Below are 72,089 nucleotides of genomic sequence, written 5' to 3' on the forward strand. Positions count from 1 at the left end.
GATAATATCAATTCAAGGCGTGACCTGGAGTTATTGGGCTATAGAAAAGAATTACATTTGAGGCGTGAAGGTGATCATGTAACAATGTCGCATGCACTGTACACATTACATGGAGATGAAAGGAAGAAGTTATGTGAGTGGCTACGCGATATCAAATTTCCAGATGGGTTCTCTTCAAATATCTCGAACTGTGTTTCTACACATGATTGCAAAATCACTGGGTTGAAAAGCCACGACTGTCATGTTTTCCTTCAAAGACTACTCCCAATTGCTGCAGAGGGGTTTTTAAGAAGTGACATTGCCTTGGCTTTGACTGAACTTAGCACTTTCTTCAAAGAGTTATGCGCTCGCACACTGGATGTGAATTGCCTATCCCAGCTCCAAACTGGAGATAGTCACCATTCTATGCAAACTGGAGATGATATTCCCTCCCTCCTTTTTCGATGTCATAGTCCATCTAGCTGTCCATTTGCCCCGTGAGGCTATACTTGGGGGTCCAGTACAATATAGGTGGATGTACCCATTTGAGAGATATCTAGCCAAATTCAAGCGGTATGTTAAGAATAAGGCCCGACCAGAAGGTTCAATAGCCGAGGCCTACATTCACACTGAATGCCTGACATTTTGCTCCATATACCTCCAAGATGTTGAGACGAAGTTCAATCGAGCGGACCGCAACATTGATGCTGATGAAGAGGAAACTATAGATGGATTCCGAATTTTTAACCAGAAAGTTCATCCTTTGGGTATAGCTTCCAATGTGCAATTAGAAGATAAACTCTTTAAGGCAGCCATGTGGTATGTGCTCAACAATTGTCCGGAGATTGGACCCTATATACAGTAAGCATCAATCTCTTTACTGCAAAATCTACTTCCATTCAAACTTAACAAGTTTTTATATATGCATGCCCATAATGACAAATGACATGCGTTGCAATTATGTGCTCCAAATGTAGGGAACACTACGAGAAATGTAGGGTGCAACACCCAAACAGCATCGTGAGCACGCATCAAACCGAGTTTGCAACTGGTTCAAGCACTGTATAAGTTCTCCTCCATACTTATCTATGTTGACATTATAAATTTATTTGACATGTTTTGGAATTATGAAAAAAATAAAAACTTGTAAATCTTCAACAATATTGGTATAGATCCAAGAACATCGTACCAAGAACCCACTTGAAGTGTCTGCTGATCTGTATGCGTTGGCTTGCGGGCCTGACCGTTGGGTTGCATCATATGATGCCTGCATAATAAATGGAAAGCGGTTTCATACGAAGGATCGTGAACTTCGCCAGCGCACACAAAATTCTGGGGATTTGGTAACTGGGGACGAGTCCACAAATAACGCAGACTTTTACGGTTGTCTTAAAAATATCATAGAGTTACGCTACATGGAGTGGCGTCGGGTGTACCTATTTGAATGTGATTGGTTTGACGTTGGTGATCGAAAACGAGGGGTACGGGTGGATGACCATATGATTAGTGTCAACATGAGCAGGACTTGGTATAAGGATGAACCGTTCGTGTTGGCAAGTCAGGCTGATCAATGTTTCTAAATAAGAGATTTAAGGGTGAAAGGGAAATGGGGTGTTGTGTAGAACTATACAAATAGGAATGTATACAACATTCCGTCCATGTCGAGGAGTAACGCAGATATTAATTATGGCGAATCAAGTACCCATGAGGCCGATCAAGAAAATGAGTCATCATATTATTATGAACCAGTGCAGTGTGATAACTCTGATCCAGTGTCAACTCCACTAGATCGGCTTGATATACCACCTAGTCATATTGATGCATGGGAAGTCATGCATGTAGATGGTCAATGCATAGATTCATCTGACTTTATTAATGATGACATGATGAATTCTGCCTCTGAAGATGCGTGTAGTAAGGGGGAATATTCAGATGAGGAGGACCTATCCACAGACGATGATGTTGGGTCAGATTTATAAAATATGCCAAGAACTTCTTTGCATTAAGGTTGGTACAACAGATTAAACCCATTAAGTATGAAATAAATTTTTTGATTAATTTTTTTTTTATCCACATTAAGTATACTTTTTGATTTCTATGACTGAACTAATATGTAGAATATCACTTCGATGTTTTTATATTCTTATTTGCTCTAAATTTGTTTGACTTATGATGTGTATTTCTATAATTATGCTTGATTAGGTGAGGGGAAAACAATACTACGTCGAATTAAGGGAAAACCACTGCACATACAAGTTTTGGTCAGAATTGCTTTCTCTTACGAGACCAATTTATCATGCAATCCCATCTTCAAGCTGGCGCCATGAGGAGCGCTATTCATTATCAAGGTATATAATTTAGACTAATCTCTTCATGGCCTTTCTAATTATATGTGTATCATAATGCAAGGGTTAGTCTACTAAGATACTATTGAAATTGGTAGATAATTGATCTTATTTCGAACCACTCTCGTATTACTTTCAGATTTTTTCATGGAATGGACCTAACGTTTGTTAAAATTATTTTGTAATAATACACACGCAGGTGACCGAGCGGGACCCAGTTCTAGAGGCAGAGGGAGGCTGCGAGGTATTCGTGCTAGGCGCCATGTACCGTACTCGGCTCGCCACAACCGACCAAGGGGAGCAAAAATTGCCTAATATCACAGCTTTGAGGAGTGTAATCAATCCTCGTCGGATGACTCCACACAGCCCCCAAGTCCCCCACCATCTACCAACCCAATTCCCACACCAGCGCCTATTCGGGAAGCCTCACCGGTGCGCAAACAATCACCTCCTAGAGAAGACGCGAGATTGGAGGACGCCAGTATACCACAAACTGGTATATTGACTTTTTCGATATATACTGAATGCATTGACAAAATATGTGTTTGTTATAATTATGTTTCTTATAATTACATATACTAATCTAGTGAGTTTTTCAATACAGTTGCGGACGCCCCCACAGAACCTGAAGTAACGCAACAACAAAGAAAACAAAGTCGTGGGCCCGCTAGATGCATCGAGTTTGAGAAGGTGAGAAAGCACGGGAAAGTGCTTTTAAAGATAAACGATGGTGAGACTGCCCTGTGTTGTGAGCATGCTTCTATGTTCACGACACGAGTATCATGGATTGTTAAACAATATTGTGACATGAGTTATGCGCGTTGGACCAATGTCCCAGAAGCTATGAAAGAAGAGCTCATTGATCGTGTTCGGGTAAGTTATATCAATTCAAGTTGATTGATGAGTTTGAAGTGGTTTATATGTCTCATAATCGTAACATTAATACTAGTTTGCTCTGAATTGTAGTCTAACTTCGTGTTCAGCTGGGAACGGGAAAACCACCAATTGACGGTGACAAAGGCACTTCGTAAGCGCTTCAACTCCTTCCATCACGATTTGCACAAGATTTACCAATCCTTTGAAAGACATGAAGAGGCGTTAGCTAGTGGGACAAGCTTGGTGGACCCTCTTGTATGGGTCAAGTTGTGTGGCAGGTGGGGCAGCGATGCATTTAAGGTATATATTAACCAACTCAAATTTCTGTAATAAATCCTTCCATTAATATGTCTAAAGAGGCAAATATAGTGGTTGTTCAACATAGCTAACCAAAAAACGTGTGTATTGCAGAAAATTTCATCTCAAAACCGGGAGAACAGGAAGAAGTAGGCAATTAATCACACATCACGACGTAAATCATTCGTCCGAATCCTTGATCAAAAGGTATGAGAATGCCTCCCAACTGACCGTGTTCATTTTAATAGACTTGATCGCATTCCAAACCCATATTTTCTAAAAAAACGTTCCTCTACATGTGAATCAATTTTCCTTTGCATTTTTGTGATATTATTACCAGAAAGTTGGGTAGTGGTTGATTAACACGATGTGCTTTGTAATTCCATGCACATGTCAACCACAATGAACTTATGTTTCTACCTCAAAAAACTTCTTATACGTGTTGCTCATACATGTAATGCGCTGAGAATGGAAATTTGGTTGACTTCTATAAAGAGACGCACTGGTCGAAAAAGAATAACAAGTTTGTGACAGATCCTATAGAAGATACATACGTGAGTAGATTCCATACAGTCCATCTCCCTACAATGTTTATTTCTGATAATAATAAATGCATAATATGGTGACATAACTTATGTTAATAATCGTTGTTTTGTGCATGTGCAGAAGGAGATGACAGGTAGGTTGGATGGCCTAGAACCAGAGCAACGTAATGATGAGGCAGCAGCGACTGTATTCAGGGAGGTCCTTGGCCATCGACCTAGATATGCGCGCAGACTCGGGGAGATGGTCATTCCCGAGTCAAGTAGACAACGTGACCAACTTAAGATGCAATGCTACCTGTCTGAGATTGAAAGACACAAGAAAGACTTTGAACAACATAAGAAAGATGCTGAAGCGTATAAAAGTCAGCTGGATGAAATGAGATCAGAGATGCAGGCTCTTAGGGAGCATCAGATGCAGACTGATAGATTGCTTCAGTCTTTCTTTAAGGATCATCCTTCATTCACTGAGTCTTATCGACAGACTCAGTGTAACGATTCCCCCGACCCATAAGGGGGGTGACATGCTCCTTGGTTTTTTGTACTGGATTGGGTGGTTTTTTTTTAGACAATATCACAACTGGCAATATATATATATATATATAAATATATATATATATATTACTATATCTATATAAATATATCCATCTCAATATATATAGACATTACTATATCTATATAAATATAAAGTGAAAGGAATTTCCAGTTTGAGTTATGGAGGTATGATTTTTGTCCTATGAATTTTTAACTATTAATTTTTGCTTAGTGTAGTTTGTGGGTTTCAACTTTTGAGGTTTGAAGCGGTGGTGTTTTATTGCTACATTTGGCAGGGGAAATTGGAACAAATCTCTTTAGGTTTTACGAGGCTGACACCTTGCATCATATAGTTCCAACAAAATGATGAAAAAAAGGGAGTAACACTTTTGTAAAAGCTTGAAAGTGTGAGGGAAGCAGTTGGAAAAAGTGCATGGCAAGTGGGATTGGTTGTATGTTTCTTCATGTAAATGGGGGAAAAAGAAAAGTTACTTTTTCTTAAAGGGTTGGGCTTGTTACCATAAAGTATATTAGTATTTTGGAGTTGTTCATCCATCTCTACCTGTTTTGTAATGAGACCCAGTTCTATTCACTTAGAGGTTGAGATGAGAAGCAAGGAGGATGCGTACAATCTTCCATTTCAGACTTAATCAAAACTGAATCTTCTTTGGAGGAGAGAGTTGCAAATGAATCAGATAAGCTGGAATGGTATTTCTGTATTTGCATTTTTAGCTCCCAGCTGGTACTATTATGTTTCTAGATCTCATTTATTGTCTTCAAGTATATCATACAGTTATTTATAAATGGAAGTTATATTACATATTATCTTAAATAACAGAACTAGTAGCTTCCATAGGGTTTTGGTCAAAAGGAGGATGTTTCATTTGCAACAACAAGGCATTGCAAGATCAAAGAGCATTGAATTACCAAAATTATGTACAAGAAGGGAAGTATTCATTTATATGTCTCGAGGTTGCCACTGGTTTTCCCATACTCTCTGTTAATAATATTCAACAGAGATCAACCATTTGTGCATTAGAGAGGTTTTAGGTTTTTTCCCCTCTATTAGGCAAGAAAGATCTTGCTTCTTTCTCCATCTTAGGACTGAAGAAACCCAACAAGTGTTGTAGGTTTATTTAAAGTAAAATAGGCGTCACCCACGGTGTTAGAGATTTACTAACACCATCGCTAAGATAGTACTCATTAAAGTCACTTGTCAACTTAATCCCATCTCCTTTGGACATATTAACATATTAACAGAAACCAGACCTGAAAAATTATATGAACGCCCTACTTTTAGATACTAGACTAACTTGTTTATTTGGTTTGAATTACCAAAATTAAACACATGGGGAATAGAGTGAAGGTAATCATTATAACTTGTTCTAATGTCCCTTTTATTGTTATTTATCATTGTGAATTTTACTACTAAAACATGTTTATCGATCTGAATGGCTTCATTCAAAATAGGGGCAAGAGGTTGCCTTTGAAATGTGTTTTACTTATGTGGTTGCAAAAAACGTGTGTTTATATTTAAGTACAGTTAATGCTTTCCTAGAATATGTTTGATTTGGTAGAGTATTTAAGGAAGCCCCATGGAAGTAGTAATTGTAATATGTGCTCATTATACACTTTTCCATAGCTTTCAAGCGTGTGCTGTAGGTTGTATCGTGCCAATTGTTTAGCTCCATAGATAATGATCAAATGATGAGTCTCATGTATGCTCTATTTAGGCAGAAAATAATTCCTTTGTTGGTGTTTTACAGTAGGGAAGTCTGGGCAAGCTAAAAATGATGAAGCTCTTCGACATGTCCCAAATAATGATGGTAAGCTTCAACCCTGATTGCATTCATCAGTGAATAAGTTCTGTTACAGTACCCTCACTGCAGTATTATAACTTAAGTTTTGGGTGTGGTGCACCTGTCATAATGGAAGGGGACAAAAACCTTGAAATGGTAATATCTATTTTTAATTGCTGCTTGCTGATTTTGCTGCCGCCTTATCTGGTGCTCTGTGAGTCTCAAAGGAAATGTTTCCCCCCCCCCCCCAACAAAGTTAGTATAACTGTTGCATGCATATTGAAGCTTTACTTAATTAACAATATGAGACTCCTCCATAAAATGGTTAATTTATTCTAAGAACCAATCTCAAATAGCTGGATTGTGATTTTCCAGATTGTCATGGGATGTTGGGAATCGACCCATCAAGTTTGACCACTACTCTAGGTTAGATATAAGGCTTGAACTTTGCCCACAATTTAGATTAAATATATTGTGAAGTCGACAACTGATTGGTCATTGGACAAAGTTCAATTAATTCATCATGTATGGAATAATTTAGGGGTATGGTTTGCCTAAGCAGGACACAATCAGGGTTATTTTGACAACCATTGCTATCTCCATGCCCATGCCTTTCTTCAACGATTCTGCCCTTGAGTGAGTTAACAAATTGAATCAACATTTTGCTTATTTAAATTGAGTCTTGTTTCATCATTTTTTGTCCGAGATTGTTTAAATTGAGTCCCCATGTTCGACTAGTCTAAAATTCTCATGCTTCTTCGAGCATATTGCACATGCACCATAGATCCATCCATCCATGGCTGCTTGAATATTAAGCAACTTCTTAACTACTGCGCCCATTTTGTACCTGGCGCATGCAAGATGGTGAATTGATGGGAATAAAACATTTAAAAAAAATTAGAAAAGGCCAATGAAAAGGTTTGTCGATTCTTTAACAATTATACATGTACTGGTTTGAGGTATATTTGAAATGAGTTTTTATTTGTTTGTCCCATCTTTGGATATCAACTGATCATTAGTTTGATATGTTCGAGATCAACAATTCTCACCTCTAATATGGCATGATATATGCAGATCAGAGCCATAAGGGCATGCCCCTTCGGTAGCAATATACCAAGCATGCATGCTACTCATGTCAACCTTTGAGCCTGAAAAACATCCTGTCCTGAATCGCATTGATCCTACTAGAAATTATTATGGCATGAACTTAAAAAATAGTTGGCTAAGGTACATAACTGATTTTAATTTTTTGCTTTCTGTTAATATGATCCAATACAAAAACTAGAGAAACTTGTAGGGGTACATGCAGAATTACGACCAATACAGCCGAGTAAATATATATATTAGCATACAATAGAAACCCCCATATCAATTAGTAATTGCATGCTGCAGCTAGCTATCGGAAAGAACAACATGAAAATAGGGTTTTTTTTGGTCATCCAAATGCTAGGATCATTTACTTTTTTGGCTGAGATTCTTCCTCAAACCGCTTATTAGAGGATGAGATGAAGGGTACTCACTGGCTTCTGACTTTTTAGCCACTTTCTGTCCAAGTCTTGAATCGCCCAAAGTATCATTTATATGTACAAATGTTAGTAAGTTATTAGTCTCACCATTAACAACAAATAAATCTCATCTCTGCAAGACTTAATACACTTTCAACAGCAGGCCATAATTGAGAATATTTACCTTGTGCCTCTATGATTAATACTGGAACACTGCTCGTTACAAATCCATTGCATTTATATTTTCTTAAACTAAGAGGGGTGAAGTTTTGAAAAAAAAAAAAAAAACAACTGTGGACTCAATTTCTGAACCCTTGTGGATATCTTATGTTATTTTCAGGTGATATGGCCAACCACCGATTGGGCTGACAGTTGTGGGAGCGGCGTTATCTTTGTGTTCACCACCTTTCTTTGTAAAAGTCATATGTAGAACTATTGGATGGGACTGTTGGTGAAAAGTCCTGAACTAATATGAGATGTTTTACTGCTAGTTGTTGATTTTAGTGAGAGTAGAGTCATTTAGAAATAACTTATACTAGTGATATTTATCTTTTATATAATTAGTAGCTCAGTTTGTAATGGAAAATGATTCGTATAATGCACCACCCAATGTAAAAACATATTATATGATTGCTGGTCAATTCATTTGATGCATACAAGAAAATTTTGAATTGAATAGAAATGGTTAGCGATATTTTTGTTGAAGTATGGAAAATTAAATGATCATGTCTATCAGGTGCATTTGGAAGAATGGAGAAAGTATAAATGAGACCTAGTAACCCATTAAGAATATTGGGTTTTCTTAATGGGTTATTATATAAAATTCGATTTTCAGGTTTCTCCAGCGATTTTTTAATCGCCGTCAATAATTTTAAAAAACCATTTAATAGGATAGTTACAATACAAGAAAATCCTATTGCAGCAATTAGTTACTCGCTGCCATATCATTTTTTAACAGTAAATTATTTGGCAGCGATTTTTAGTCGCTGCCAAATCATATAGCAGGGAGTTTTATATCGCCGCCATATGATTTTGATACAGAAAATGATATCTCGGCGATTCTGGAGTCGCTGCTAAATCCTATTGCAGCGATTTTAGTATCGCTGCCATATTGTTTTGAAACAGGAAACATATATGGCAGCAATAGAAAAATCGCTGCCATATGATTTGGCAACGGTTTTTCTATCGCTGCCATATGCTTTTGAAATAGTTATATCATATGGCAGCGATTAAGAAACGGTTGCCAAATAATATCGCAGCGACTTTTGTATCGCTGCCATATAGTTTCGCAATAGGAAAACTATATGACAGCGATTAAGAAACCGCTGCCAAATCATATGGCAGCGAGTTTAGTATCGCTGCCATATAGTTTCCATTTTACAAAATCATATGGCAGCGATTTTTGTATCGCTGCCATATGATATTCCTATTTCAAAAGCATATGGCAGCGATAGAAAAACTGCTGCCAAATAATATGGCAGCGATTAGAAAAGCGCTGCAAAATCATTTGCCAGTGATTTCTACATCGCTGCCATATGTTTTGGAACCATTGACAGTATATGGCAGCGACTACCGAATCGCTGGCAAATCATTTTGCAGCGATTTTGTAATCGCTGCTATATCATTTTGACACCAGGCCTTGATATTCCAGGGATTACAAAACCGCTGCCAAGATTTTTTAATCGCTGGAATAGAACTTTACGGTTTTTAAACTATATGGCAACGATACAAAAATCGCTACGAAATATTGACTTTTCACAGCGATTTTTTTTGTTTCGTCGTGGTATATCTAAAGTGGAAGAATAGTACCGGCGAAGCTTCGGCGATTAGATAATCGCTGGCATAGGTATATAGCGGGGATTTATATGGTTTTTCTGGCGATTTTACGTCGCCGGGAAAAGCTCAATCTGTTGTAGTGCTAGGCGCCATGTACCGTACTCGGCTCGCCACAACCGACCAAGGGGAGCAAAAATTGTCTCATATCACAGCTTTGAGGAGTGTAATCAATCCTCGTCGGATGACTCCACATAGCCCCCGAGTCCCCCACCATCTACCAACCCAATTCCCACACCAGCGCCTATTCGGGAAGCCTCACCGGTGCGCGAACAATCACCTCCTAGAGAAGACGCGAGATTGGAGGATGCCAGTATACCACAAACTGGTATATTGACTTTTTCGATATATACTGAATGCATTGACAAAATATGTGTTTGTTATAATTATGTTTCTTATAATTACATATACTAATCTAGTGAGTTTTTCAATACAGTTGCGGACGCCCCCACAGAACCTGAAGTAACGCAACAACAAAGAAAACGAACTCGTGGGCCCACTAGATGCATCGAGTTTGAGAAGGTGAGAAAGCACAGGAAAGTGCTTTTAAAGATAAACGATGGTGAGACTGCCCCATGTTGTGAGCATGCTTCTATGTTCACAACACAAGTATCATGGATTGTTAAACAATATTGTGACATGAGTAATCTTTCAAAGAGGTCTCTTTACCCTCTTTGAATTATAATTTTGTGAGTAATTCTATATATAATCGTGAATTGCGTAAACGCTGCATAATCATTTTAAAAAATAGTAAAATCTACTATTAAAAAATTAATTTTTTTTTCTTATTGATCCTATATTTTATTTACTTTTTTTAAAAAGATTATGTGGCATATATAAACTTATTTTGCATTAATTTGAATGGAAATAATCAATATTTCCAATGTGTGGTACTATTTTCCTGTGTCTATAATAAGCATGCGGATCAGTTCGACATCAAATTATGCCATAAAAAAGTACTTGAAAGTGTCTTTCCTAACACAAATTAATTATAGATGGATTGAAATGATTTGATTATGATCCGACAAGTGGCCGCATTTGAAGAAAAAAATATATTCATCATCCCCACACACCACAGTACACCATAATTTTTTTAATTTTTTTTTATTTTATTCTTCTTAAACTAATTGAATTCTTCTATTCATCATTCATATACCACGTACATATACATCATGATTTGGTAAGAAAAAAAAACAGTATAGTATATGGAAATGATTAATAGAATTTTTCATTATAGAATGTCATTAATTTGAGTGATCACAAGAGCATTATTGTGAATTAAGAATTGTTTCAAGATTCTAGCATGCTTATATTGTAATAAGTTTTCGCCGAAAGATCAGAGATATCATTGTCACCACAATAACTACGGAAATTGTGATGGAAAATTATGTGCCTTCTACAATCATTAATCATATGCACATAACTAGTAGTAATTAAAGAAGAGGCGCTAGAGATCAAATACAAAGTATCCTAATATCCTTTCCACAAGCTTATTACTTTATATATATAGGACACCTCGCTTCCATGCCATCTGACCCATGTTACATCAATACGGCAGGAGTAGCAAAATTCCCTTTTCTCCTTTAAGTAGTGAACGGAAAAAGGAAAACCCAAAGAAAATACATGAAGAAGCAGCCTAGCCAGTTATAAGCTGTATATAACCTGACAGGTAACGTAAAGTCTGATCTTCATTAGAAGTACTTGACTTCGCTATAGATGATCATCACGGGGGAATTTTGGCCCCTAATACTATTGTTGCCACTCTGCATGATGGTATTATTAATAGTACTCTGCATGTTGCTTTTGGTAACATAATGAGCTTCTTTCATCTGAGCAGGAACCTCGCTCATGATCTCCTGATCATGATAAATATTATTCTTACCATGATGATGATATGCATGCGTCGGAGGAGGTGGGGGTGGAAGCCAGTACCCATACCTTCTGGGTCGGGCGCCGTAGACTTTGTCTATTATAGCAAATCCTTCCAACCCAACCATGAAAAGCTTATCTGCCTGAGGCTGAGATGCCATATATATATATGCCGGATCAACTTTGCTTGCAGTAGTACAAATGTACAGGTCAAGTACTAGTCGCTTAATTTCTCTCTCAATTGTCTTATGTATAGGGTGACAGGCCAATTTATACTCGATCGATCGGAACATTGCATGCAGTAATCACTATTGCGCCCTCCTATCTAGCTAGTTTCTTCTCTGATCGTTGGCCCACAGATCTTTATTTTCAAATATAGACATTACACAGAAAAGAGAATTATAAAAGAAAATTAGGCCGGTGATTCTTTCTAGATTTTTTTCTTTTCTTTTCTTTATTCCTGTGGATTTTCTAATTCATGATCAGCCTTTAGGATAATGTTCATTCGAGGGCTGATATTACCTCCACTGTGATCATTAATGTCATTAATTAAGGGGTACTGGGTTGCTCACATGACTCCTAATAAAGTCCTGAATCTCCTGATTATGGCCACGGAGTGGATTGAATAACTTTCCCAATGCATGGCCATGGGGCTGTCATGCCATGCATGCATCTTTTTTTTTTCTTCTTTTTTTTGTGGGACCATGCATGCATCCTTGAAAGAACGGTCACCGCGTTAAGGCATTTTACTTTTTTTCTTTTTTAAAATATTTTGACAAAACAAAGGATTCTTTTAGATTTTTACATTCAAATATTAATTCAAAGAATTAATAGCTATTCTTCTCATTGTTTTTGGAGGAACAAGTACTATTTATTATCATAAAATCAAATTAACCAAACAATTAAGCTATTTTAATTTAAGAACTTATATTTCTACAACCTAAACGTAGCCTTACACCTTATAAAGAAAATATTTTTCCCAGTAAATATGTCCTTAAGTGTCAAGTACAGTCGCAATATTTGATAATAAATATTTAAGAGAAATACTACATATAATCGTGAAGTACATTCAATCCTTCTAAAACTGAGTACGATTTATTATTAAAAAATTAATTTTTTTTCATGTAGATCTTGTATTTATCACTTTTTTTAAAAAATAATGTGCAACGCTTATATATTTTATGATTGCAAATATCATTTCTCATGATTGATCAAATAATATTCTGTAAATCAATGTTTTATATTTTTAAAAAACTTATTTAAAACATGATATATATCTAAACGCTCAAATTCAATATATATAGTTTAAAACAAAATTATAATATATATATATATATATATATATATCATGTGGGTGTGTGTGTTTAATAACTAAAAATAAGAATCTTTAAATTATGAGGCCTCCACATGATATATATATATATATATATTCCATTCAAATGAATTATCTGGTTTTTATTTCTTCGGTGGCCTGTGGATGTATAATTAGCTAGATTCTCTCGTCGGACATTTTAGAATATATATAAATATCTATATATTTCTGACGTATGATCATGACGTTGATGATGATCATGAGCTTAATTAAGAAGCAACCCTTTATATATATATATATATATATATATATATATATATATATATATTCTAGTTATCTACCGGAAGATTTGTTAGGTTAAAGGCGCAAGTCAGGAGAAGAGGTGGCAGGATAAGATCGATGCTTATTCTTTCCGGTCCAAGCCAAACACAGGCAGCATATATGACCCAAATCAATTATTAAGATTCAGAAATCCTTGACGCCTTATCGGTTAATATCTCCTTTAATTATATTATTTCTTTTTAATTGTGCACGAATGTTGTATATATTTCTGTACAAACGTTATATCTATCTGACTAATGCTATTTTTTATTATTTTATTATTATTTTATGATGTTATATTAGATAATTAAATATTATTTATTATATTTTACTTATAAATTTATTATTTAATGTCACGTACTGATGATAAAAAAAATTAATAATAAATAGTTTTTTTCTATCTATAATTAACACTACAACAAATATAGCTTTTAGTGACAGATTATAAATAGTGACGGTTTTCAAACTGTGACTAAAACATATTTACTGTGACGGTTTGTGAGAACTGTCACTAAATGTTGGGCAAGAATTTTAAAACGTTCGGAAGTTTCACATAATACGTTCGCACGTCACAATAACGTTCGAATAATATGTATATTGACGTGCGAACGTAAAATTTTTAGCTCGAACGTTCGAACGTTTTATCTAATTACGTGCGAACGTGAATATATTAGCGCCAAGGTTCGAACGTTAAAGTGATAAGGTTCGAACGTTATATGTTAATTTGCATAAATTAACCATAATATATATATTTTTAATAGTAATTGTTGAACCCAAGGTTTCAAACTTTGTGTAATTATATATCTACATATGAATTTTGATGATAACAAATGAATTCAAAGAATAAAGAAGTCTCAAGGTCAAGTTGTCTACACAATAGAGTCAAGCATATCAAGGAAACAAGCATGAGCAAGAATGGAACAAGTTCACATTAAAATTATAGAATAATATAGTAAATCTCTTCAAAATTCGAAATGAGGATTAATGTTCAAAATTAATATTTTATCATAAAGCATTAAAATACATTTTCCACATGTGCATGAATATTTTTAAAAATTAAATTTGAAAAATTTGAAAGATGATTGATTGTCATCTTTTACATGTGCATGCCTTGATTAAAGGGTTGAACTTTAAAAATATTAAAGATGATTGATTGTCATCTTTCACATGTGCATGTTTTATTTGAATATTTTCAAAAGTGATTGATGCTTTTTTAGACTTATACAAAAGGTGGATGATTTTGTTTGAAAATTTTGAAAAGTAAAGTATGCTCCTTTTGTCATATACAAAAAGTAAAAGATTAGGTTTGAATTTTTGAAAATGAAAGTCTGCTCCTTTTGTCATATGCAAAAAGTAAAATATTAGGTTTGAATTTTTTGAAAAAGAAAGTGTGCTCCTTTTGTCATATGCCAAAAGTAAAAGATTAGGTTTGACTTTTTTGAAAAAGTGAATGATGTTGTCTTTGACATGTGAATCTTTTTAAATTTGAATATGAAGTCTCATATGCCTATAAATAGATCATTTGATAGCTTCACATTTACAACATCCAGAGCGTACAACATTCATTTAAAGCTTTCATTCTCTCTTCTCTAAGCATTGAACCTTAATCTTTGTTCATTTTGAGAGATATAGTTTGCGCTGTATTGTTCTTATTTCACTCATTGAGGAGTATTTTCTGATAACCTACCCACTATCAGCTCTTGTATCAGAAAAAGGGTGTGTCTAACCCTTGTGCGTGTAGAAAGTGTTCTACACGGGGAATAGTTGAATCACCACGTGTAAGGTGATTGCAACTGTAGAGGGTGTTCTACACGGATCCTTTGTAGCGGTGTTGTTCAAAGGTATAATAGGTTTCTATCTCCACCTGAAGGAGGTTGAATAGTGAATTTGGGAATCCTCAAGGGGTAGCTTGAGGCGAGGACGTAGGCAGTGGGGCTGAACTTCATTAACATACTGAGTTTGCTTCTCTCTTACCCTTACTCTTTATATTTATTACTGTTTCGTATTTTGTTTATATTTTATATTGTATATTTGATTTATAATTGTTATTTTAAATATAACTCAATTCACCCCCCTCTTGTGTTAGTCATCTGGGCAACAGTAAGGTTGAGTAACGTTATATTAAAAAAAATTAAGAGTAGAAATTAAGCTACACAATACATACATTAAATATTTGTGTCCATTACATATGTCGAAAATAAAAAATAAAATATGATAAATTTTTACAAATGACTTTCAGAACTGCTGGTTTACAAAAGATCGAAACTCCTCAGTCAATGTCTCAACCTTATTGTTTAGCACATCTACATGATGTGCAAGATGTGTGACAGCCTGATCTATATGCGCAATCTATCTATCGATATGTTGATCTATATGCGCCTTCATATCTGTCATCACTGCATCAACCCAAGCAGGTTGCACATTCCCAGTAGATGTAACTCCCGGCTGCTGACTAGTACTCGCCGACGAGCTAGCAACATCGGCCCCAGACTCGATCAGGGAAACAAGATCTGGCGTAGGACCAAACTGACGCTAAGCTGAGCCTCTCTCCTGTCCAATGCTCCGGTGGTGTGTGGTCATGTCGATGGGGCTCATCCGGTTTATCATCATCTCCTTCGCCTGGAGTGGCACTCCCCGGGCTAGTAATAAGCGGCTGATGATGACTCCGTACGGGAGATTATCCGTGGTAACGATACTGGCCTCGTAACGGATCCGCTCAAATATAACGAGGGGCAAGTTAATGGGCTCACCACGTGCCTAGCGAATCAGGAACTGTGCACGAGCCCGACTGAATGTGCTCTTATGTGCCACCGGGTCTACATTTGTTGCAACAAAAATGTGCAACATGCGAAAGAAAGGCAGCAGCTGATTCTAGTTGAAGGAGTTAGGCCTATTGAGCCTCATGCAGTCCGTGCCAGTGAGGATGTAGAAATCCTGGTCCCGCTCATCATCACCAACCTCAGTAGCAATAGGATCGCCCTCGAGTCGATCTTCTTCATGACTAGGCATAAACTCAACAGGGCCTGAAGATGAAGCAAAAGCGGCTGGATCTGCCTCGAATATGCTCGGGGAAAATGCAGCTACTGTGTCACCAGCCTGAGCAGCTGTCGACTCAGGTAGTATACGCGGAATCTGGAGTAAGTCGACGATAACATCCGCCCAGAATTGACACTGTACACCGCTTAGTTCGAGGGTATGGGATGATGCATCGTTAGGCATGGTGGTCATCCCAATGTAAAACTCTCGAACCATTGAGGGGTAAATCTTTCCCCTCAATGTGCATGTGGGGCCCCAGCCTCTGGTTGTGACGCCCCCAAATCCCCATGCACGAACACGGGGAAATCGAGACGTCCGGATGATGACATCACGGGTCATCATCCTATCGACGTGTGCCAAGTGTGTGAAAAAGCAACGAATGTGCACGAGAAATACGCAGCGAAAAGCAAGTCAATAACTAAGTACCAGAATTTTTCTTGTTTAATACAAAACTATTCAAAACATACATAAATAAATATTACAAGATACAAATATAGTTCAAAAGCCAAATACACAACATAAACCAACTCAGAACTCCGGCGGAGCTACATCCTCGGGCTCAGCCTCCTCATTCTCATCCTCGATCTCTGCACCAAAATCTACGGTACCAAAAATGGTGCCGCAGGTAAGTAAAATCCAAATACTACTAGATAAAAACATATTAAACTCAACACTATGCATGAAATAAAAACCAGTGCACATACGCCATAAAACATGATTTTTATACGCACGCCAAAAACCCATTTGGCCTACAAAAACATATCCTTAAAACCAAGCCTCACCATTATCCCAAATAATGGCCCAAACCACTATTTTCCCAGAAAATATATCAAAAACCTCAGAAACCAAGCATCACCATTTTCCCAGAAAATGGCCCACATCTGGAAACCATAAAAAAAACAATCCGGTTATGCATGCACCATGATCTCCCCTAGGGATCACCCGCATACCCTGGCTCTATGCCACACCGCAGGTAACGACTACGCATGTGACACCTAAACGAGCGATGCCTAGACTCGCGCCTCGCGCGTACCTGGCCAGGCCATCCTCTAGTCCCCGCCACTCTAGGGACCACGGAGTTGATACGACAGCGTTACCATATCGTGCGATCCGGTCGTTGCCCTACGACAACCCAGGGGATGTCACTCAGTATTATCCACTCCCGAGTGACCGAAGGAGCTCCACCGAGATAATAACTCATCCCAGCTTGGGCTCGTGTAATACACGCACCCAAAAACCATTTACGCCAATAAAACGGGATTTTCCCGATTAAAACAATATGCACATAAACACAATATGCAACTCACGCCCCATAGCACAAATAATCAAGCAAACACAAACAAGCAAAACCAAGCACTCCGTCCTCAATCCATTCGACCCCCGAACTCCTCGGACTCAGTCCGGAATCAGCCAACCAACAACAATTAATTATTGAATGAGCAAAATATATTTAAATCTAAAAGTAGAGTTTGGAAAATACTTACAGCGCTATACGGTATTTTTAGAAAGCTTGTGGCGTTGCAAACGGCGGAAGGAAAGTAACGTAACAGTGAAAATTCACTGTGGTCGTGAGTTGTAAAATACCCACTTTTGAACGGGGACAAACTAAGGCTTGATAGGGAATGGTCTAAGGATGATTATGAAGCTAGTGGAAGTGAAGTTTGGCCGTGGGTGGCGGCGAAAACGGTGGTTGATGGCCGGATTTCCCAAAATGGAAAGCTAGCTCGTGGGAGCTGTTCCGGTGGCTATTAGAGGCCGGAAATGGGTGGGTTAGGACGGCAAGGAACCGGTGATAAAGTGGTGAAGAGGTGGTGGCCGGAGGTGGAGCGACAGCGGCGGATCGGGGCAAAAACCGTGGGGCTTGTAGGGCGTTTTTCGACCAAACGGCTGGCCAGATGGGGCTGGGGTTCGGTGGGGTGGTGCGCCGGCAAGAGGGGGTTCGACCGGCGGGGGTGGTGTCGACCACGGTGGCCTGACGGCAGTGGGCCGGGCAGAGGTTGAAACCGGCATGGGAGAGAGAGAGAGAGAGAGAGAGAGAGAGAGAGAGAGAGAGAGAGAGAGAGAGAGAGAGAGAGACGAACGGGGGGGAGAGGAAAAAGAAGAAGAAAAAAAAGAAAAGGAAAAAGAAAAAGGAAAGAAAAGAGAAAAAGAGAAAAAGGAAAAAAGGAAAAGAAAATATGTAGGAAAGAAATGAGGTCCAATCCTCACTCCGGAAAGCAAAACAAAACCGCCGAAAACGAGATTAAAAATCGTAAAACGAATAAATAAATAAAACACAATATCCAACAAATAAAAACCAAATTTTAAAACGCAATAATTTAAAATAAATAAACCAATATATTAAGTAAATTAAAAACAACCCTTCAGTGAAAATACACGCAAAAGCGGGTCATCACATCCTCCCCCCCTTAAAACAAATTTCATCCTCGAAATTTGCAAGATCAACCACCAACTTAAAGCAAGTCACATAAAATCACATAAACCATCTGTGACCAAGATTAAGATACGTACCTTCATTACTCAAACAAGTATGGGTACTGCTCCCTCATGTCCGCTACTCGCTCCCAAGAGAAGTCTTGAGCTAACGGATCTCCCCACGCCACCTTAACCAAAGGTATCGTCTTGGACCTCAACTGTTGCTCATTCCAATCTATGATCTGCGACGGAACAACCTCATAAGTGAGATCCGGTTGCAACTGAATACCCTCTGGGTCGACGAAGCGTGGCTCTTGCTGTCCAAAGCTCTTCTTCAGGGATGATACGTGGAAGACATCATGAATATCCCCAAAATACTCTGGCAAAGCAACTCTATAGGCGACGGACCCTACCTTCTCCAGAATCTGAAAAGGACCGACATACCTTGGATCCAGTTTCCTCTTCTTACCAAAACGCTTAACACCTCTCATAGGAGAGACTTTGAGATAAACCCAATCACCTTCTTCAAAAGATAACTCTCTCCTCCTGGTGTCAGCGTAGCTTTTCTGAAGACTCTGAGCTGTCGCCATTTTATCCCTGATGATCCAAACTTGGCTTTGCATCTCTTGAATTATTTCGGGTCCAATTATCCTACTCTCCCTGACTTCATCCCAACACAAGGGCGATCTACACTTCCTCCCATAAAGAGCTTCATAGGGAGCCATCTGAATGGTCGCATGGAAGCTGTTATTATATGCAAACTCGATGAGCGGCAAATGGTTTTCCCAACTCCCTTGAAATTCCATGACACGCGCTCGCAACATGTCTTCAAGGGTCTGAATGGTGCGCTCCGATTGGCCGTCTGTCTGTGGGTGGTAAGCAGTACTGAACTTCAACTAAATACCCAAAGCTGCCTGCAAACTCTTCCAGAACTACGACGTAAACCTTGGGTCTCGATCCGATACTATACTCTTTGGTATACCATGCAGCCGCACTATCTCCTTAACATACAAGCGGGTCAACTTACCCAAGGAATCGGTGTTATTAATAGGCAAGAAATGAGCACTTTTCGTTAACTGGTCAACAATCACCCAAACAGAATTTTTTCCACTAGGCGTTCTCGGCAAACCCACTACAAAGTCCATCGTGATGTCATCCCATTTCCACTCAGGAATAGGGAGGGGTTGGAGCATACCTGCAGGTCTTTGATGCTCGACCTTCACTTGACGGCATGTGTGGCATTTCTCAACATATAAGGCAATATCCCTCTTCATTCCATCCCACCAATAATTTTTCTTTAAGTCCCGATACATCTTTGTACTGCCGGGATGAACTGAATAAGGGGCCACATGAGCTTCTGCCATGATCCACTCCTTGAATTCCGAATCTTTGGGGACCACTCTGCGATCTCGGAACCGAAGTATTCGATCTTTATCCATACCATAATGCAATGGCCCTCGAGATTTTTTGACCCTTTTTCTGATATTCGGCAGCTTTGGATCCTTCCTTTGCAGAGTCTTCAATTCTTCAAAATCAGTTACCCGAATATCAAGAACTGAAGATAAAATCTCTTCTCGCTGCGAACTCTCCATAAAGAGCCTTCTCATCCCACAAAGCAAAGAATCCAATTCTGACGGCTCGGCTTCATCTTCCAAGTGCGATTTTTGGCTCAAAGCATCAGCAACTATATTGGCCTTCCCCGGATGGTACTTGATCTCACACTGGTAGTCACTGATTAGCTATAGCCATCGCCTCTGCCTCATGTTCAGATTTTTCTGGGAAAACAAATGCTTCTAGCTCTTGTGATCAGTGTATACCTCGCATGCTTCCCCATACAAAAAGTGCCGCCAGATCTTGAGTGTAAAAACAATAGCAGCCAATTCCAAATCGTGCGTCAGATAATTTTTCTCATGATCCTTTAGCTGACGAGATGCATAGGCAACAACCCGTCCTTCCTGCATAAGGACACAACCCAAACCAAACTTAGATGCATCACTGAAGACTACGAATGGCTTATACAGTTCTGAAAGCGCTAACACTGGTGCCGTCATCAACCTGTTCTTTAATTCTTGGAAGCTTCTCTCACACTTATCTGACCAAACAAATTATGTATTCTTCCGAGTCAAAGCTGTGAGAGGTCCAGATAAGCGAGCAAATCCCTCCACAAATCTTCGGTAATAACCAGCAAGCCCCAAGAAACTCCGGATCTCGCGCACTGTAGTCAGACGCGGCCATGACAAAATGGCTTCCACCTTACTAGGATCAACAGCCACTCCGTCTCGGGAAATCACATGCCCAAGAAATCTGACTTCCTCCAGCCAGAATTCACACTTGCTAAGCTTGGCATATAGCTGGTGTTCTCTCAATTTCCCAAGTACCAGACGAAGATGATACACATGTTCTTCAACATCTCGGGAATAAATCAGAATATCATCAATAAACACTACCACAAAGGAATCCAGATAAGGTTGAAATACTCGATTCATTAAATTCATGAAAGCAGCAGGGGCATTAGCTAACTCAAACGGCATCACCTTAAATTCATAATGCCCATACCTCAACCTGAAAGCAGTTTTAGGCACATCCTTGTCTCTGATCCTCAGCTGGTAGTATCCCAACCTCAAATCAATCTTCGAGAACACGGCTGCTCCTTGAAGCTAATCAAATAAATCGTCGATCCACGGGAGAGGATATTTATTTTTGATGATCACCTTGTCAAATTCCCGATAATCTATGCACATACGGAGGGTTCCATCTTTCTTTTTAACGAACAACACTGGCGCACCCCACGGCGAAGTACTAAGCTGAATAAATCCCTTATCTACCAGCTCTTGCAACTGAGTCTTCAACTCTTTTAATTCAGCTGGTGCCATGCGATAAGGAGCTTTATGTACAGGAGCCGCTCCAGGTTCCAAGTCTATAACAAACTCCATTTCCCGAACAGAGGGTAGTCCGGGCAAGTCATCCACAAACACATCGGGGAATTCTTCCACAACTGGAATGTCTACCAAAGACTTCTTCTCAGACGGCGTGGACACCATCTGAACTAAGAATGCATCCGCTCCCCATGCAATCTCTCTTCTTGCTTGAATTGCCAATATAATTACTGGCTTTTCTTTTAACTTACTCCCCGCAAATTCCAGACAATCACCATCTGGAAGCTGAAAAGTAATTACCCGACTTCTGCAATTAATACTCGCAGAATATCGGTATAGCCAATCCATCCCGAGGATGATATCAAAACCCAACAGCTTAAACACAACCAAATCAGCATCCAAGAACCTTCCATCAAAATTTAACGGGCATCCCAACCCAACCGTGGAGCACCATACCATTTCACCATCGAGTAAAGCCACCACCAATGACTTTGGCAAAGGTTCCGTGACCAAATTACACATCCGCGCAAACGTGGAAGATACAAATGACTGTGAAGCACCGGAATCAAACAAAGTGCAAGCATAAAACTCATACAAACGGACTCTTCCTGTAATTACTCCAGCATCATGGGTCGCTGGTGCCTCATCATCCACATCTCCGGGTGTGACAGCATAAACCCGGGCTTGCACTGCTTGCCTTGGATTTGTTCTTCCACCGCGTCTACCTCCACGGCTTCCTTGAGCTGTTCTTGGACATTCTCAGGCAAAGTGACCCTGCTGGCCACAATTATAACATCGAGCCCCACCAAAAGGGCACTCACCCACATGGGCTCTATTACAAACTCCGCAAACAGGCACACGTCCTCCCATGCAAACACCTGAGGATGCTTGCGGTCGAGTTCCAGTCCACTGAACAAATTTCTGAGGCGAACCCGACCTGCTTCCTTCACCAGAAAAACTCTGTCTCTTATGACCCCGAGGGGAGCCCATACTCAGATTATTCTCTCGTTCCACAAGGGTGGCCACATCCACTAATTTCTAAAAAGTGGATATCCGATGGCTGACCACCATACGGCGTATATCAGGGCGTAGTCCCTCCTGAAAACGCTCAGCTCGCATCTCCTCTGTGGCGATAAGGTGGGGAGCAAATCGCCCAAGTTCTATAAACCTTCGGGCATACTGTTCCCCTGTCATGCCTCCTTGGACCAAATTTGAGAACTCTCTTGCCTTTTGCTACCTTACCGATGCGGGAAAGAAGCGGTCGTTAATTTCTTTCTTGAAGCGCTGCCAGGTTACAGTGGCGAATGAACCCAACTCTGCTTCTAACATCACCCTCTTGGTATGCCACCAATCAAAAGCGGTGCCTTGCAACAGATAGCTGGCGTAGAGTACCTGTTGCGCCTCGGTGCAACCACATACCTCAAAAGTTCTTTCCAGGTCTTTGATCCACTTTCCAGTTTGAAGCGGATCCTCTTCTCTAGTGAAGTGTGGGGTCCTATGCGCCAGAAAGCGCTCATAGGTACATCCGGCTTGCACCATGCTGCTAGATCCTCCCGGGTAAATCCAAGGACCTCCCTGATATGGCCAAGGACCTCCAGGTTGTGGCCAAAGTCCTTCTTGTTGCGGACAAGGCCCTCCTTGTGGCGGCCAGGGACCCCCTTGTTGTGGCCAAGGTCCCCCTGGTTGTGGCCAAGGCCCTGTCTGCTGTGGCCTAAAATTTTGCTGCATAAACTCCGTCATCTGCCGTATGGCTTGGGCTATGAAGTCATCTCTTGACGTATTGTCCCGTGGCTCCTGAGTAGATTTCTTTGGCCTCCCCATTTTCCTACCACCACAACCTTTGACCCCCATTCAGAAAATAAAAACAAATAAAACCAACAACAAACAAAAACAGAACCAAAGACTAACACCACATCACATAACACAAAAGAAACCAACTTGCAAAAACATAACTAAATAAATAAAAACAAACAAACAAGTTCAAACAAATAAAACAAATAAAAAAATTTAAATAACTTTACTTAACATAATTTTTTTAAAACACAATCTAAAAAAAAACATTCTGGTACTACCTACGGGACATGTGGTTTTTACCCAGAGCCAAACCGCTCTGATACCACCTGTGACGCCCCCAAATCCCCACGCACGAACACGGGAAAATCGAGACGTCCAGATGATGACATCACGGGTCATCATCCTATCAATGTGTGCCAAGTGTGTAAAAAAGCGACGAATGTGCACGAGAAATACGCAGCAAAAAGCAAGTCAATAACTAAGTACCAGAATTTTTCTTGCTTAATACAAAGCTATTCAAAACATACATAAATAAATATTACAAGACACAAATATAGTTCAAAAGCCAAATACACAACATAAACCAACTCAGAACTCCGGCGGAGCCGCATCCTCGGGCTCAACCTCCTCCTCCTCATCCTCGATCTCTGCACCAAAATCTACGGTACCAAAAATGGTGCCGCGGGTAAGTAAAATCTAAATACTACTAGATAAAAACATATTAAACTCAACACTATGCATGAAATAAAAACCAGTTCACATGCACCATAAAACATGATTTTTATACGCACGCCAAAAACCCATTTAGCCCACAAAAACATATCCTTAAAACCAAGCCCCACCATTATCCCAGATAATGGCCCAAACCACCATTTTCCCAGAAAATGGATCAAAAACCTCGAAAACCAAGCATCGCCATTTTCCCAAAAAATGGCCCACATCCGAAAGCCATAAAAAAAACAATCCGGTTATGCATGCACCATGATCTCCCCTAGGGATCACCCGCATACCCTGACTCTGTGCCACACCGCAGGTAATGACTACGCATGTGACACCTAAACGAGCGATGCCCAGACTCGCGCCTCGCGCGTACCTGGCCATGCCATCCTCTAGTCCCCGCCACTCTAGGGACCACGGACTCGACACGACAGCATTACCGTATCGTGCGATCTGGTCGTCGCCCTGCGACAACCCAGGGGATGTCACTCAGTATTATCCACTCCCGAGTGACCGGAGGAGCTCCACCGAGATAATAACCCATCCCAGCTTGGGCTCGTGTAACACACGCACCCAAAAACCATTTACGCCAATAAAATGAGATTTTCCCGATTAAAACAATATGCACATAAACACAATATGCAACTCACGTCCCATAGCACAAATAATCAAGCAAACACAAACAAGCAAAACCAAGCACTCCGTCCTCAATCCATCCGACCCCCGAACTCCTCGGACTCAGTCCGGAATCAGCCAACCAACAACAATTAATTATTGAATGAGAAAAATATATTTAAATCTAAAAGTAGAGTTTGGAAAATACTTACAGCGCTATACGGTATTTTTAGAAAGCTTGCGGCGTTGCAAACGGCGGAAGGAAAGCAACGTAACAGTGAAAATTCACTGTGGTCGTGGGTTGTAAAATACCCACTTTTGAATGGGGACAAACCAAGACTTGGGATTGATAGGGAAGGGTCTAAGGATGATTATGAAGCTAGTGGAAGTGAAGTTTGGCCGTGGGTGGCGGCGAAAATGGTGGTTGATGGCCGGATTTCCCAAAATGGAAAGCTAGCTCGTGGGAGCTGTTCCGGTGGCTATTAGAGGCTGGAAATGGGTGGGTTAGGATGGCAAGGAACCGGTGATGAAGTGGTGAAGAGGTGGTGGTCGGAGGTGGAGCGACGGTGGCGGATCGGGGCAAAAATCGTGGGGCTTGTAGGGCGTTTTCCGGCCAAACGGCTGGCCGGATGGGGCTGGGGTTCGGTGGGGGGTGCGCCGGCAGGAGGGGGTTTGACCGGCGGGGGTGGTGTCGACTACGGTGGCCGAACGGCAGTGGGTCGGGGCGAAGGTTGAAACTGGCGTGGGAGAGGAGAGAGAGAGAGAGAGAGAGAGAGAGAGAGAGAGAGAGAGAGAGAGAGAGAGAGAGAGAGAGAGAGAGAGAGAGAGAGAGAGAGAGAGACGAACGGGGGGAGAGGAGGAAAAAGAAGAAGAAAAAAAAAAAGGAAAAAGAAAAAGGAAAGAAAAGAGAAAAAGAGAAAAAGGAAAAAGGGAAAAGAAAAGATGTAGGAAAGAAATGAGGTCCAATCCTCACTCCGGAAAGCAAAACAAAACCGCCGAAAACGAGATTAAAAACCGTAAAACGAATAAATAAATAAAACACAACATCCAACAAATAAAAACCAAATTTTAAAACGCAATAATTTAAAATAAAAACCAAATTTTAAAACGCAACAAATCATCACACTGGTGACGAAGACGTCTCTCAGCGTCTTCTGCTCCCAGCTGAGCTCATCAAACTCATTAATGAGGATTTCTCGTTCCCCCATAACAGTTCGTGCCCCCAGTTGAGCATTGTCTGGATTGCCTCCATCCCTCCCTCGATTCCTTGTCGTCATATACTGAGCCATATCCTGAAAATTAAAAAAAATATATAAGTTATAATATTTTAAAAAATGATTAGAATCACAGATGCATACGTATTATGACATATATGGATTATACATAAAATTAAAATATCATCCTTATAAATTTACATAATTTTGACATTAAAATTTTTAAATAATTTTACTTTTTCAATATCAATAATAATAAAAATAAAAAGAAACAATATAAAAAAATTTTAATAGGAAACTTTCGAACATTATTAAAAGTACGTTCGCACGTTAAAATTAACAATGTCACGTGCAAATGTACAAAAATGATGATACGTTTTTCGAACGTTTAATTTAAACATTCAATGAATTTGAACCATCATACGTTCGGATGTTCTTACTAGCCGAAGAAGACCAACGGTTTACATTCGAACGTTTTATCCAACGTTATGTTAAAGCGTTGGATAAAACGTTCACACGTTAAAAATTAAACGTGCAAACGTAAGGAATAGTAAAGGTCACACGTTCAGATGTTACGAATCGGAATCGCTGAGTCGACTCAGCCATTTCCAAAAGCTTCGAAATGTATGTTTCGAAGCCACAAACAACCAAAATAAGCATCTACTAATAGTGGGGAATGTTTCTACGGTCCTATTTTATCAATTTACGGCGAATGGTGGCCGGAAATGCAACGAACAATAACCAGCCTACGGTGGGTTTCGAATTTTTGAAACCCACCGATTAAAATGGTAATAAATAGAAGAGGGGGAGGGCACATTACCTTTTAGTGATGGTTACGGTGGCGTTTGATGACGGTTACGGCGGCGTGCGTGGCGGAGAGGAAGAGAGAGTGAGAGTTTTAGTGCGAGAAATGGCCTGGAAACCGTCGAGCCTGGCTTTATATATAATTAACGTTTGAACATTCATTAATTAACGTTCGAACGTTTCATCTACATGCGAACGTTATATATTATACGTTCGGACGTTATATCGACATGCGGACATATAATGTATACATTCGGACGTTATACGTTATATATTATATGTTCGGACGTTATATCGACATGCGAACGTCGATAATGTATACGTTCGGACGTTAATCAAAACGTCCGAACATTTAAATGGTAACGTCCGAACGTTTTTTACACTATAGTTATTACATAATAAATAGTAATATATTATATTATATATATTATATAATAAAATAAAATAATAGATATATTAACAGATAATAGAATAAATATTAATAAATAAATGCATGAAGTGCAGAAAATAAGGGCATGAATAAAAGTAAAGAGTAATATACGATAAAATCAACTTTATTGAAAACATAATACTTACAAAGAGATTAATTCTCAAAGGATTGAAAGGCAGGAGACATGGAAAGGAGTTTACAAGAAAGAAGTTTTGAGAGTGACGAAAGAGAAGGACTAGGAATGGCTTCATATGAGAATTTCTAAATGCCTTTCCTCACGTACAAACTGCCTATTTATAGACTCCAAAACAGTACCTTACAATAATATTACTAACATGTACAGTGACTCCAATAACTCATACACAGTAAATAGGCGGCTACATTTATTAAACATGGGCTGCTAAACAGTAACTAGACAGCTGGATGATTCTTGACTAACAGGCATCTTGAACAGTGACGAGCATCTTGAACAATATTCTGATATTGGACAAAAGGACGATAATCTTTTGAAATTACATAATCTGAGGGTCATAATTTGCCAGTTCCAGTTTATACGGATCTTGAGAATCCATCATCTGTGAGGAATAATATGGTGAGTTGTCATGAGAATGAGAAGCCTGTTGAGAAGGAGAGGCATGCTGTAGTGGTGATGATGTTGTCTGCTATGATGGAGATAATCTGACTTGATGGTCTTCTTCTTCATCACTGTCTGATACTTGTGACATTGCTTCTGCTAATTTTTTCAAATCTTTTTTATTGGTAATTGTTACTAATTGAGTTTGGAATCTGCTTCTCTGAACAAGAACCTCAGGAGCCTTGGTAATTTTTGAGAACATTTTTACAACATGATCATAATTATACTTTTTCCACCATTTTACAGAGACTTGGGGAGCCAAGAACATAATATTTTTGAGAGAAGGATGAGGTTTAATGACATATTCCCACTTCATGATCCAATTTAATTTGGTTTTAAGAAAGAAAAGGAGAAGTGGTGAACAGTGTGATAATGAATGTGGGCAATCGTTCTGTAATGTGAAAGCCTGAAGACTCTCTTGGAGAGGTGGAGGAAGAATGAGAGATTCTGGTCCAAATTAATCCCACCATAATAGGAACCATCGCTGTAGAGTCTTAATTTCCTATAATTTATCAAAATAGAGAAACCAGGAATGGCGCAAATTCTTGTTTTGTCGTAAGAATGTTTTGTTCCATACTTGCTGATAATCGTAGTAATCAAAATAAGGAGGATCATATGGCTGAGAAAATCTTCTCGTCAAATATGGGCTTTTTCTCCACTGTTCTAAGGTAAGAACCTGTTTAATAGTAACTTTGTGGAATGCAATAATCGAAGTTGCAGGTGGAGAAGGTTGAGATTGTAGAGAGCAGAGGATTTCAGAGATAATAATAGAATCAGTGTCTACTAAAATAAATTCATAAAAGTTCTGAGTCTTGGTAATGTTCTAGGGAACATAATGCCAATCTAGTAATAGAAAAGCGTCAAGTAATTTTTGAGCTTCAGATAAATGTTGTAATTCTGATTCAATAGGAAAGACTGGATGCCAATGGGATTTGAAGATAATAGGAGTTATAGAGGGCTGAGATAATAGTGGAGGATTAATAATTTGAGAAGGAGAAGAACCAGAAGAAGAAACAGCTTTTGAGTACGTGGGTAATTTTGGAGAGAATAATGGTGAAAATGAATTATAAGATGGTCTAATGTTTTGTGGTAATGTCCCTAGTACTGTATAGGGTTTTGGTGTGACGGAAGGAGAGGGTGAAGGATAAGGAGGAGAAGGTGATTTGGCATAGGAGGATTTGGATTTCACTCTGGACTTTGAGGAAAACATGATTTTTCCTATAAGAATTCTCGGGATAGAAAATCAGGAAGAGAATTAGAATCTCCTTTAATATGCTCAATATCAAAATCAAAAATACTTAAAAAAGCTTGCCATCTTGCAAAAATTTGTATAGCAGCCAAGTTTTTAACATCTTTTACTAAAACTTTCATGGCTGATTTACAATCAATTCTAAGTAAAAACTTTTGATTCAAAAGATCATCTTGAAATTTTTAAATGCATAATATAATAGCTAAAATTTCTTTTTTAATAGTACTGTAATTCTTTTGAGTAGGATTCCAGCATCCTGAATGGAATCGAATAATCTGTTCTTTTTCATCTGATAATTTTTGTTTCAAAATTCCTCCATAACTAAGATCAGAGACATCTGTTTCAACAATTTTAAAGGCATCAAGAGATGGGAGTCCTAAGCATGGTAATTTCTTAACATGAGCCTTTATTTGTTTTATAATATTTGTATGTTCCTCTGTCCATGGAGGTGGATTCTTTTTTAATCTTTTGAATAATGGTTCACATAAAGGTCTAAGTGCTTGATAAAAATCAGCAACATAATTTAAACTTCCTAGAAATCTTTGTAGTTGTTGCTTATCCTTTATTTCATTAAGGAATTTATTAGCAAATTCTATAGCCCTACTTATTGGGGTAATAGTTCCTTGATAAATATCATGTCCAAGGAATCTAATCTTGTTTTGGAATAATTTAACTTTAGATGATAAAACTACTAATCCATTTTGTTTAATGATTTGAATAAAAGTATTTAAATATTTCCAATGTTGTTCAATTGATGAAGAGAATATTAATAGATCATCTATATAAACTATAGAAAAATGAGTGAAGGGTGTAAATATTTCATTTATAAAATTTTGAAATTCACTAGAAGCATTTTTTAATCCGAAAGGCATAACATTCCATTCAAAATGTCCAAAAGGGACTGTAAATGCAGTTTTGTATCTATCTTTTTCAGCAATCTGGATTTGTCAAAATCCACTTTTCATATCAAATTTTGAAAATATAGTAGCAGCATAAAGTCGAGATAGTAAATCTTTTTTACTAAGAATAGGGTATCTAATCCATTGTAAAACTTTGTTTAAAGGCTTATAATTTATAACTAATCTAGGAACACCTCTTTCTAATTCTGCTTGTTTTTTTACATAAATTAAAAGCAGCACAACTTCATGGTGATTTGCTCTTTCTAATAAGTCTTTTAGCTAATAAACCATTAATTTCTTGTTTACAGAATTCTAATAATTCTTTATTCATTTGAATGAGTTTGGCCTTAGTAGGAATATTCTTTTCAGAAAATTCTTTTTCATAAAGTAATTCGACTATATGTTATTTTCTACTCCAAAAAGCATTAGGTAAATTAGAACATACTTCCTTTTCAATTATATTTTTAAAATTATTAATTTTTTGGATTAATAAAGGATCTTTTAATTGTTCTTCAATTCTTTTGTATTTTAATTCTTGTTTTAAGAAATTTTTTTTTTCTTTTCTTTTGATTTTAACTTTTGTTAAAAAATTAATTTCTTTAGTTAATGAGGCTTCTTTTAAGGAATTAATCTCTCTTGAGATTGGAGGGAATAAAAATTTAAATTGAATTTCTTTTCCTAATACTTTAGTAGAAATTCCTTCTTCTGTTACAGATAAATGGTAAAGTAAAGTAAGAAATAGGTTTCCTAATATTACTTTGGTGATGATGTTTTTTACTAGAATGAATGTTGTTTTAAAACAAATTCCACTATTACATATATGTGCATTTGATAATTTATAATTTATGTTTAATTTTGCTCCATTAGCTTGAGATAATGTCTCTTTTGTTTTTTCAAAATATTTAGAGGGTATTATTCCTTCTTGTATGCAGTTTAGATCTGCACCTGTATCTAATAAAACTATTGCAGAAAAAGAGAATTCTTCATTAATGGAAATAGTTACTTCAGTATACCATTTTTGAAAATTCATCTTATTAAGTATGTTTATAAAATTATCTGATTCTTTTTTTGTAATTTTTACTGAGCTTTCTCCTTGTTCTTTTTTAGGAGTGTCATTATTTTTATCTATTTTTAATAGTATAATTTCTTGTAATAATTGTTCATTAGAAACTTCAAGTTTGGTGTTAGAGGCTTTCAAATTTCAAATTTCTTTCTTTATTTCATTAATTTCTTGATGTAAATCCTTTAAAGTAATATTTTGTTTTTCTGATTGAAATCTATTTACTATTTCTAGAAAATCATATGATGAGGGGGTTGAATTGGGTTCAAAAGTTTTGGGATTACTAAAAGTATCTTTTAATTTTTCTAAATATTCTTTTCTTTCTTGTGGATTATTAATTTTATCTATTAATTCTAATATAATATTTTAATGTGACGATAATACATTAATAGTTTTATTACATATACAATTATTTTTAATTAGACAATTACAAACATGAATTTCATCTTCTTCTGACTCGTTATCAGAAAATTGTTCTGAAAAACTTGATTATTTTAATTGATAAATTTCGTCTTCTTCTGAAGAATTTTCATCTTCTTCACTTGATTGTATAAAGATATTTAGTAATTTTTCTTTTACTTCTTCAGGTATATCTAATTCATTAATTTCTTTTTTAACCTTACAATTTGATGCATAATGTTCAACCTTTCCACATTTATAACATACAATTTGTTTTTTCTTTTTATTAAACTTTTTTCTATTCTTTACTGGTTTCTTATCTACGGGTTTTTCATTGGATTTTTTATAGGGTTTTTTATAATTTCTTTTCTTAGTTAGATAAGTTTTATAAATTCTTTTTCCTTTTTTATGTCTTGTAGAATGAGCTAATAATGGAGAATAACCAAACTGTTCACAAAAGGTATCTAATTCTTTTGTAGCAAATTTTTTTTCTTTTTCCATTTGTTTTTTTAATCTTATATCATTACACATAATCAGGCCAGTTCTATTAAGAGAAGATATTATATCTTCATATGTAAGATTAATAAAATCAATAGTACCATCTGATTTTACTAAAGATTCACGTACCTTTTGGGCGAAGTAATATGGAAGTCCGGCTATGAACTTTTCCTTCCAGTATGGTTGTTGGCAATCATCTCTGATCATAACTTTAGTTAGAAAGACATCTTTATACCATCTAAAATCAGATAATCTAGGACATCTTAAATTGATTAATAAATCACTAGTTCTTTCTTTAAATTGGAAAGAATCACCTACAAAATGTTTTGTTAATATAAATATTAGAGTATTAACAACATCTTCTATAAGTTGACCATCTTCTGTCTTAATCTCTTGCATATTTTCATCATGCTTATAAGCACTTAATATTCTTATTCTTTGTTCTTGTGTAAGATAATGATCCCACCAGCCTTTTAATTGGCCAGTGAATCCTGTAACTAGAACGTGTGCTACTTGATGATCTGACCTCCTACTGGCTTTATAAACATTAACTACCATAATCATTTCTTGAAAATGATTTAATATTTCATATTCAGATAATCCATCTATATTACATTCATATAATGCATCTGATGCAAAAGCAAATCTCACTATATGTTCTCTTTCCTCGAATTGTAAATCCGAATGGGTAGGCCTTGGATACCAATTACGAATAGTAGAAGTATGCCTTGCAGATTCCCTAGGATAAAATTCCCTACTATGACTTCCTTTAATTTTGTTTATCTGTAATTCTTTGAATTGATTTTCAATATTATTAATTTCAGAATAAGATAGATCAGGTGAATCTGTCTTACTTAATACATTAATATGAGATTGTCTTGAAGTGTGTGATGACCCGCTTTTAAGTGTATTTTCGCTGAAATAATTGTTTTTATTTTAATTAATATATCAAATATTTTATTTTATTTTAATTGCATTTTTAAAGTCGGTTTTTAATTTATTTTAATTTATTTGAGGTTGTGTTTTATTTCTTTTAGTTGTTTTTGTGGTTTTTATCTTTTTGGCGGTTTGTTTCTTTTTCCCGGAGTGAGGACTGGACCTCATTTCTTTTCACATCTTTTTTCTTTTTCTCTTTTTCCTTTTTCTTTTTCCCTTCTTTTCTTTTTTCTTCTTTTTCTTTTCTCTCTCCTCTCTCCCGCTCGACCCGGTCACCCCCCCCCGTGCTCTCTCTCTCTTCTCTCTCTCTCCCTACGCCGGCGTCACCTTCCCTAAGCCCTACCGCCGCCGTCCGGCCACCGTTCGGCCTCCCACCGGTCCCATTCTCTTCCTCTCCTTCCGGTCTACCTTCCCTCCAAAACCCACCCCCAACCGGCCGGCCATTTGGCCGGAAAAAGCTTCCAAAGGGCGCACGGATTTTGCTCCGATCCGCCGCCGTCGCTCCACCTCCGGCCACCATTTCTTCACCACTTCATCATCGACTCCTTGCCGTCCTAACCCACCTATTTCCGGCCTCCAACGACCACCGGAACAGCTCCTACGAGCTTAGTTTCCGTTTTGGGTAATCCGGCCATTTCCGGCCATTCCGCCGCCACCCACGGCCGTCCGTCACTTCCAATAGCTTCACAACCACCTCTAGACCATTCCCTATCAATTTCGTGACCTAGTTTGTCCCCGTTCAAAAGTGGGTTTTTCGGACCCACGGCCACAGTGAATTTTCACTGTGACGTTGCTGTTTTTCCGCCGTTTGCAACGCCTCGTGTTTTCTAAAATTGCCGTATAGCGCTGTAAGTATTTTCCAAACCCTATTTTCAGATTTAAATATATATTGCTCATTCAATTTATTTATTATCTGTTGTTGGTTGTTGATTCCGGACTGAGTCCGAGGAGTTTCGGGGGTCGGATGGATGGAGGATGGAGTTGCTTGATTATTTGATTTATGTGATTGGATCTTTTTTATGTGCTTTGTTATGGCATTACATGATGCATGCACGTGTGTTGTGGGTTTATGAGAAAAGCCTGTGTTTTGGCGTGAGTGTGTCGCGGGTGCGTGGGTATCACGAGCCCAAGCCGGGATGGGTTATTATCTCGGTGGAGCTCCTCTGGTCACTCGGGAGCGGAATAAACTGAGTGATGTCCCCTGAGTTATCGAAAGCGATAATGGGAGCGGGACTAGGGGGTGCTTGGCTACGAACGCGCCGGGCGCGGAACCGGGCATCGGCCTACTCACCGACTCCGTGGCCCTTCGCTGGCGAGGGCTAGAGGATGCTTGGCTACGCACGCGCGGGGCGCGGAACTGGGCATCGCTCGTTGGGTGTCACATGCGTGGCGGTACTCTGCGGTGTGACACTGGAGCCAGGGTGTGCGGATGACCCCTAGGGGAGGTCATGGTGCATACGGTTAAAATTGGATAATGGTTTGAGATGTCAAATGTGTCTTTTGGCGTGCGTGGAAAACTTGTGTTTTACGGGTTTGTGCATTGGGCATGTTTCATGCATCTTGTTTGAGTTATATGTGTTTTTATCTGGTAGTGTTTGGGTTTTACTTACCTGCGGAACCATTTGTGGTTCCGTAGCTTTTGGTGCAGGAGTTGAGGAGGAGGAGGAAGAGGCTGAGCCCGAGGATGCGGCTCCGCCGGGTTGCTGATGTTATCTTTTTATTTGTTTAAAACTGCATTTGTGTTTTGTAATATTTTATCTATGTATGTCTTAAACAGCTTGTATTACGTTAAGAAAAATTCTGGTACTTAGTTATGACTTTCTTATCCGCTGCGTGTCTCTCTGTACACAATTGCTGCCTTGCACACACTCGGCACCCGTCGATGGGATGGTGACCCGGGGTGTCACCATCCGGACGTCTCAATTTCCCCGTGTTCGGGCGTGGGGATTTTGGGGGCGTCACAGGTGGTATCAGAGCGGTTTGGCTCTGGGTAAAACCACAAGTCCCGTAGGTAGTACCAGAATGTTTTTAAAGTTGTGTTTTAAAATTATGTTAAGTATAGTTGTTTTATTTGTTTTATTTGTTTATGTTTGTTTGCTTGTTTTATTTAGTTATGTTTTGGCATGCTGGTTCCTTTTATTTCTCGCTGCGTGGTGCTGTTTTTGTTTTGTTGGTTTTATGATGGTTTTTGTTTGTTTTCTTAAAGGAGGGTCAAGAGTGGTGTTGTGACAGAATTATGGGGAGACCAGGTAGACCAAGGAAAAATACTCAGGAACCGCAAGACAATACATCCAGGGATGACTCCATAGCCGAAGCAATTCGGCAGATGACGGAGTTCATGCAACAGAATATTAGGCCACAACAGGCAGGGCCTTGGCCACCACAAGGACCTTGGCCACCATCAGGAGGGCCTTATCCACCATCAGGAGGGCCCTATCCACCGTCAGGAGAGCCTTGTCCGCCACAGGGAATGTATTGGCCACAACCAGGAGGTCCCTGGCCATATCAGGGAGGGCCTTGGATGTATCAAGGAGGGTCCAGTAGCATGGTGCAAGCTGGGTGCACCTATGAGCGCTTCTTGGCGCATAGGACTCCACACTTCAATGGGAATGAGGATCCACTTCAGGCTGGGAAATGGATCAAAGATTTGGAGAAGACTTTTGAGGTGAGTGGGTGCACTGAAGCACAACAAGTACTCTATGCCAGCTACCTCTTACAAGGTATCGCTTCTGATTGGTGGGATACCAGGAGGGTGATGTTGGAAGCTGAACTGGGATCTTTCGCTGCGGTGACCTGGCAGCGTTTCAAGAAGGAATTCAATGACCGCTTCTTTCCCGCATCGGTAAGGAAGCAAAAGGCAAGAGAGTTCTCCAATCTGGTCCAAGGGGGCGCAACAGTGGAACAATACGCCCGGAGGTTCATAGAACTTGAGCGGTTTGCTCCTCATCTTGTTGCCACAGAGGAGCTGCGAGCTGAGCGTTTTCAGGAGGGACTACGCCCTGATATACGCCGATTGGTGGTCAGCCATCGGATATCCACTTTTCAGGAGTTAGTGGATGTGGCCACCCTTATAGAGCGGGAAAATAATCTGTGTATGGGATCCCCTTCAGGGCAAAAGAGGCGGAGTTTTTCTGGTGAAGGAAGCAGCTCGGGTTCGCCTCAGAAGTTTGTTCAGCGGACTGGAACCCGATCTCAAGCATCCTCCAGTGTTCGCATGGGAGGACGTATGCCTGTTTGTGGGGTTTGTAATAGAGCTCATGAGGGCGAGTGTCGCACGAGTAGCGGACCCCAGTGTTATCGGTGCGGTCAAGTGGGACATATAGTTCGGGATTGCCCCGTTAGAGCTCAAGGAAGCCGTGGAGGTAGACACGGTGGAAGAACCAACCCGAGACAAGCAGTGCAAGCCCGGGTTTATGCTGTCACGCCCGGAGAGGTGGACGATGAGGCACCAGCGACCCATGATGCTGGAGTAATCACAGGTATGGATTAATTTAATCTTTTAAGTTGGATTTATTTTTGGTATATTTGGTTTCTTCGTTGTTTTTTTTTGGATTTCATGGGTTGTGTGTTTGGTTCAGGAAGAGTCCGTTTGTATGAGTTTTATGCTTGTACCTTGTTTGATTCTGGTGCTTCACGATCGTTTGTGTCTTCCACATTTGCTCGGGTGTGTAACTTGGTCACGGAACCGTTGCCGAAGGCTATGGTAGTGGCGCTGCCCGACGGCGAGATGGTGTGGTGTTCCAAGGTTGCTTTGGGATGCCCGTTAAATTTTGAGGGAAGATTTTTGGATGCCGATCTGGTGGTATTCAAGCTGTTGGGTTTTGATATCATCCTCGGGATGGATTGGCTATACCGATATTCTGCGACTATTAATTGCAGAAGTCGGACGATTAGCTTTCAGCTTCTGGATGGTGATTGTCTGGAATTTGCAGGGAGTAGATTAAAAGAAAAGCCGATGATTATATCGGCGATACAGGCAAGAAGAGAGATTGCATGGGGAGCGGATGCATTCTTGGTTCAGATGGTGTCCACGCCGTCTGAGAAGAAGTCCTTGGCAGACATTCCAGTTGTGGAAGAGTTCCCCGATGTGTTTGTGGATGACTTGCCCGGACTACCCCCCGTGCGAGAGATGGAGTTTGTTATAGACTTGGAACCTGGAGCGGCTCCTGTGCATAAGGCTCCTTACCGCATGGCACCGGCTGAATTGAAAGAGTTGAAGACTCAGTTGCAAGAATTAGTAGAGAAGGGGTTTATTCAGCCTAGTACGTCGCCGTGGGGTGCACCAGTTTTATTTGTTAAAAAGAAAGATGGAACCCTTCGTATGTGCATTGACTATAGGGAGTTGAACAAGGTGACCATCAAAAATAAATACCCTCTCCCGCGGATTGATGACTTGTTTGACCAACTTCAGGGGGCAGCGGTGTTCTCTAAAATTGATCTGAGGTCGGGATACTACCAGCTGAGAATCAGAGAGCAGGATGTGCCGAAAACTGCCTTCAGGTCGAGGTATGGACACTATGAATTTAAAGTGATGCCGTTTGGGCTAGCTAATGCTCCTGCCGCTTTCATGGATTTAATGAATCGGGTGTTCCAACCTTATCTGGATTCCTTCGTGGTAGTATTTATTGATGATATACTGATTTATTCCCGAGATATTGAAGAGCATGTGTATCATCTTAGTCTGGTACTTGAGAAATTGAGAGAGCACCAGTTGTATGCCAAGCTCAGCAAGTGTGAGTTCTGGTTGGAAGAAGTTAAATTTCTTGGGCATGTAATTTCCCAGGGTGGGGTGGCAGTTGATCCCAGTAAGGTAGAAGCCATTTTGTCATGGCCACGCCCAACTACAGTACGCGAGATCAGGAGTTTCTTGGGGCTCGCCGGTTACTACCGAAGGTTTGTTGAGGGTTTTGCTCGCTTATCCGGACCTCTCACAGCTTTGACTCGGAAGAATACAGAATTTGTTTGGTCAGAGAAATGTGAGAGAAGCTTCCAGGAATTGAAGAACAGGTTGACGACGGCACCAGTGTTAGCACTCCCAGAACCGCATAAGCCGTTTGTAGTCTTCAGTGATGCGTCTAAGTTCGGTTTGGGTTGTGTCCTTATGCAGGAAGGACGGGTTGTAGCCTATGCATCTCGTCAGCTTAAGGACCATGAGAAGAATTATCCGACGCATGATCTAGAGTTGGCTGCGATTGTTTTTGCACTCAAGATCTGGCGGCATTTCTTGTATGGGGAAGCTTGTGAGGTATTTACTGATCATAAGAGCTTGAAGCATTTGTTTTCCCAGAAAAATTTGAATATGAGGCAGAGGCGTTGGCTAGAGCTAATCAGTGACTATCAGTGTGAGATCAAGTACCACCCGGGGAAGGCTAATATAGTTGCTGATGCTTTGAGTCGGAAGTCTCATTTGGAAGATGAAGCCGGGCCGTCAGAAATGGATTCGTTACTTTATGGGATGAGAAGGCTCCTTATAGAGAGTTCGCAGCAAGTAGAGATTTTGTCTTCAGTTCTGGACATTCGGGTAATAGATTTTGAAGAATTGAAAGCTCTCCAAAGAAAGGATCAGAAGCTGCTGAACATCAGGAAAAGAGTCCGAAAATCTCGAGGGCCGTTGCACTATAGCATGGATAGTGATGGAATACTTCGGTTCCGAGATCGCAGAGTGATCCCAAAGGACTCAGATTTCAAGGAACGGATCATGGCGGAAGCTCATGCGGCCCCGTATTCAGTTCATCCCGGCAGTACAAAGATGTATCGAGACTTGAAGAAAAATTACTGGTGGGATGGAATGAAGAAGGACGTTGCCTTATATGTGGAGAAATGCCACACGTGTCGTCAGGTAAAGGCCGAGCATCAGAGACCTGCAGGTATGCTCCAACCCCTCCCTATTCCTGAGTGGAAGTGGGATGACATCACGATGGATTTCGTAGTGGGTTTGCCGAGAACACCTAGTGGGAAGAATTCTGTTTGGGTGATTGTGGACCGGTTAACGAAGAGTGCTCATTTTCTGCCTGTTAACAACACTGACTCTTTGGGTAAGTTGACTCGTTTGTATGTCAAGGAGATAGTGCGACTACACGGTGTACCGAAGAGTATAGTGTCGGATCGAGACCCGAGGTTTACGTCGCAGTTCTGGAAGAGTTTGCAGGCAGCTTTGGGTACTAAGTTGAAGTTCAGTACTGCTTATCACCCGCAGACAGACGGCCAGTCAGAGCGCACCATACAGACCTTGGAAGACATGTTGAGAGCTTGTGCCCTGGAATTCCAAGGGAGTTGGGAAAATCATTTGCCGCTCATTGAGTTTGCCTACAATAACAGCTACCATGCGACCATTCAGATGGCTCCCTATGAAGCTCTTTATGGAAGAAAGTGTAGGTCGCCCTTGTGTTGGGATGAAGTTGGGGAGAGTAGGGTAATTGGACCCGAAATAATTCAGGAAATGCAAAGCCAAGTCCGGATCATCAGAGAAAAAATGGCGGCAGCTCAGAGTCGCCAGAAAAGCTACGCTGATACCAGGAGGAGAGAATTGTCATTTGAAATTGGTGATTGGGTTTATCTTAAAGTCTCTCCCATGAGAGGTGTTAAGCGTTTTGGTAAGAAAAAGAAACTAGATCCGAGGTACGTCGGCCCTTTTCAGATTCTGGAGAGAGTAGGGTCCGTCGCCTATAGAGTTGCTTTGCCGGATTATTTTGGAGATGTTCATGACGTCTTCCATGTATCATCCCTGAAGAAGAGCTTTGGACAGCAAGAGCCACGTTTCGTCGACCCAGCAGGTATTCAGTTGCAACCGGATCTCACTTACGAGGTTGTTCCGTCGCAGATTTTGGATTAGAAGGAGCAACAGTTGAGGTCCAAGACGATACCTTTAGTTAAAGCAACAGTTGAGGTCCAAGACAATACCTTTGGATTGGAAGGAGCAACATTTGATTTATGTGATTGGATCTTTTTTATGTGCTTTGTTATGGCATTACATGATGCATGCACGTGTGTTGTGGGTTTATGAGAAAAGCCTGTGTTTTGGCGTGAGTGTGTCGCGGGTGCGTGGGTATCACGAGCCCAAGCCGGGATGGGTTATTATCTCGGTGGAGCTCCTCTGGTCACTCGGGAGCGGAATAAACTGAGTGATGTCCCCTGAGTTATCGAAAGCGATAATGGGAGCGGGACTAGGGGGTGCTTGGCTACGAACGCGCCGGGCGCGGAACCGGGCATCGGCCTACTCACCGACTCCGTGGCCCTTCGCTGGCGAGGGCTAGAGGATGCTTGGCTACGCACGCGCGGGGCGCGGAACTGGGCATCGCTCGTTGGGTGTCACATGCGTGGCGGTACTCTGCGGTGTGACACTGGAGCCAGGGTGTGCGGATGACCCCTAGGGGAGGTCATGGTGCATACGGTTAAAATTGGATAATGGTTTGAGATGTCAAATGTGTCTTTTGGCGTGCGTGGAAAACTTGTGTTTTACGGGTTTGTGCATTGGGCATGTTTCATGCATCTTGTTTGAGTTATATGTGTTTTTATCTGGTAGTGTTTGGGTTTTACTTACCTGCGGAACCATTTGTGGTTCCGTAGCTTTTGGTGCAGGAGTTGAGGAGGAGGAGGAAGAGGCTGAGCCCGAGGATGCGGCTCCGCCGGGTTGCTGATGTTATCTTTTTATTTGTTTAAAACTGCATTTGTGTTTTGTAATATTTTATCTATGTATGTCTTAAACAGCTTGTATTACGTTAAGAAAAATTCTGGTACTTAGTTATGACTTTCTTATCCGCTGCGTGTCTCTCTGTACACAATTGCTGCCTTGCACACACTCGGCACCCGTCGATGGGATGGTGACCCGGGGTGTCACCATCCGGACGTCTCAATTTCCCCGTGTTCGGGCGTGGGGATTTTGGGGGCGTCACAAAGTGGATGCATTATTATCAATATTTAATTTTTCTAATTTGCTAGAGATTTGTTCTAGTAAATTTTCTTTAGTCTTGGAAAAACTAGATTTTAAGTGAGCAGGTATTTCATGAGGAATAAACAAAAGAATTTCTTTAACTTCTTTAACAGGAGTTTTAATAGGAGATATTAAGTTTTCAATTCTTTCTAATTATTTACTCATGGTTTTTAAACATAAATTAGTATAGTTATTTTGTTGGATTATATTATTAGTATTTTTAGTTTCTGGAGAAGTTAATCTCTTTATTGGTGATGCCAATATTTGTGTATTTCTTTGATTATACTTAATAGCTTCAAAAGGAGGGTATTCTTCATAAATAATTTGATTATTTTCTACTTTAACCCATTGGTTAGTAGTCCTATTTATAGTCGACAACTGATTTGATTTATATATTTCAAACCATATGAAGAAAGGTATATTAATTTGTATACTTTCTAAATATTCATAGTATTTTATTTAGATATAATCTCTTTCATATAATCTTGTTTAAGATATTCTTTATTAATTTTAAATTCTTTTTTACTCAGGGTAAATATTTGGGCGTCATCTCCAACTACTTGTGAATAGGTTGGAGAATAAGGTTCTTTATTCTGATGAGGATTAGAAGAGGATGCTGAATCAGGGTGATTGACTAAATATATAGGTGTATCAATAATATTTCCAGAAATAACTCCCCAGACTTGAGTATCTAGATTTTGAGATCTGGTATCAAAATTTTGTGTTTTATTTCTAGAGACTGAAGTAATTGCATATCTATTATCAAAATATTGAGACCTATTCCTACTGATTGTAGATCGTGGTGTATGGAAGCTGGAGGGTGCTGGAGAAGAATAATGAGAAAATGATTTCCTAAAAGGTTGAAAGGCAATTTGGATTGTTCCGTCCTGGTTTTGATCTATATAATCTAAATCATCTTTATAATTATTTTCTACATTCGGTAATGGAATAATATTTTCTAATTGCTATTCATTAGGAAGAGTAATCTGATTCCAATGAATTTGTTTAGGAATTTGTATGCTAGAATTTGGTGTACTAGATTGTAATAATAATGTGTAGCCTTTTGGACTAGTAATGAGAGCTTGTGGCTCTAATGTTGTTTTCATTAATTTATAATGGATCCTATATACTACAGTTAAAGGATGTGATCCTTTCATCATATGATAGCCATTTGTTTTAATATTTAATGTTAAGGCATGTAGAATATTAGAGTCAAATAATGAAAGTGAATAATTAGGATAACAGTTAAAATATATTGGACCTTGAAATAAACTAGATTCAACCATGCCAAGTAATGAATTATAGAAATTATAATGTCTTCCATCTCTTAAACAGAGTAATACAGAAGCATTTAGTCCATTTCTGGTAAGTGGTTTTACAGCCACTTGTACCAATCCAGTATGTATAAATGAATATTTCTGCTCCTTATGGTGTTTAATGGCTTCTTTTATTAATAATTGTAATGATTCATGATCATTATTTAGGCTAATAGTTTTTTCTACTGTTTTAATTGTATAATTTGTAAGGAATGATAATTTTGAAGAAAAAGTTGAATGTTTATATATTTGATTTTTAGGTACATTAGGAATTGTCCAATCTTGTAAATTTCTTTCTATGTCTATGATGCTATAATCTTCTTGATTTACATTTTCAGTTTCTAAAGGTGTGTTAACAGTAGATGTTTCAGGTTTGAATAAAGAATTCATTGAAACAGAATTTTATGCAAAGATTTCCTATATAAAAGAGAAATAAGTAGATTAAGATCTTGAGGGAAAACCACCGGGACCACCCTTAAAGCCTCTTTGGCAAGAACGGGCTAACTAATGGACAAAACCCATATAACATAATTTTCCACACACGCCAAAAATCCTATTTGGCCCAAAAACACATCTTTTCCAAAAACCACGCCAAAAGTCACATTTGGCCTCTATAACCGTCTCAAACCAAAAACTATTTTTACCCGTATGCACCATGACCTCCCCTAGGGGTCATCCGCACACCCTGGCTCCAGTGCCACACCGCAGAGTACCACCACGCATGTGACACCTAACGAGCGATGCCCAGTTCCACGCCCCGCGTGTTCGTAGCCAAGCATCCTCTAGCCCTCACCAGCGAAGGGCCACGGAGTCGATGCGTAGGGCGATGCCCGATTCCGCGCCTGGCGCGTTCATAGCCAAGCAAACCCTAGCCCCCGCTCCCGTTGTTGCCCAGCGACAACCCAGGGGACATCACTCAGTTTATTCCGCTCCCGAGTGACCAGAGGAGCTCCACCGAGATAATACCCCATCCCGGCTTGGGGTCGTGATACACACACACCCGTAAGTCCACTTACGCCAATAAACAGGTTTTTCTCAATTAAACAAAAGCACACGTGCATGCATCATGTAAATGCTATAACAATGCACAAAAATAAACAACCAACATAAATCAAATAAACAAGCAACTCCGTCCTCCATCCATCCGACCCCGAACTCCTCGGACTCAGTCCGAAATCAACCAACCAGCAGATAAAATTATTGAATGAGCAATATATATTTAAATCTAAAAATAGAGTTTGGAAAATACTTACAGCGCTATATTATTGAACGGCGGAGGAAGAGCAACGTAACAGTGTAATTTACACTGTTGCCGTGGGTAATAAATTACCCATTTTTGAACGGGGACAAACCAAGGCTTGGGATTGATAGGGAATGGCCTTGAAATATTTATGAAGCTAAGGGAAATGAGTTTTGGCCATGGGTGGTGGTGGAAACGGAGGTCGAAGGCCAAAAAGGGGCTGAACGGAGTTGAGCCCGTGGGAGCTGCTCCGGCAACGGATCGAGGCCAGAAATGGTTGGTTTAGGTCGGCAAGAGGTAGGGGAAGAAGTTGTGAAAAGATGGTAGCCGGAGGTGGTGCGACGGCGCCGAAAACGGTGAAAAATCGTATGGCTTGGAGGAGCTCGTGGCAGCTAACGGTGGCTCGGATGGAGGTGAAACTTGGTGGAGATGTTCACCGGTGAGAGGGGAAGAAAACTGGGTGGGTGGTGTAGGCCACGCCGCCGATGAGCGGCAGTTCTGGGCTGCGAAAGCAACCGGCGATAGGGGCAAAAACAGAGCAGGTGCAGCAACTTCCGGCGGCTCTCGAAGGCTAACGGCTGGTCCGATGGCTCTGAAAATTGGTAGAGATGATCTATGGTGGAAGGGGAAGAGAATGGTGGTGACGGTGCACTAAAGGGTGGCAGGACGGCGGATAACGGGGCTGACAAATAGGCGGCGACGGAAGGGAAAAAAAAAAAGGGCTGCTGCGTACGCGGGAGAGGAGGAAGAAGAAAGAAAAAGAAAAGGAAGAAAAAGAAGGAAAAAGAAAGAAAAAGAAAGAAAAGAAAAGGGAAAAGAAAAAGAGAAAAGAAATGAAATGAGGTCCAATCTCACCTCTGGAGTCCAACAACTGATCCAACGAAAATAAATTTAAAAGCAATAAAACTAAGAAAATATTTTAAACACAACGTAAAGCTAAAATATAATAATTAACTAGTAAAAACAAACTATTTAATTTTAAATCCAAAGACAAGCTAAAATAAATTAAACAGCAATTTAAATTCAACAGCAATTAAAATTCAATTAAAATCCGATAATTTAAAATAAAAGAAATATTATATTAATTAAATTAAAATATTCCTTCAGTGAAAATACACATAAAAACGGGGTGTCACACCTTATTTTCTGCATTTCATGCATTTATTTATTAATATTTATTCTATTATCTGTTAATATATCTATTATAATATATTACACTATAGTTAATATACTATTGTATCTATATAATAAGTATATTATATAATATACTTATTATATAATATAGTCTAATATTAACAATAGTATAATAACTAACGTATATTATACTATAGTTATATAGTTATTAACTATATAACTATATACCAGGATATATATAATATATATATAATAGCTAATCTAATAGATATATTAACAGATAATAGAATAAATAATAATAAACAAATGCAGGAAATAAAGGCATGAATAAAAGTAAAGATCAAAATAAGATAAACTCAACTTTATTGAAAACATAATACTTACAAGGAGATTAATTCTCAAAAGTTTGAAAGGCAGGAGACATGGAAAGGAGTTTACAAGAGAGAAGTTTTGAGAGTGACGAAAGAAAGGGACTAGGATTGGCTTCAGATGAGAATTTCTGAATGCCTTTCCTCACTTACAAACTGCCTATTTATAGACTCCAAAACAGTACCTTACAATAATATTACTGACATGTACAGTGACTCATACACAGTAAATAGGCGGCTACATTTATTAAACATGGGCGGCTAAACAGTAACTAGACAGCTGGATGATTCTTGACTGACGAGCATCTTGAACAGTGACGAGCATCTTAAACAGTGTTCTGATAATGGAAGAAAAGGACGATAATCTTTTGGAACTACATAATCTGAGGGTCATAATTTGCCAGTTCCAATTCGTACGGATCTTGAGAATCCATCATCTGTGAGGGATAATATGGTGAGTTGTCATGAGAATGAGAGGCTTGTTGGGATGGAGAGGCCTGCTGTAGTGGCAATGATGTTGTCTGCTGTGCTGGAGATAATCTGACTTGATGGTCTTCTTCTTCATCACTGTCTGATACTTGTGACATTGCTTCTGCTAATTTTTTTCAAGTCTTTTTTATTGGTAATTGTTGCTAATTGAGCTTGGAATCTGCTTCTCTGAACAAGAACCTCAGGAGCCTTGGTAATTTTTTAGAACATTTTTACAACATGATCATAATTATACTTTTCCCACCATTTTACAGAGACTTGGCGGGCCAAGAACATAACATTTTTGAGAGAAGGATGAGGTTTGATGACATATTCCCACTTCATGATCCAATTTAATTTAGTTTTAAGAAAGAAAAGGAGAAGTGGTGAACAGTGTGATAATGAAGGTGGACAATCGTTCTGTAATGTGAAAGCCTGAAGACTCTCCTGGAGAGGTGGAGGAAGAATGAGAGATTCTGGTCCAAATTGATCCCACCATAATAGGAACCATCGCGGTAGAGTCTTAATTTCCTGTAATTTATCAAAATGGAGAAACCAGGAATGGCGCAAATTCTTATTCTGTCGTAAGAACGTTTTGTTCCATACTTGTTGATAATCGTAGTAATCGAAATAAGGAGGATCATATGGCTGAGAAAATCTTCTCGTCAAGTACGGGCTTTTTCCCCACTGTTCTAAGGTAAGAACCTGTTTAATAGTAACTTTGTGGAATGCAATGATCGGAGTTGCAGGTGGAGAAGGTTGAGATTGTAGAGAGCAGGGGATTTCAGAGATAATAATAGAATCAGTGTCTACTAAAATAAATTCATAAAAGTTCTGAGTCTTGGTAATGTTCTGGGGAACATAATGCCAATCTGGTAATAGAAAAGCGTCAAGTAAATTTTGAGGTTCAGATAAATGCTGTAATTCTGATTCAATAGGAAAGACTGGATGCCAATGGGATTTGAAGATAATAGGAGTTACAGAGGGCTGAGATAAAGGTGGAGGATTAATAATTTGAGAAGGAGAAGAGCTAGTAGAAGAAACAGCTTTTGAGTATATGGGTAATTTTGAAGAGGTTAATGGTGAAAATGGATTATAGGATGGCCTAATGTTTTGTGGTAATGTCCCTAGTACTGTATAGGGTTTTTGTGTGACGGAAGGACAGGGTGAAGGATAAGGAGGAGAAGGTGATTTGGCATAGGAGGATTTGGTTTTCACTCTGGACTTTGAGGAAGACATGATTTTCCCTGTAAGAATTCTCGGGATAGAAAATCAGGAAGAGAATTAGAATCTCCTTTAATATGCTCAATATCAAAATCAAAAATACTTAAAATAGCTTGCCATCTTGCAAAAATTTGTTTAGCAGCCAAGTTTTTAACATCTTTTACTAAAACTTCCTTGGCTGATTTACAATCAATTCTAAGTAAAAACTTTTGATTCAAAAGATCATCTTGAAATTTAGAAATGCATAATAAAAATCAGCAACATATTTTAAACTTCCTAGAAATCTTTGTAGTTGTTGCTTATCTTTTATTTCATCAGAAAATTTATTAGCAAATTCTATAGCCCTACTTATTGGGGTAATAGTTCCTTGATAAATATCATGTCCGAGAAATCTAATCTTGTCTTGGAATAATTTGACTTTAGATGATGAAACTACTAATTCATTTTGTTTAATGATTTGAACAAAGGTATTTAAATGTTTCCAATGTTGTTCAATTGATGAAGAGAATGTTAATACATCATCTATATAAACTATAGAAAAATGGGTGAAAGGTGTAAATATTTCATTCATAATATTTTGAAATTCACTAGAAGCATTTTTTAATCCGAAAGGCATAACATTCCATTCATAATGTCCAAAAGGGACTGTAAATGCAGTTTTGTATCTATCTTTTTCAGCAATCTGGATTTGCCAAAATCCGCTTTTCATATCAAATTTTGAAAATATAGTAGCAACATAAAGTCGGGATAATAAATCTTTTTTATTAGGAATAGAGTATCTAATCCATTGTAAAACTTTATTTAAAGGATTATAATTTATAACTAATCTATGAACATCTCTTTCTAATTCTGCTTGTTTTTGTACATAAAAAGCAGCACAGCTCCATGGTGATTTGCTCTTTCTAATAAGTCCTTTAGTTAATAAATCATTAATTTCTTGTTTACAGAATTCTAATAATTCTTTATTCATTTGAATGGGTCTGGCCTTAGTAGGAATATTCTTTTCAGAAAATTCTTTTTCATAAGGTAATTCGATTATATGTTGTTTTCTACTCCAAAAGGCATTAAGTAAATTAGAACATACTTCGTTTTCAATTATATTTTTGAAATTATTAATGTTTTGGATTAATAAAGGATCTTTTAATTGTTCTTCAATTCTTTTGTATTTTAATTCTTGTTTTAAGAAATTTATTTGTTTTTCTTTTCTTTTGATTTTGACTTTTGTTAAAAAATTAATTTCTTTAGTTAATGATGCTTCTTTTAAGGAATTAATCTCTCTTGAGACTGGAGGGAATAAAAATTTAAATTGAATTTCTTTTCCTAATATTTTAGTAGAAATTCCGTCTTCTGTTACAGAGAAAGGGTAAAGTAAAGCAAGAAATGGGTTTCCTAATATTACTTTGGTGTTGATGTTTTTTACTAGAATGAATGTTGTTTTAAAGCAAATTCCATTATTACATATATGTGCATTTGATAATTTATAATTTATATTTAATTTTGCTCCATTAGCTTGAGATAATGTCTCTTTTGTTTTTTCAAAATATTTAGAGGGTATTATTCCTTCTTGTATGCAGTTTAGATCTGCACCTGTATCTAATAAGGCTATTGCAGAAAAAGAGAATTCTTCATTAATGGAAATAGTTACTTCAATATACCATTTTTTAAAATTCATCTTATTAAGTATGTTTATAAAATTATCTGATTCTTCTTTTGTAATTTTTACTGAGCTTTCTCCTTGTTCTTTTTTATGAGTGTCATTATTTTTATCTATTTTTAATAGTATAATTTCTTGTAATAATTGCTCATTAGAAACTTCAAGTTTGGTGTTAGAAGCTTTCAAATTTCTAATTTCTTTCTTTATTTCATTAATTTCTTGATGTAAATCCTTTAAAGTAATATTTTGTTTTTTTGATAGAAATCTATTTACTATTTCCAGAAAATCATATGACGAGGGGGTTGAATTGGGTTCAAAAGTCTTGGGATTACTAAAAGTATCTTTTAATTTTTCTAAATATTCTTTTCTTTCTTGTGGATTATTAATTTTATCTATTAATTCTAATATAATATTTTCATGTGACGATAATACGTTAATAGTTTTATTACAGATACAATTATTTCTATCTAAACAATTACAAACATGAATTTCATCTTCTTCTGACTCGTTATCAGAAGATTGTTCTGAAAAACTTGATTCTTTTAATTGATAAATTTCATCTTCTTCTGAAGAAATTTCATCTTCTTCACTTGATTGTATAAAGATATTTAATAATTTTTCTTTTACTTCTTCAGGTATATCTAATTCATTAATTTCTTTTTTAACCTTACAATTTGATGCATAATGTCCAACCTTTCCACATTTATAACATACAATTTGTTTTTTCTTTTTATTAAACTTTTTTGTATTCTTTACTGGTTTCTTATATACGGATTTTTCATTAGGTTTTTTATAAGGTTTCTTATAATTTCTTTTCTTAGTTCGATAAGTTTTATAAATTCTTTTTCCTTTTTTGTGTCTTGTAGAAGGAGCTAATAATGGAGAATAACCAAACTGTTCACAAAAGGTACCTAATTCTTTTGTAGCAAATTTCTTTTCTTTTTCCATTTGCTTTTTTAATCTTATATCATTACACATAATCAGACCAGTTCTATTAATAGAAGATATTATATCTCCATATGTAAGATTAATAAAATCAATAGTACCATCTGATTTTACTAAATATTCTCGTACCTTTTGGGCGAAGTAATATGGAAGTCCGGCTATGAACTTTTCCTTCCAGTATGGTTGTTGGCAATCATCTCTGATCATAACTTTAGTTAGAAAGACATCTTTATACCATCTAAAATCAGATAATCTAGGACATCTTAAATTGATTAATAAATCACTAGTTCTTTCTTTAAATTGGGAAGGATCACCTACAAAATGTTTTGTTAATATAAATATTAGAGTATTAAGAGCATCTTCTATGGGTTGACCATCTTCTGTCTTAATCTTCTACAGATTTTCATCATGCTTATAGGCACTCAATATTCTTATTCTTTGTTCTTGTGTAAGATAATGATCCCACCAGCCTTTTAATTGGCCAGTGAATCCTGTAACTAGAACATGTGCTACTTGATGATCTGATCTTCTACTGGCTTTATAAACATTAGCTACCATAATCATTTCTTGAAAATTATTTAATATTTCATATTCAGATAATCCATCTATATTCCATTCATATAATGCATCTGATGCAAAAGCAGATCTCACTATATGTTCTCTTTCCTCGAATTGTATGTCCAGAGGGGTAGGCCTTGGATACCAATTTCGAGTAGTAAAAGTATGAGTTGCTGATTCCCTAGGATAAAATTGCCCACTATGATTTCCTTTAATTTTGTTTATCTATAATTCTTTAAATTGATTTTCAATATTATTAATTTCAGAATAAGATAGATCAGGTGAATTTGTCTTACTTAATACATTAATATGAGATTGTCTTGAAGTGGATGCATTATTATCAATATTTAATTTTTCTAATTTGCTAGAGATCTGTTCTAGTAAATCTTCTTTAGTCTTAGAAAAACTAGATTTTAAGTGAGCAGGTATTTCATGGGGAATAAACAAAGGAATTTTTTTAGCTTCTTTAACAGGAGTTTTAATAGGAGATATTAAGTTTTCAATTCTTTCTAATTGTTTACTCATGGTTTTTAAATATAAATTAGTATAATTATTTTGTTGGATTATATTATCAGTATTTTTAGTTTCTGGAGAAGTTAATCTCTTTATTGGTGATGCTAATATTTGTGTATTTCTTTGATTATATTTAATAGCCTCAAAAGGAGGATATTCTTCATAAATAATTTGATTATTTTCTACTTTAACCCATTGATTAGTAGTCCTATTTATAGTCGACAACTTATTTGATTTATATATTTCAAACCATATGAAGAAAGGTATATTAATTTTTATGCTTTCTAAATATTCATAGTATTTTATTTGGATATAATCTCTTTCTAATTTTGAGAAAGTGGAGAAAAACAAAAGTCTTTTCTACTTATTTTCTTCTTTCATATAATCTTGTTTAAGATATTTTTTATTGATTTTGAATTCTTCTTTACTCAGGGTAAATATTTGGGCATCATCTCCAACTACCTGTGAATAGGTTGGAGAAGAAGGTTCAGGTTCTTTATTCTGATGAGGATTAGAAGAGGATGCTGAATCAGGGTGATTGACTGAATATACAGGTGTATCAATAATATTTCCAGGAATAACTCCCCGGACTTGTGTATCTAGATTTTGTATTTTATTTCTAGAGACTGAAGTCATTGCAGATCTATTATCAAAATTTTGAGATCTATTCCTACTAATTGTAGATCGTGGTGTATGGTAGCTGGAGGATGCTGGAGAAGAATAATGAGAAAATGATCTCCTAAAAGGTTGGAAGGCAATTTGGACTGTTCCGTCCTGGTTTTGATTTATATAATCTAAATCATCTTTAGAATTATTTTCTACATTCGGAAATGGAATAATATTTTCTAATTGCCATTCATTAGGAAGAGTAACCTGATTCCAATGAATTTGTTTAGAAATTTGTATATGTGATGACCCGTTTTGAGTGTATTTTCGCTGAAATATTTGTTTTTTTTTAATTAATATATTAGCTATTTATTTTAATTTATTTGCGTTTTAAAAAAATGGGTTTTTAATTTAATTTAGTTTATTTGATGTTGTGTTTTTTTTTAGTTGTTTTGTGGTTTTTAATCTTTTTGGCGGGTTAGTTTTGCTTCCCGAAAAGAGGATTGGACCTCCTCTTTTCCCTACATCTTTTTCCTTTTTCCTCTTTTTCCTTTTTCTTTTCCCTTCTTTTCCTTTTTCCTTCTTTTTTCTTTTTTTTCTTTTCTTTCTCTCCTCTCCCGCTCGACCGAACCCCCCCCGTGCTCTCTCTCTCTCTCCTCCCTCTCCCCCCGCGTCGTCTCTCTCTCTCCTCCGGCCCAGCGCCGTCCGGCCACCAACCGGACCCCCACCGGTCCCAAAAGTTCCCCCTCCCTCCGGCGCACCACCCCTCCGAAAGCCACCCCCAACCGGCCGGCCATTTGGCCTGAAAAAGCCCAACAAGCACCCACGGATTTCACTCCGATCCGCCGCCGTCGCCCCACCTCCGGCCACCATTTCTTCACCACTTCATCACCGGCCTCTTGCCGTCCTAACCCACCCATTTCCGGCCTCCAACGACCACCGGAGCAGCTCCCACGAGCTTGTTTTCCGATTTGCTCTTTTTGGCCATTTCCGGCCATTCCGCCGCCACCCACGGCCGTCCGTCACTTCCTTTAGCTTCACAACCATCCCTTGACCATCCTCCATCAATCTCGTGTCCTAGTTTGTCCCCGTTCAAAAGTGGGTTTTTCAGACCCACGGCCACAGTGAATTTTCACTGTGACGTTGCTGTTTTTCTGCCGCTTGCAACGCCGCTTGTTTTCTAAAATTGCCGTATAGCGCTGTAAGTATTTTCCAAACCCTATTTTCAGATTTTAATATATATTGCTCATACAAATATTTTACTGTTGTTGGTTGTTGATTCCGGACTGAGTCCGAGGAGTTTCGGGGGTCGGATGGATGGAGGACGGAGTTGTCTGTTTAATTATTTATGTTGGTTGGTTATTTTATCATGCATTGATTTGGCATTTCATGGTGCATGCATGTGTGTTTTTGTTCACGTGTGAAAAGCCTGTGTATTGGCGTGAGTGGTTTTACGGGTGCGTGTGTATCATGAGCCCAAGCCGGGATGGGTTATTATCTCGGTGGAGCTCCTCTGGTCACTCGGGAGCGGAATAAACTGAGTGATGTCCCCTGAGTCGTCGAGAGAGACGACGGGAGCGGGGCTAGGGGATGCTTGGCTACGAACGCGCCGGGCGCGGAACCGGGCAACGCCCTACTCACCGACTCTGTGGCCCTTCGCTGGCGAGGGCTAGAGGATGCTTGGCTACGCACGCGCGGGAGGCGCGGAACTGGGCATCGCTCGTTAGGTGTTACATGCGTGGTGGTACTCTACGGTGTGACACTGGAGCCAGGGTGTGCGGATGACCCCTAGGGGAGGTCATGGTGCATACGGTTAAAATTGGATAATGGTTTATGAGGCCAAATGGGACTTTTGGCGTGGGGCCAGATGGACTTCTGGCGAGATATTGGGCCGGATGGACTTCCGGCGAGATATTGGGCCAAATGGACTTTTGGCGGCCAAATGTGACTTTTGGCGTGTTTTTCAGAAAGGATATGCTTTTGGGCCAAATGGGTTTTTGGCGTGTGTGGAAAACTTGGGTTTTTGTGGGCTTTGTGCATTGGGCATGTTTCATGCATCTTGTATGAGTTTTATGTGTTTTTATCTGGTAGTGTTTGGGTTTTACTTACCTGCGGTACCATTCGTGGTTCCGTAGCTTTTGGTGCAGAGTTAGAGGACGAAGAGGAGGAGGCTGAGCCCGAGGATGCGGCTCCGCCGGGTTGCTGATGCTATCTTTATATTTGTTTAAAACTGTAGTCGTGTTTTGTAATATTTATCTATGTACGTTTTAAACAGCTTGTATTACGTTAAGAAAAATTCTGGTACTTAGTTATGACTTTCTTAATCCGCTGCGAGTTTCTCTGTACACATCTGTTGCCTTGCACACACTCGGCACCCGACGATGGGATGGTGACCCGGGTTGTCACCATCCGGACGTCTCAATTTCCCCGTGTTCGGGCGTGGGGATTTTGGGGGCGTCACAGGTGGTATCAGAGCGGTTTGGCTCTGGGTAAAACCACATGTCCCGTAGGTAGTACCAGAATGTTTTTAAAGTTGTGTTTTGAAAATTATGTTAAGTATAGTTATCTTATTTGTTTTATTTGTGTGAGCTTGTTTGTTTGTTTTTATTTATTTAGTTATGTTTTGGCATGCTGGTTTCTTTTGTTTCTTGCTGTGTTGTGCTGTTTTTGTTTTTGTTGGTTTTATGATGGTTTTATTTGTTTTCTTAAAGGAGGGTCAAGAGTAGTGTTGTGACGGGAATATGGGGAGACCAGGGAGACCAAGGAAAAATACTCAGGAACCGCAAGAAAATACCTCCAGAGATGACTCCATAGCCGAAGCAATTCGGCAGATGAAGGAGTTTATGCAACAGAGTGCGAGGTCCCAACAGGCAGGGCCTTGGCCACCACAAGGACCTTGGCCACCACAAGGGGGTCCTTGGCCACCATCAGGAGGGCCTTGTCCACCATCAGGAGGGCCTTATCCTCCGTCAGGAGAACCTTGTCCGCAACAAGGAGGGTATTGGCCACAACCAGGAGGTCCTTGGCCATATCAGGGAGGGCCTTGGATGTATCCAGGAGGGTCCAGCAGCATGGTGCAGGCCGGATGCACCTATGAGCGCTTCCTAGCGCATCGGACTCCACACTTCGCGGGAAATGAGGATCCAGTTTAGGCTGGAAAATGGATCAAAGATCTGGAGAAGACTTTTGAGGTGTGTGGGTGCACTGAGGCACAACAAGTACTTTACGCCAGCTACCTCTTGCAGGGCACTGCTTCTGATTGGTGGGATACCAAGAGGGTGCTGTTGGAATCTGAATTGGGAACTTTCGCTGCGGTGACCTGGCAGCGTTTCAAGAAAGAGTTCAACGACCGCTTCTTTCCCGCATCGGTAAGGAAGCAAAAGGCAAGAGAGTTCTCTAATCTGGTCCAAGGGGGCGCGACAGTGGAGCTGTACGCCCGGAGGTTAATAGAACTTGAGCGGTTTGCTCCTCATCTTGTCGCCACTGAGGAGATGCGAGCAGATCGTTTCCAGGAGGGGCTGCGTCAGGACATACGCCGCATGGTGGTCAGCCATCGGATAACCACTTTTCAGGAGTTAGTGGATGTGGCCACCCTTATAGAGAGGGAAAATAATCTGAGTTTGGGCTCCCCTTCAGGGCAAAAGAGGCGGAGTTTTTCTGGTGAAGGAAGCAGCTCGGGTTCGCCTCAGAAGTTTGTTCAGCGGACTGGAACCCGATCTCAAGCATCCTCCAGTGTTCGCATGGGAGGACGTATGCCTGTTTGTGGAGTTTGTAATAGAGCTCATGAGGGCGAGTGTCGGACGAGTAGCGGACCCCAGTGTTATCGGTGCGGCCAAGTGGGGCATATTGCTCGGGATTGCCCCGTTAGAGCTCAAGGAAGCCGTGGAGGTAGACACGGTGGAAGAACCAACCCGAGACAAGCAGTGCAAGCCCGGGTTTATGCTGTCACGCCCGGAGAGGTGGACGATGAGGCACCAGCGACCCATGATGCTGGAGTAATCACAGGTATGGATTAATTTAATTTTTAAGTTGGATTTAATCTTTGGTGCATTTGGTTTCTTCGTTGTTTTTTTTGGATTTCATGGGTTGTGTGTTTGGTTCAGGAAGAGTCCGTTTGTATGAGTTTTATGCTTGTACTTTGTTTGATTCCGGTGCTTCACGATCGTTTGTGTCTTCCACGTTTGCTCGGGTGTGTAACTTGGTCACGGAACCGTTGCCGAAGGCTATGGTAGTGGCGCTACCCGATGGCGAGATGGTGTGGTGTTCCAAGGTTGCTTTGGGATGCCCGTTAAATTTTGAGGGAAGGTTTTTGGATGCTGATCTGGTGGTATTCAAGCTGTTGGGTTTTGATATCATCCTCGGGATGGATTGGCTATACCAATATTCTGCGACTATTAATTGCAGAAGTCGGACAATTAGCTTTCAGCTTCCGGATGGTGATTGTCTGGAATTCGCGGGGAGTAGATTAAAAGAAAAGCCGATGATTATATCGGCGATACAGGCAAGAAGAGAGATTGCATGGGGAGCGGATGCATTCTTGGTTCAGATGGTGTCCACGCCGTCTGAGAAGAAGTCCTTGGCAGACATTCCAGTTGTGGAAGAGTTCCCCGATGTGTTTGTGGATGACTTGCCCGGACTACCCCCTGTTCGAGAGATGGAGTTTGTCATAGATTTGGAACCTGGAGCGGCTCCTGTGCATAAAGCTCCTTATCGCATGGCACCGGCTGAATTGAAAGAGTTGAAGACTCAGTTGCAAGAACTGGTAGAGAAGGGATTTATTCAGCCTAGTACGTCGCCGTGGGGTGCACCAGTTTTATTTGTTAAGAAGAAAGATGGAACCCTTCGTATGTGCATTGACTATCGGGAGTTGAACAAGGTGACCATCAAAAATAAATATCCTCTCCCGCGGATAGATGATTTATTTGACCAACTTCAAGGAGCAGCCGTGTTCTCTAAGATTGATCTGAGGTCGGGATACTACCAGCTGAGAATCAGAGACCAGGATGTGCCTAAAACTGCTTTCAGGTCGAGGTATGGGCATTATGAATTTAAGGTGATGCCGTTTGGGTTAGCTAATGCCCCTGCAGCGTTCATGGATTTGATGAATAGGGTGTTTCAACCTTACCTGGATTCCTTTGTGGTAGTATTTATCGATGATATACTGATTTATTCCCGAGATGTTGAAGAGCATGTGTATCATCTTAGTCTGGTACTTGAGAAATTGAGAGAGCACCAGTTGTACGCCAAGCTCAGCAAGTGTGAGTTCTGGTTGGAAGAAGTTAAATTTCTTGGGCATGTAATTTCCCAGGGTGGAGTGGCAGTTGATCCTAGTAAGGTAGAAGCCATTTTGTCATGGCCACGCCCAACTACAGTACGCGAGATCAGGAGTTTCTTGGGGCTCGCCGGTTACTACCGAAGGTTTGTAGAGGGTTTTGCTCGCTTATCCGGACCTCTCACAGCTTTGACTCGGAAGAATACAGAATTTGTTTGGTCAGAGAAATGTGAGAGAAGCTTCCAGGAATTGAAGAACAGGTTGACGACGGCACCAGTGTTAGCACTCCCAGAACCGCATAAGCCGTTTGTAGTCTTCAGTGATGCGTCTAAGTTCGGTTTGGGTTGTGTCCTTATGCAGGAAGGACGGGTTGTAGCCTATGCATCTCGTCAGCTTAAGGACCATGAGAAGAATTATCCGACGCATGATCTAGAGTTGGCTGCGATTGTTTTTGCACTCAAGATCTGGCGGCATTTCTTGTATGGGGAAGCTTGTGAGGTATTTACTGATCATAAGAGCTTGAAGCATTTGTTTTCCCAGAAAAATTTGAATATGAGGCAGAGGCGTTGGCTAGAGCTAATCAGTGACTATCAGTGTGAGATCAAGTACCACCCGGGGAAGGCTAACATAGTTGCTGATGCTTTGAGCCGGAAGTCTCATTTGGAGGATGAAGCCGAACCGTCAGAAATGGATTCGTTACTTTATGGGATGAGAAGGCTCCTTATAGAGAGTTCGCAGCAAGTAGAGATTTTGTCTTCAGTTCTGGACATTCGGGTAATAGATTTTGAAGAATTGAAAGCTCTCCAAAGAAAGGATCAGAAGCTGCTGAACATCAGGAAAAGAGTCCGAAAATCTCAAGGGCCGTTGCATTATAGCATGGATAGTGATGGGGTACTTCGGTTCCGAGATCGCAGAGTGGTCCCGAAGGACTCAGATTTCAAAGAACGAATCATGGCGGAAGCTCATGCGGCCCCGTATTCAGTTCATCCCGGCAGTACAAAGATGTATCGTGACTTGAAGAAAAATTACTGGTGGGATGGAATGAAGAAGGACGTTGCCTTATATGTGGAGAAATGTCACACGTGTCGTCAGGTAAAGGCTGAGCATCAGAGACCTGCAGGCATGCTCCAACCCCTCCCTATACCTGAGTGGAAGTGGGATGACATCACGATGGACTTCGTAGTGGGTTTGCCGAGAACGCCTAGTGGGAAGAACTCTGTTTGGGTGATCGTGGACCGGTTAACGAAGAGTGCTCATTTTCTGCCTGTTAACAACACCGACTCTTTGGGTAAGTTGACCCGTTTGTATGTCAAGGAGATAGTACGGCTGCATGGCATACCAAAGACTATAGTGTCGGATCGAGACCCGAGGTTCACATCGCAGTTCTGGAAGAGTTTACAGGCAGCTTTGGGTACTAAGTTGAAGTTCAGCACTGCTTATCACCCGCAGATAGACGGCCAGTCAGAACGCACCATTCAGACTCTGGAAGACATGCTGCGAGCATGTGTCCTAGAATTCCAAGGAAGTTGGGAAAATCACTTGCCGCTCATTGAGTTTGCCTACAATAACCGCTACCATGCGACCATTCAGATGGCTCCCTATGAAGCTCTTTATGGGAGAAAGTGTAGGTCGCCCTTGTGTTGGGATGAAGTTGGGGAGAGTAGGGTAATTGGACCCGAAATAATTCAGGAAATGCAAAGCCAAGTCCGGATCATTAGAGATAAAATGGCGGCAGCTCAGAGTCGCCAGAAAAGCTACGCTGATACCAGGAGGAGAGAATTGTCATTTGAAGTTGGTGATTGGGTTTATCTTAAAGTCTCTCCCATGAGAGGTGTTAAGCGTTTTGGTAAGAAAAGGAAACTAGATCCGAGGTATGTCGGCCCTTTTCAGATTCTGGAGAGAGTAGGGTCCGTCGCCTATAGAGTTGCCTTGCCAGATTATTTCGGGGATGTTCATGATGTCTTCCACGTATCATCCCTGAAGAAGAGCTTTGGGCAGCAAGAGCCTCGCTTCATCGACCCAGCAGGTATTCAGTTGCAACCGGATCTCACTTACGAAGTTGTTCCGTCGCAGATTTTGGATTGGAAGGAGCAACAGTTGAGGTCCAAGACGATACCTTTGGTTAAAGTGGCTTGGGGAGATCCGTTAGCTCAAGACTTCTCTTGGGAGCGAGCAGCGGACACGAGGGAGCAGTACCCGTATTTGTTTGAATGAAGAAGGTATGTATCTTGTTTTTTTTATCACAGTTGGCTTATGTACGTTTGTGTGGCTTGGTTTAAGTTGGTGGTGATCTTGCAATTTCGAGGACGAAATTGTTTTTAAGGAGGGGAGGATGTGATGACCCGTTTTGAGTGTATTTTCGCTGAAATATTTGTTTTTATTTTAATTAATATATTAGCTATTTATTTTAATTTATTTGCGTTTTAAAAAAATGGGTTTTTAACTTAATTTAGTTTATTTGATGTTGTGTTTTTTTTTAGTTGTTTTGTGGTTTTTAATCTTTTTGGCGGGTTAGTTTTGCTTCCCGAAAAGAGGATTGGACCTCCTCTTTTCCCTACATCTTTTTCCTTTTTCCTCTTTTTCCTTTTTCTTTTCCCTTCTTTTCCTTTTTCCTTCTTTTTTCTTTTTTTTCTTTTCTTTCTCTCCTCTCCCGCTCGACCGAACCCCCCCCCCGTGCTCTCTCTCTCTCTCTCCTCCCTCTCCCCCCGCGTCGTCTCTCTCTCTCCTCCGGCCCAGCGCCGTCCGGCCACCAACTGGACCCCCACCGGTCCCAAAAGTTCCCCCTCCCTCCGGCGCACCACCCCTCCGAAAGCCACCCCCAACCGGCCGGCCATTTGGCCGGTAAAAGCCCAACAAGCACCCACGGATTTCACTCCGATCCGCCGCCGTCGCCCCACCTCCGGCCACCATTTCTTCACCACTTCATCACCGGCCTCTTGCCGTCCTAACCCACCCATTTCCGGCCTCCAACGACCACCGGAGCAGCTCCCACGAGCTTGTTTTCCGATTTGCTCTTTTTGGCCATTTCCGGCCATTCCGCCGCCACCCACGGCCGTCCGTCACTTCCTTTAGCTTCACGACCATCCCTTGACCATCCCCCATCAATCTCGTGTCCTAGTTTGTCCCCGTTCAAAAGTGGGTTTTTCAGACCCACGGCCACAGTGAATTTTCATTGTGACGTTGCTGTTTTTCCGCCGCTTGCAACGCCGCTTGTTTTCTAAAATTGCCGTATAGCGCTGTAAGTATTTTCCAAACCCTATTTTCAGATTTTAATATATATTGCTCATACAAATATTTTACTGTTGTTGGTTGTTGATTCCGGACTGAGTCCGAGGAGTTTCGGGGGTCGGATGGATGGAGGACGGAGTTGTCTGTTTAATTGTTTATGTTGGTTGGTTATTTTATCATGCATTGATTTGGCATTTCATGGTGCATGCATGTGTGTTTTTGTTCACGTGTGAAAAGCCTGTGTATTGGCGTGAGTGGTTTTACGGGTGCGTGTGTATCACGAGCCCAAGCCGGGATGGGTTATTATCTCGGTGGAGCTCCTCTGGTCACTCGGGAGCGGAATAAACTGAGTGATGTCCCCTGAGTCGTCGAGAGAGACGACGGGAGCGGGGCTAGGGGATGCTTGGCTACGAACGCACCGGGCGCGGAACCGGGCATCGCCCTACTCACCGACTCCGTGGCCCTTCGCTGGCGAGGGCTAGAGGATGCTTGGCTACGCACGCGCGGGAGGCGCGGAACTGGGCATCGCTCGTTAGGTGTCACATGCGTGGTGGTACTCTACGGTGTGACACTGGAGTCAGGGTGTGCGGATGACCCCTAGGGGAGGTCATGGTGCATACGGTTAAAATTGGATAATGGTTTATGAGGCCAAATGGGACTTTTGGCGTGGGGCCAGATGGACTTCTGGCGAGATATTGGGCCGGATGGACTTCCGGCGAGATATTGGGCCAAATGGACTTTTGGCGGCCAAATGTGACTTTTGGCATGTTTTTCAGAAAGGATATGCTTTTGGGCCAAATGGGTTTTTGGCGTGTGTGGAAAACTTGGGTTTTTGTGGGCTTTGTGCATTGGGCATGTTTCATGCATCTTGTATGAGTTTTATGTGTTTTTATCTGGTAGTGTTTGGGTTTTACTTACCTGCGGTACCATTCGTGGTTCCGTAGCTTTTGGTGCAGAGTTAGAGGACGAAGAGGAGGAGGCTGAGCCCGAGGATGCGGCTCCGCCGGGTTGCTGATGCTATCTTTATATTTGTTTAAAACTGTAGTCGTGTTTTGTAATATTTATCTATGTACGTTTTAAACAGCTTGTATTACGTTAAGAAAAATTCTGGTACTTAGTTATGACTTTCTTAATCCGCTGCGAGTTTCTCTGTACACATCTGTTGCCTTGCACACACTCGGCACCCGACGATGGGATGGTGACCTTGGTTGTCACCATCCGGACGTCTCAATTTCCCCGTGTTCGGGCGTGGGGATTTTGGGGGCGTCACAGTATACTAGAATTTGGTGTACTAGATTGTAATAATAATGTATAGCCCTTTGGACTAGTAATGAGAGCCTGTGGCTCTAATGTTGTTTTCATTAATTTATAATGGATTCTATATACTACAGTTAAAGGATGTGATCCTTTCATCATATGATAGCCATTTATTTTAATAGTTAATGTTAAGGCATGTAGAATATTAGAGTCAAATAATGAGAGTGAATAATTAGGATAACAGTTAAAATATACTGGGCCTTGGAATAAACTAGATTCAACCATGCCAAGTAATGAATCATGGAAATTATAATGTCTTCCATCTCTTAAACAGAGTAATACTGAAGCATTTAGTCCATTTCTGGTAAGTGGTTTTACAGCCACTTGTACTAATCCAATATGTATAAATGAATATTTCTGTTCCTTGTGGTGTTTAATGGCTTCTTTTGTTAATAGTTGTAATGATTCATAATCATTATTTAGGCTAATAGTCTTTTCTACTGTTTTAATTGTATAATTTGTAAGGAATGATAATTTTGAAGAAAAAGTTGAATATTTATATATTTGGTTTTTAGGTACATTAGGAATTGTCCAATCTTGTAAATTTCTTTCTATGTCTATAATACTATAATCTTCTTGATTTACATTTTCAGTTTCTAAAGGTGTGTTAACCGTAGATGTTTCAGGTTTGAATAAAAAATTCATTGAAATAGAATTTTTATGCAAAGAGTTCCTATATAAAAGAGAAATAAGTAGATTAAGATCTTGAGGGAACACCACCGGGACCACCCTTAAAGCCTCCTTGGCAAGATTGGGCTGACCAACAGATTTTCATGGCTTACCATCACAAGATTCTCAGTATACTCTATTTTCTTTTATGTAGGTTACCGTTGATAAAATTCTATACCAACGAATTTTTACTCTTTTTTTTTTTTTTTTTATAAAGCAAGAATACTTAGGTGATTTTTTAAACTTTTAATTTCAGATCTTAAGAAGTTACAGTGATCTTCTAATTCTTCTATTACAGCTTGCCTACTTCTATATACGTGATATCTTTCCATCATTGAGCAATAATCTAGTTTCATTAATAATTGTTTTTCTTTAAGATGTTTTATCCTTTCTTGTAAATTTTTTAATTCAAGTCTCAAATTATATTCTAAACAATTTAATTCATAGCGATCACGGAAACCAATATTATCACCAGGATATATATAATATATATATAATAGCTAATCTAATAGATATATTAACAGATAATTTTGTAGGTGATCCTTCCCAATTTAACTATAAAATATATATAATATATACTATAGTTACTCTAGTATTAACTATAATATATATAGTAACTTTATATATTAAAACATAAATACTTTATAAATATTAATTTTCTAAATAATATATTAGTCTTAATATATTTATATATATAATAGGTTAGTATAATATATATATATATCATAGTTATATATATTATATGTAAATGACTTTAATATACTACTATAGTCCATATATATATTGTTGGATATATATATACACTACTATATACTATAATATAGTATATATTTGTAGTATATATACTATATTACTATACAAGTAGTAAATATACTATATAATATACTAGTAGCATATTATATCTATAATATATACTATATAATATAGATACTATATAGTATAGTTATTATATATAGATAATATACTATATAATACTTATACTATATTATCTAATAACTATGTTACTTTAATATAGTTATTAGATATACTATAATATCTACTATTATACTAGTATAATATACAATTAGTACTATATACTATATTACATATATACTTATTATAACTATAATATATAATATAGTTATTATATTATAGTTATAATATAATAATATATTTTATTATTATTAGTTAATAATAATATTATAATATATATATAGTACTTTTTTATATAATAGTTATGTTATATATATTATAATTGGTACAAATTATATATTAAATAATATATTAAATATTATAATTTAATATTTAAATTATTTATTAATTATACTAACTTCTATTATGTAAAAATGAAATAATCTAATTTACGTTCGAACCTTATTAAATAACGTTCTGATGTAATAATAAATTTGGAGGAAATTTTTCCGCTGAAACCAAAAATTAACAGTACGTTTGAACGTTTAGTATAACGTTCGAACATGATGAGCAAATCCGTAGGCAGGAGAATTGTACGTTCGAACGTACTGTATAAATGATAGGCGAGATAATTATACGTTCGAACGTTACTGTGTGAACGTTCGATGGGTAAATTAACGTTCGAACGTTTCATTAATGAACGTCTGAACGTTAATTCTATAACAATCAAAATATAAAACTTTCACACACGGAAAAACAGAGTCATTTCTGCTTTCAGCATGAGTGAAATTCGGAGAGAGAGAGAGAGAGAGAGAGAGAGAGAGAGAGAGAGAGAGAGAGAGAGTTTTAGAGAGAGGGAGAGAAGAAATGGAGAGTTAGAGTGAGAGAGGGAGTGAGAGAGAGTTAGTGTAAGAGAGAGTTTGCAAAGGCTTTTTTTATGCATTAAGGTAATAAAAGTTTTTGTGACGCCCCCAAAATCCCCACGCCCGAACACGGGGAAATTGAGACGTCCGGATGGTGACACCCCGGGTCACCATCCCATCGACGGGTGCCGAGTGTGTGCAAGGCAGCAATTGTGTACAGAGAGACACGCAGCGGATAAGAAAGTCATAACTAAGTACCAGAATTTTTCTTAACGTAATACAAGCTGTTTAAAACGTACATAAATAAAATATTACAAAACACAAATACAGTTTTAAACAAATAAAAAGATAACATCAGCAACCCGGCGGAGCCGCATCCTCGGGCTCAGCCTCTTCCTCCTCATCCTCAACTCCTGCACCAAAAGCTACGGAACCACAAATGGTTCCGCAGGTAAGTAAAACCCCAAACACTACCAGATAAAAACACATATAACTCAAACAAGATGCATGAAACATGCCCAATGCACAAAGCCCAAAAACACCAGTTTTCCACACACGCCAAAAACCCACTTGGCCCAAAAACATATCCATTCCGAAAAACACGCCAAAAGTCACATTTGGCCGCCAAAAGTCCCTTTGGCCCAATATCTCGCCGGAAGTCCATCCGGCCCAATATCTCGCCAGAAGTCCATCTGGCCCACGCCAAAAGTCACATTTGGCCTCATAAACCATTATCCAATTTTAACCGTATGCACCATGACCTCCCCTAGGAGTCATCCGCACACCCTGGCTCCAGTGTCACACCGCAGAGTACCACCACGCATGTGACACCTAACAAGCGATGCCCAGTTCCGCGCCCCGCGCGTGCGTAGCCAAGCAACCTCTAGCCCTCGCCAGCGAAGGGCCACGGAGTCGGTGAGTAGGGCGATGCCCGGTTCCATGCCCGGCACGTTCGTAGCCAAGCATCCCCTAGTCCCGCTCCCGTCATCTCTCTCGATAACTCAGGGGACATCACTCAGTTTATTCCGCTCCCGAGTGACCAGAGGAGCTCCACCGAGATAATAACCCATCCCGGCTTGGGCTCGTGATACACACGCACCCGTAAAACCAGTCACGCCAATACACAGGCTTTTCACACAATCCCACAAACACACGTGCATGCACCATGAAATGCCAAATCAATGCATATTAAAATAATCCAACAATATAAATCAATAAAACAAGTAACTCCGTCCTCCATCCATCCGACCCCCGAAACTCCTCGGACTCAGTCCGGAATCAACAACCAACAACAGATATTTATGGAATGAGCAATATATATTTAAATCTGAAAATAGGGTTTGGAAAATACTTACAGCGCTATACGGCAATTTTAGAAAACAAGCGGCGTTGCAAGCGGCGGAAAAACAGCAACGTCACAGTGAAAATTCATTGTGGCCGTGGGTCTGAAAAAACTCACTTTTGAACGGGGACAAACTAGGACACGGGATTGATAGGGAATGGTCTAGAGGTGGTTGTGAAGCTATTGGAAGTGACGGACGGCCGTGGGTGGCGGCGGAATGGCCGGAAATGGCCGAAAATGGCAAATCGAAAAACAAGCTCGTGGGAGCTGCTCCGGTGGTCGATGGAGGCCGGAAATGGGTGGGTTAGGACGGCAAGGGACCGGTGATGAAGTGGTGAAGAAATGGTGGCCGGAGGTGGAGCGACGGCGGCGGATCGGAGCAAAATCCGTGCGCCTTTGTTGAGCTTTTTCCGGCCAAATGGCCGGCCGGTTGGGGGTGGGTTTTGGAGGGAAGGTAGACCGGAAGGAGAGGAAGAGAATGGGACCGGTGGGAGGCCGAACGGTGGCCGGACGGCGGCGGTAGGGGCTGGGGAAGGTTGACGCCGGCGTGAGGGAGAGAGAGAGAAGAGAGAGAGTGCACGGGGGGGGTCCGAGTCGGGGGAGAGAGGAGAGAGAAAAGAAAGAGAAAAAAAGAAAAAGAAGAAAAAAGAAAAGAAGGGAAAAAGAAAAAAGGAAAAAGAAAAAAAGAAAAAAAGAAAAAAAGATGTGAAAAGAAATGAGGTCCAGTCCTCACTCCGGGAAAAGAAACAAACCGCCAAAAAGATTAAAACCACAAAAACAACTAAAAGAAATAAAACACAACCTCAAATAAATTAAAATAAATTAAAAACCGACTTTAAAAACGCAATTAAAATAAAATAAAATATCTGATATATTAATTAAAATAAAAACAATTATTTCAGCGAAAATACACTTAAAAGCGGGTCATCACAGTTTTTCTATTTTATTTGTAATTTACATGATATTTTTCAATGTTTTTTTATATATATTTAACTAACTAATATTGTGTATTTTTTGAAGGATCATTTGTTGGGAATTGTTGAAAATTTGTGATTTTTGAAGAGGAATTTATTTTGAGCACAAGGTATATATACTAAACTCTATTGTTACATTTTTATTGTGGATTTAATTTGTGATATGGATTGTGTTGTTTGGATGAATTAAAATGAAAAATTGTTGTTATTGAATATGTTTATTCTTAATGTGATAATGTTTTAGTATAGTGTATGGTGTTAAATAATAATTATTTGTGAATTTATGTGTTTATTTTAGTAATATGTTGTGATTAAAGAATATATATAACAATTTCGATAAAAATAAATAGTGTGATTATTTGTTGTGCATAGTAGATATTATAATATAATGGGAGGACAATATGCAATATATATAGTATATTTGAATAGTTACGATAATTATAAGTTATAATATTATTTACAACTATTATCGAGATAATTAGTTAAATAAATAATATAATAAATATTATATAAATATAAGTGTCAATTATAAGGCATAATTATATAGTAAGAATTAAAATTCATATTAGTAAAATTATCAATAAATAAGTATCTATATTATATATTAACAATTATTAAAAATTATAATTATAAATAATAATTCCTAAAAATCTAATAGCTCAATAATAACAAATATTTTACCTAATAATATATTGTATAGTGTTATTAGTATCAATCCCTAATAATAATTATCAAGTAATTTTTTTTTTTTTTTTTTTTTTTGAAAAAAGTCAGGACCCCATGTACGAGAGGAGCCCCTATCCCAATTTTATTAAAAAAACCCTCACTTTTGGCGGAGGAATACCTTTAAATACAAATCCCACCCAACAAAAAATCATTTCTCTCTAATATAAGCCATCCCCATCCTATCAAGACGAATTAAACCTCTAAGCCGTGTATACTGAAAATCCATCCCAAAAAAATCTATATTCTCCCCCAAAGTCCCCTTCTTTGCTAGAAAATCTGCAGCCATATTTGCTTCACGAAAAACATGACAAAAACGAGCGTTAATCTCTATGGAAATGTCCCTTATCTCTTCACAAAAATCCCACAAAAACCAAAGACGACAAATACCGGAGGCCAACCAACTCAAGACAACCTTAGAATCAGATTCTACTATAACGTCATGCAGACCCAAATTTTTACACAACCTCAGCCCATCTAACAAAGCACGACATTCCGCCACCGTATTTGTAGCAACCCCATAATGATGCGCAAAGCCAGCGATACATCTTCCAGAACAATCTCGAATAATACCCCCACCCCCTGCATCTCCTGGATTCACACGAGCCCCACCATCAACATTCAATTTCATCGTACCCCTCCTCGGCAATTCTCATTTAACAAAGGACACATGTTTTTTTTTAATAGGGATAATCGGCACCTGTAAACCTTCCATAACTAGGAAATCATGTCGCTTCGTAACCTGAAAAAACTTCAAATTTCTGGACATATTAAAGATAATAACTTTCACTTGTCTAATAATAGCATTTACCTGAAATGTATCCCCTTCCATCCTTGCCGAGCACCTAGCTTTCCAAAGACACCAAGAAATAACAATGGGCATCACTCCACGAATCCAACCCGCTTGACTAATTTTTGCATCTCTCCTCCACCAAAAAACCATCATCCCTTTCCAATTTCTGATCTGTGGCAACCTGATTTGACAAATATTAGCAAAATATTGCCAAACCATTTGTGCGTTTAAACCCTCACACATAATATGCTGCAAAGTTTCAGATTTTGACTCAATACAACAGTGGCATTTAGAAGCTAAAGGAATCCCCAACCGCTGAATGACATCATCCGTTGGCACTACTCCTCTTTTTAATCTCCAACAAAGAAAAGACATTTTTTTAGGAATTTTATCAAGCCAAAGCCACCTCCTCCACTCACATAACTCTCCCCGTTCTCTACATATCTCCCAAGCTGATTTTGTTGTGAAGTTGCCGTCCCAGGAAATCTTCCAAATAATAGCATCTGCCCTTGGTCTAAGCCTCACATTAGCCACAAAAATCTGCTGCATGATATCCGACGGCACCAGCTGACTTAAAACGTCCAGCTTAGGCCCCCTCTCATCAAATACTTCAGCAACCTGCAGCTGTTCACTTCCCACAACCGGACACAAGTCCTTCAACGGACCTCCCCCTAGCCAATTGTCCATCCAGAAATTAATATTCCCAGCCCCTATCAACCATTTAGAATTCAGCAAAATTCTTGGCATCACCTCCATAATCCCCTTCCAAAACCGAGACCCTTTATTCTTACTCATTAAATTATAAACATGGTCCCGGCGAAGATATTTTTCCTGGAAAAAATCTGCCCATAGCGACACCCCCGTAACCAATTTCCATCCAAACTTCATAAAAAGAGATTGCTGCACTTCTACCAAGTCTCTAGTGCCAATACCACCCTCTTCCACTGGCTTGCACATCTGATGCCATGCCACCCATTTATGTTTCTTATTTCCCAGCGAAGACCCCCAAAGAAAATCTGAAAAAATCTTGTTAATCATCCCAAAAACTGCCTTGGGCACTTTTACAACCGACAAAATATGAATAGGCATGCTATTTAAAACATGCCGTAAAAGCAAAATCTTACCACCAAACGATAACATTTTACTCTTCCACCCTGCAAGTTTTTTTTGAATTCTAGCCAAGATGCCATCAAATAAAGAAATTTTCAGTCTTCCCAAATATAACGGAACACCCAAATATACACACGGCCAAGATCCTTCTTCAAAACCGGAAATACCTTTAAGATCATTTTTTCTAGCCAAAGACATATGAGAAGGGAAAAAAATTGTAGACTTACTTGGGCTAATTAATTGTCCCGAAATCTTCTCATAACGATGAAGAGTTGCCATTAGCCTTCTCATAGACATTCTCCCACCATTGGTAAAAATTAAAACATCATCCGCATAAAGCAAGTGAGTGACAAGAGTACCTCCCCCTGGATGAAAAGGTTTAACAATCCCATGACTGAACTTCTGATGTAACATGCGCGAGAGGAGCTCCTCCTCTCACCTTCCTGCTCAACCCTTGAACTAATTCTTGTGCCAAGGCCATATTATCAAAAATACTCCGACCTGGAATGAACGCAACCTGTTCCTTAGATATAATTTTGTCAAGAATAGGCGCCAGACGTGAAGCCATAATTTTTGTCATAATTTTATAAACCACTGAACATAAACTGATAGGCCGAAACTGACCAAAACCCATAGGTTCTTCCACCTTCGGAATCAACACCAAATTTGTCGCACCAAAAAATTTAGAGAAAGGGTTACCTTCAAAGACTTCCTTGGCCATGTCAACAATGTCAGCTTTCACAATATCCCAAGCCAAAGAAAAAAATGCAGCTGAGAAACCATCTGGTCCTGGACTACTATCCATAGGAATAGACCGAATAGCCCTATACACCTCCTCTTCCGACGGCAGCCTACACAAAGCATCATTCTCCGCATCAGTAACAACTGGGGATAGTAACGCCAACTCAGGTTCCTGAACACTAACATTAGACCCTGTGAAGAGGCTCTGATAAAACTGAACAGCCTCTAGATGCACTGCTTCAGCCGACTCTAGTGCTCTACCATCCTCTAACACCATTTTGTCAACAATTTTATTTTTTTTCTTCACCCTCATCGCAGCATGAAAAAACTTAGAATTGGAATCCCCCTCAGCCAGCCACTTGATGCGAGATTTTTGACAAGCTAACATCTCCTCCCGATTCACCCATTGTAAATGAGCCTTTTTAGCTTGTACCATCTCTTCTTCCACCTGCAAAGAAAAATTTGTAACAAGATTTTCCTCAAGACGTTGAATCTGATTTTCAAGTCTATTAATCTCCACCTCAACCCGACCAAAGACTTCCCTATTCCATTTTATCAGCACATGCTTCAACCTTTTTAATTTTCTACTAACCCGCACCATGGCACATCCCTCGACATACTCACCCCAACTCTACTCCACCAAAGATAAAAACCCATCATGAGATCCCCACATACGTAAAAATCTAAATGGCTTCACAATAGAAATATTCTTCTTAAACAAAAGAAACAGCATAGGAGCATGGTCCGAAGATGACCGAGGAAGATAACTGTAATTCGACCCCTCAAACAAATTAATAAACTGCATATTAACCAAAATACGATCCAAACGAGCCCAAATACGCCGTCCTCCATTCCGCCCATTACACCAAGATAGTATGTTACCACAAGAAGGAGGCTCTATTAAAGCACAAACATTAATCAAATCATTAAACTCAGCTTTAGCCCGAGGAGCCTTAAAAAGGCCCCCAATCTTTTCGCTATCCGTGCGAATAATATTAAAATCACCCCCAATGAACCAAGGTTGTCCCTGCGGATCTTGTACCCTGAGATAATCCCATAACTCGACTCTTTTTTCCCGAAAACAACTAGCATACACGAACGAAGAGAAAATACGCGTTGACCCAAACACAAACCAACCAGAAATAGCTTGATCAGAACAAGCCGTCAACTGAAAATCCACCTCAGACGCCCAAAACAACCAAATCTTACCCCCCACTTCAGCATTATTCACAAAAGAGGGGAAGCCCATCCATCGTGCCCATCGACTACATTTATTTTTATTCAAAAAAGGCTCTAAAATAGCCACCACCAATGGTCGGCTTTTATTTAAAATATGCCGAAGTCTAAACTTTGACGAAATAATACCCCTAATATTCCAAATCAATATAGACATAAAAAACTCAAAGAAATTTTTTGGAACGTGTACGCCGTTCCAACGCAACAACAGATTTTTCTTTTCTCAACCCCTTTACCTTTTTTAGAGGTACATGCATGTCTGGATCTGAGTCAAAAACCTTTGCAGCCAGTTCATTTAACTCATCATCTTGATCACCTTCCGACCCCGCTCGACCAGAATCCCTTGGCTCTAACCTTTCCGAAATCAAACAATCTCCATCTCTATCCATACCCCCAAGCTCAAATTCTAAAGACTCATCTATCATTCTCAGAATACTTCTCGGTGCTGAAGTGTTAGAACTGTGCAGAGCCTCCGAACCTGAATCTGAAGACTTATCATCTTCCACATCACTCCATTTTGCTAGACTCCTATACGGTGAGTGGATCGGCAACAAAATTTCCAGCACCCCCTCCTGCTCCAACCCCTTTTCCCGAAAGCTTCCGTCTGCTCTCCTTTCCACCTGAGGCTCTACATAACTGTCAGCCCCCATCTGCTGCACCTTCGTTTTATCAGTACCCAAGATCTGCGCTCCACACGGAACACCATCTGTTTGAATCATATCACAAAAAGTCCCCTGTTTTTCTGAAATCCATACTGGTTCCGCCGTGTGTAATACTGGTACCTGCTCTTCAACCCGATCAAACCCAATGCCCATCGGAGAGATAAAAATGATAGGGACGTTCTCTTCAACCTTCTCCTTTTGCCGTTCAGAAATTTTTTTCAAGATCACCTGCCTCCTAGACGCCGAACACTCACCTTTCTCAACCTGCCTATTGTTCTGAGCAGATATTTTCCGGTTAGATACGATTTCCTTCCACACAACCTTTCCAGAAGTAACCTGTCCTCCTCCTCCCTGAACCTCCTTTTTCCTCTTGCTCATGCCATGCCGGTTACACTTATCTTCCGTGTGCCCCTGTTTTCGACAAGAACAGCAAAAACTGGGGACCGATTCGTAGAAGATTTCTTGGAAGTGACTAGTCTCCCCATGTGGAGCACCCAACCAGAAAGATTTTCGTAAGGAGCCGGCCACATTAACCTCCACACAAATACGAGCTGCTTCCGGACGTGTTACACAGGCCGTTGCATTATCCCTCTTCAAAAACTTTCCAATTCCATCACCTATGCTCCGTAAGATAGACTCCTGAAAGAAATTTGGTGGAAGTCCAGGTAGAGACACCCAAACCGGAACCCAAGGCGAGTCTTCTTCTTCAACAAAATCAGGGGACCAATGGAATATCCTATACGGAACGCCCAGCACTTCAGAGTTTCCCCTAGCCATCACTGAAATAAAATCTTCCTCCATCACCAACCGAACAAGGACATTACGTGGGTTCCGTAACTACCCAATCACTGGAACAACTTTCAGACCCCAACGATTTTGAATAAAGCTTCTGATATGATCCAACGATGGCCTTCGCCTCAAAAACTTCAAGACCACCGAGAACCGAAACGGTTCCGCCGAGCTCTGTACCTCTGCTTTTGAGAACACGAAGTACATCTCTCCATCTAAGAATTTCGGCTCTCTATGCGGGATATTAACACACGACAACAGCTGAGGATTAGTGCTCAGAACTTCTGCAAACCGACGCCGTGCTGGCTCCCAGCCAACCTTCCTATCCGTAACCTTCTCACCCAGCCCAGACTTGCTCAGGCCACCTTCCCCCACATGCCCATCAACTGCCGGCAAAGGCATAGGGCCGACGCCCTCAATGTTATGCACGAAACAGGTCCCCAAGTCTGAGAGAAAAAAAACCTAGTGCCACGTCATCCTCTAATAACTTAGATTTTACAATCAATTATCAAGTAATTATATATAGTATTAAAGAAGGATTAATAAGAAATAGATAAGTAATTATAATAATAATAACTTATTTAATAATAATAATTATAATAATTTTGGCAATGATAGTAATAATTATATAATAACTGATAACAATTAAGTGTTATCAATATATAGTATAACTAGTAATTATAATCTAATTTACTATATATTATATTAAATAGGAAATAAATAAGTAAAAATTGT

At 39.4% G+C, this 72,089-nt stretch overlaps 1 protein-coding gene across 1 annotated transcript in view; it reads left to right on the forward strand.

Annotated features, from left to right (window-relative positions):
* The window catches only part of LOC122298423, a 2,015-nt gene extending 456 nt beyond the window's left edge, over window positions 1-1,559 (forward strand). The window contains exons 1-4 of the mRNA XM_043108188.1: window positions 1-445; window positions 645-840; window positions 957-1,041; window positions 1,152-1,559. The exon at window positions 1-445 is cut by the window's left edge and continues 456 nt beyond it. Coding sequence (XP_042964122.1) covers window positions 1-445; window positions 645-840; window positions 957-1,041; window positions 1,152-1,559 — 1,134 coding nt within the window. The remainder of the gene's footprint in view (window positions 446-644; window positions 841-956; window positions 1,042-1,151) is intronic.
* The last annotated feature ends 70,530 nt before the right edge of the window (window positions 1,560-72,089 follow it).

The sequence above is a fragment of the Carya illinoinensis genome, chromosome 1, assembly GCF_018687715.1.
Source record: "Carya illinoinensis cultivar Pawnee chromosome 1, C.illinoinensisPawnee_v1, whole genome shotgun sequence".
In the NCBI taxonomy this organism is placed as follows: Eukaryota; Viridiplantae; Streptophyta; class Magnoliopsida; order Fagales; family Juglandaceae; genus Carya; species Carya illinoinensis.